The following is a 72,089-nucleotide window of genomic DNA, read 5'->3' as shown; positions in this document are numbered from 1 at the left end:
TGAAGGATGAGCAGCTACCAAAGAATGGCAACCTCCAAGTTTCTTTCCTAGCAACTCACTTCTCATCACTAAGCCAATTATGCGATGAAGAGAACATGTACAAGTAAAGAGTTTCTCAGGGAGAACTGAGCCCACAACTCTCTACATGCCAATGAGGAAAATAAAGATTCCCTTCAGCCTTATATTCAAAATGGCACGCAGAGCCCTGACTCTGATGTTTCTTTCTCTATTTAGTACCTCCAACGTGCTTTAGAAGGGAGAGACTTGAGTTGTTTCAAGTTGCCACATTCTACAGGTTTCACAAAAGAAGCCCTTCTCCTCCCATGTCTCGGCATCTAGCTGTTCCCAAGGGTGCACTGCTCACCACTCCCCAAACACACAGGCCGTCCTTCTTGTACGTTTCTCATCCTAGAGCAGATCCGCCGGTACTAAGAGACCTGGAATGCTTCCTAGAGCTCCAGAACCACACTGCATAACGCTACATGGATTCTGCTGCATGCCAACCTGTGGCACGATACAAGAGGAACGTTAGCTTGAGGCTAGTGTTCAATGGGGTCGCCCATTCACTACAGAATACGGAAGGATGAGCAGCTACCAAAGAATGGCAACCTCCATGTTTCTTTCCTAGAAACTCACTTGTCATCACAAAGGCAATTGTGCTATGAAGAGAACATGTGCAACTAAAGAGTCTCTCAGGGGGAATTGAGCCCACAACTCTCTAAATCCCGAAGAGGAAAATAAAGTTTCCCTTCAAGCCTTATTTCAAAAGGGTCCTCAGAGCCTTAACCCTGCTCGTTCTTTCTCTATTTTGTACCTTAAAGGTGCTTTAGAAGGGAGATACTTCCGTTGTTTCAACTTGCTACAATCTAGGCCTTTAACCAAATAAGCCCTTCACTGCCCCTGGCTCGGCATCTAGCTGTTCCCAACGCTGCATTGCTCACAAAGGCCCAAACACACAGGCCGTCCTTCTGGTACGTTACTCATCCTCGCGCCGACCCGCCAGTACTAAGGGACCTGGAGTGCTTCCTAGAGCTCAAGAACCACACTGCATAACGCTACATGGATTCTGCTGCATGCCACCCTGTGGCACGATACAAGAGGAACGTTAGCTTGAGGATAGTGTTCAATGGGCTCGCCAATTCATGACAGATTACTGAAGGATGAGCAGCTACCAAAGAAGGGCAACCTCCAAGTTTCTTTCCTTGCAACTCACTTGTCATCACTAAGCCAATTGTGCTATGAAGAGAACATGTACAAGTAAAGAGTTTCTCAGGGAGAACTGAGCCCACAACTCTCTCAATCCCAATGAGGAAAATGAAGTTTCCCTTCAAGACTTATTTTCAAAGGGGCCAGCAGAGCATTGACCTTGCTGATTCTTTCTCTACTTTGTACCTCCAAGGTGCTTTAGAAGGGAGATACATGAGTTCTTTCAACTTGCAAAAATGTAGAGGTTTAACCAAAGAAGCCCTTCACAGCCTCTGACTCGGCATCTAGCTCCTCCCAACGCTGCATTGCTCACAAAGGCCCAAACACACAGGCCGTCCTTCTAGTACGTTGCTCATCCTAGTGTTGACCCGCCAGTACTGAGACCTGGAATGCTACCCAGAGCTCAAGAACCACAATGAATAACGCTACATGGATTCTGCTGCCTGCAACCAGCGGCCTGATACAAGAGGAACGTTAGCTTGAGGCTAGTGTTCAAAGGGCTCGCCAATTCACGACAGATTACTGAAGGATGAGCAGCTACCAAAGAAGGGCAACCTCCAAGTTTCTTTCCTAGCAACTCACTTGTCATCACTAAGCCAATTATGCGATGAAGAGAACATGTACAAGTAAAGAGTTTTTCAGGGAGAACTGAGCCCACAACTCTCTACATGCCAATGAGGAAAATAAAGATTCCCTTCAGCCTTATATTCAAAATGGCCCGCAGAGCCCTGACTCTGATGTTTCTTTCTCTATTTAGTACCTCCAACGTGCTTTAGAAGGGAGAGACCTGAGTTGTTTCAAGTTGCCACATTCTACAGGTTTCACAAAAGAAGCCCTTCTCCTCCCATGTCTCGGCATCTAGCTGTTCCCAAGGGTGCACTGCTCACCACTCCCCAAACACACAAGCCGTCCTTCTTGTACGTTTCTCATCCTAGAGCAGATCCGCCGGTACTAAGAGACCTGGAATGCTTCCTAGAGCTCCAGAACCACACTGCATAACGCTACATGGATTCTGCTGCATGCCAACCTGTGGCACGATACAAGAGGAACGTTAGCTTGAGGCTAGTATTCAATGGGGTCGCCCATTCACTACAGAATACGGAAGGATAAGCAGCTACCAAAGAATGGCAACCTCCATGTTTCTTTCCTAGAAACTCACTTGTCATCACAAAGGCAATTGTGCTATGAAGAGAACATGTGCAACTAAAGAGTCTCTCAGGGGGAATTGAGCCCACAACTCTCTAAATCCCGAAGAGGAAAATAAAGTTTCCCTTCAAGCCTTATTTCAAAAGGGTCCTCAGAGCCTTAACCCTGCTCGTTCTTTCTCTATTTTGTACCTTAAAGGTGCTTTAGAAGGGAGATACTTCCGTTGTTTCAACTTGCTACAATCTAGGCCTTTAACCAAATAAGCCCTTCACTGCCCCTGGCTCGGCATCTAGCTGTTCCCAACGCTGCATTGCTCACAAAGGCCCAAACACACAGGCCGTCCTTCTGGTACGTTACTCATCCTCGCGCCGACCCGCCAGTACTAAGAGACCTGGAATGCTTCCTAGAGCTCAAGAACCACACTGCATAACGCTACATGGATTCTGCTGCATGCCAACAAGTGGCATGATACAAGAGGAACGTTAGCTTGAGGCTAGTGGTCAAACGGGATTGCCAATTCACTGAAGATTACCAAAGGACGAGCACCAGCAAAGAATGGCACACTCCGAGTTTCTTTCCTAGAAACTCACTTGTCGTCACAAAGGCAATTGTGCTATGAAGGGAACTCGTGCAACTACAGTCTTTCTCAGGGAGAAGTGAGGCCCCAACTCTCTCAATCCCAATGAGGAAAATGAAGTTTCCCTTCAAGACTTATTTTCAAAGGGGCCAGCAGAGCATTGACCTTGCTGATTCTTTCTCTACTTTGTACCTCCAAGGTGCTTTAGAAGGGAGATACATGAGTTCTTTCAACTTGCAAAAATGTAGAGGTTTAACCAAAGAAGCCCTTCACAGCCTCTGACTCGGCATCTAGCTCCTCCCAACGCTGCATTGCTCACAAAGGCCCAAACACACAGGCCGTCCTTCTAGTACGTTGCTCATCCTAGTGTTGACCCGCCAGTACTGAGACCTGGAATGCTACCCAGAGCTGAAGAACCACAATGAATAACACTACATGGATTCTGCTGCCTGCAACCAGCGGCCTGATACAAGAGGAACGTTAGCTTGAGGCTAGTGTTCAAAGGGCTCACCAATTCACGACAGATTACTGAAGGATGAGCAGCTACCAAAGAATAGCAACCTCCAAGTTTCTTTCCTAGCAACTCACTTCTCATCACTAAGCCAATTATGCGATGAAGAGAACATGTACAAGTAAAGAGTTTCTCAGGGAGAACTGAGCCCACAACTCTCTACATGCCAATGAGGAAAATAAAGATTCCCATCAGCCTTATATTCAAAATGGCACGCAGAGCCCTGACTCTGATGTTTCTTTCTCTATTTAGTACCTCCAACGTGCTTTAGAAGGGAGAGACTTGAGTTGTTTCAAGTTGCCACATTCTACAGGTTTCACAAAAGAAGCCCTTCTCCTCCCATGTCTCGGCATCTAGCTGTTCCCAAGGGTGCACTGCTCACCACTCCCCAAACACACAGGCCGTCCTTCTTGTACGTTTCTCATCCTAGAGCAGATCCGCCGGTACTAAGAGACCTGGAATGCTTCCTAGAGCTCCAGAACCACACTGCATAACGCTACATGGATTCTGCTGCATGCCAACCTGTGGCACGATACAAGAGGAACGTTAGCTTGAGGCTAGTGTTCAATGGGGTCGCCCATTCACTACAGAATACGGAAGGATGAGCAGCTACCAAAGAATGGCAACCTCCATGTTTCTTTCCTAGAAACTCACTTGTCATCACAAAGGCAATTGTGCTATGAAGAGAACATGTGCAACTAAAGAGTCTCTCAGGGGGAATTGAGCCCACAACTCTCTAAATCCCGAAGAGGAAAATAAAGTTTCCCTTCAAGCCTTATTTCAAAAGGGTCCTCAGAGCCTTAACCCTGCTCGTTCTTTCTCTATTTTGTACCTTAAAGGTGCTTTAGAAGGGAGATACTTCCGTTGTTTCAACTTGCTACAATCTAGGCCTTTAACCAAATAAGCCCTTCACTGCCCCTGGCTCGGCATCTAGCTGTTCCCAACGCTGCATTGCTCACAAAGGCCCAAACACACAGGCCGTCCTTCTGGTACGTTACTCATCCTCGCGCCGACCCGCCAGTACTAAGGGACCTGGAGTGCTTCCTAGAGCTCAAGAACCACACTGCCTAACGCTACATGGATTCTGCTGCATGCCACCCTGTGGCACGATACAAGAGGAACGTTAGCTTGAGGATAGTGTTCAATGGGCTCGCCAATTCACGACAGATTACTGAAGGATGAGCAGCTACCAAAGAAGGGCAACCTCCAAGTTTCTTTCCTTGCAACTCACTTGTCATCACTAAGCCAATTGTGCTATGAAGAGAACATGTACAAGTAAAGAGTTTCTCAGGGAGAACTGAGCCCACAACTCTCTAAATGCCAATGAGGAAAATAAAGATTCCCTTCAGCCTTATATTCAAAATGGCCCGCAGAGCCCTGACTCTGATGTTTCTTTCTCTATTTAGTACCTCCAACGTGCTTTAGAAGGGAGAGACTTGAGTTGTTTCAAGTTGCCACATTCTACAGGTTTCACAAAAGAAGCCCTTCTCCTCCCATGTCTCGGCATCTAGCTGTTCCCAAGGGTGCACTGCTCACCACTCCCCAAACACACAGGCTGTCCTTCTTGTGCGTTTCTCATCCTAGAGCAGATCCGCCGGTACTAAGAGACCTGGAATGCTTCCTAGAGCTCCAGAACCACACTGAATAAGGCTACAAAGATTCTGCAGCATGCCAACAAGTGGCATGACACAAGAGGAACTTTAGCTCGAGGCTAGTGTTCAATGGGGTCGCCCATTCACTACAGAATACGGAAGGATGAGCAGCTACCAAAGAATGGCAACCTCCATGTTTCTTTCCTAGAAACTCACTTGTCATCACAAAGGCAATTGTGCTATGAAGAGAACATGTGCAACTAAAGAGTCTCTCAGGGGGAATTGAGCCCACAACTCTCTAAATCCCAAAGAGGAAAATAAAGTTTCCCTTCAAGCCTTATTTCAAAAGGGTCCTCAGACCTTAACCCTGCTCGTTCTTTCTCTATTTTGTACCCCTTAAAGGTGCTTTAGAAGGGAGATACTTCCGTTGTTTCAACTTGCCACAATCTAGAGGTTTAACCAAATAAGCCCTTCACTGCCCCTGGCTCGGCATCTAGCTGTTCCCAACGCTGCATTGCTCACAAAGGCCCAAACACACAGGCCGTCCTCCTAGTACGTTGCTCATCCTAGTGTTGACCCGCCAGTACTGAGACCTGGAATGCTACCCAGAGCTCAAGAACCACAATGAATAACGCTACATGGATTCTGCTGCCTGCAACCAGCGGCCTGATACAAGAGGAACGTTAGCTTGAGGCTAGTGTTCAAAGGGCTCGCCAATTCACGACAGATTACTGAAGGATGAGCAGCTACCAAAGAATGGCAACCTCCAAGTTTCTTTCCTAGCAACTCACTTCTCATCACTAAGCCAATTATGCGATGAAGAGAACATGTACAAGTAAAGAGTTTCTCAGGGAGAACTGAGCCCACAACTCTCTACATGCCAATGAGGAAAATAAAGATTCCCTTCAGCCTTATATTCAAAATGGCACGCAGAGCCCTGACTCTGATGTTTCTTTCTCTATTTAGTACCTCCAACGTGCTTTAGAAGGGAGAGACTTGAGTTGTTTCAAGTTGCCACATTCTACTGGTTTCACAAAAGAAGCCCTTCTCCTCCCATGTCTCGGCATCTAGCTGTTCCCAAGGGTGCACTGCTCACCACTCCCCAAACACACAGGCCGTCCTTCTTGTACGTTTCTCATCCTAGAGCAGATCCGCCGGTACTAAGAGACCTGGAATGCTTCCTAGAGCTCCAGAACCACACTGCATAACGCTACATGGATTCTGCTGCATGCCAACCTGTGGCACGATACAAGAGGAACGTTAGCTTGAGGCTAGTGTTCAATGGGGTCGCCCATTCACTACAGAATACGGAAGGATGAGCAGCTACCAAAGAATGGCAACCTCCATGTTTCTTTCCTAGAAACTCACTTGTCATCACAAAGGCAATTGTGCTATGAAGAGAACATGTGCAACTAAAGAGTCTCTCAGGGGGAATTGAGCCCACAACTCTCTAAATCCCAAAGAGGAAAATAAAGTTTCCCTTCAAGCCTTATTTCAAAAGGGTCCTCAGACCTTAACCCTGCTCGTTCTTTCTCTATTTTGTAACCCTTAAAGGTGCTTTAGAAGGGAGATACTTCCGTTGTTTCAACTTGCCACAATCTAGAGGTTTAACCAAATAAGCCCTTCACTGCCCCTGGCTCGGCATCTAGCTGTTCCCAACGCTGCATTGCTCACAAAGGCCCAAACACACAGGCCGTCCTTCTGGTACGTTTCTTATCCTCTCGCCGACCCGCCAGTACTAAGAGACCTGGAATGCTTCCTAGAGCTCAAGAACCACACTGCATAACGCTACATGGATTCTGCTGCATGCCAACAAGTGGCATGATACAAGAGGAACGTTAGCTTGAGGCTAGTGGTCAAACGGGATTGCCAATTCACTGAAGATTACCAAAGGACGAGCACCAGCAAAGAATGGCACACTCCGAGTTTCTTTCCTAGAAACTCACTTGTCGTCACAAAGGCAATTGTGCTATGAAGGGAACTCGTGCAACTACAGTCTTTCTCAGGGAGAAGTGAGGCCCCAACTCTCTCAATCCCAATGAGGAAAATGAAGTTTCCCTTCAAGACTTATTTTCAAAGGGGCCAGCAGAGCATTGACCTTGCTGATTCTTTCTCTACTTTGTACCTCCAAGGTGCTTTAGAAGGGAGATACATGAGTTCTTTCAACTTGCAAAAATGTAGAGGTTTAACCAAAGAAGCCCTTCACAGCCTCTGACTCGGCATCTAGCTCCTCCCAACGCTGCATTGCTCACAAAGGCCCAAACACACAGGCCGTCCTTCTAGTACGTTGCTCATCCTAGTGTTGACCCGCCAGTACTGAGACCTGGAATGCTACCCAGAGCTGAAGAACCACAATGAATAACACTACATGGATTCTGCTGCCTGCAACCAGCGGCCTGATACAAGAGGAACGTTAGCTTGAGGCTAGTGTTCAAAGGGCTCGCCAATTCACGACAGATTACTGAAGGATGAGCAGCTACCAAAGAATGGCAACCTCCAAGTTTCTTTCCTAGCAACTCACTTCTCATCACTAAGCCAATTATGCGATGAAGAGAACATGTACAAGTAAAGAGTTTCTCAGGGAGAACTGAGCCCACAACTCTCTACATGCCAATGAGGAAAATAAAGATTCCCTTCAGCCTTATATTCAAAATGGCACGCAGAGCCCTGACTCTGATGTTTCTTTCTCTATTTAGTACCTCCAACGTGCTTTAGAAGGGAGAGACTTGAGTTGTTTCAAGTTGCCACATTCTACAGGTTTCACAAAAGAAGCCCTTCTCCTCCCATGTCTCGGCATCTAGCTGTTCCCAAGGGTGCACTGCTCACCACTCCCCAAACACACAGGCCGTCCTTCTTGTACGTTTCTCATCCTAGAGCAGATCCGCCGGTACTAAGAGACCTGGAATGCTTCCTAGAGCTCCAGAACCACACTGCATAACGCTACATGGATTCTGCTGCATGCCAACCTGTGGCACGATACAAGAGGAACGTTAGCTTGAGGCTAGTGTTCAATGGGGTCGCCCATTCACTACAGAATACGGAAGGATGAGCAGCTACCAAAGAATGGCAACCTCCATGTTTCTTTCCTAGAAACTCACTTGTCATCACAAAGGCAATTGTGCTATGAAGAGAACATGTGCAACTAAAGAGTCTCTCAGGGGGAATTGAGCCCACAACTCTCTAAATCCCGAAGAGGAAAATAAAGTTTCCCTTCAAGCCTTATTTCAAAAGGGTCCTCAGAGCCTTAACCCTGCTCGTTCTTTCTCTATTTTGTACCTTAAAGGTGCTTTAGAAGGGAGATACTTCCGTTGTTTCAACTTGCTACAATCTAGGCCTTTAACCAAATAAGCCCTTCACTGCCCCTGGCTCGGCATCTAGCTGTTCCCAACGCTGCATTGCTCACAAAGGCCCAAACACACAGGCCGTCCTTCTGGTACGTTACTCATCCTCGCGCCGACCCGCCAGTACTAAGGGACCTGGAGTGCTTCCTAGAGCTCAAGAACCACACTGCATAACGCTACATGGATTCTGCTGCATGCCACCCTGTGGCACGATACAAGAGGAACGTTAGCTTGAGGATAGTGTTCAATGGGCTCGCCAATTCATGACAGATTACTGAAGGATGAGCAGCTACCAAAGAAGGGCAACCTCCAAGTTTCTTTCCTTGCAACTCACTTGTCATCACTAAGCCAATTGTGCTATGAAGAGAACATGTACAAGTAAAGAGTTTCTCAGGGAGAACTGAGCCCACAACTCTCTCAATCCCAATGAGGAAAATGAAGTTTCCCTTCAAGACTTATTTTCAAAGGGGCCAGCAGAGCATTGACCTTGCTGATTCTTTCTCTACTTTGTACCTCCAAGGTGCTTTAGAAGGGAGATACATGAGTTCTTTCAACTTGCAAAAATGTAGAGGTTTAACCAAAGAAGCCCTTCACAGCCTCTGACTCGGCATCTAGCTCCTCCCAACGCTGCATTGCTCACAAAGGCCCAAACACACAGGCCGTCCTTCTAGTACGTTGCTCATCCTAGTGTTGACCCGCCAGTACTGAGACCTGGAATGCTACCCAGAGCTCAAGAACCACAATGAATAACGCTACATGGATTCTGCTGCCTGCAACCAGCGGCCTGATACAAGAGGAACGTTAGCTTGAGGCTAGTGTTCAAAGGGCTCGCCAATTCACGACAGATTACTGAAGGATGAGCAGCTACCAAAGAAGGGCAACCTCCAAGTTTCTTTCCTAGCAACTCACTTGTCATCACTAAGCCAATTATGCGATGAAGAGAACATGTACAAGTAAAGAGTTTTTCAGGGAGAACTGAGCCCACAACTCTCTACATGCCAATGAGGAAAATAAAGATTCCCTTCAGCCTTATATTCAAAATGGCCCGCAGAGCCCTGACTCTGATGTTTCTTTCTCTATTTAGTACCTCCAACGTGCTTTAGAAGGGAGAGACCTGAGTTGTTTCAAGTTGCCACATTCTACAGGTTTCACAAAAGAAGCCCTTCTCCTCCCATGTCTCGGCATCTAGCTGTTCCCAAGGGTGCACTGCTCACCACTCCCCAAACACACAAGCCGTCCTTCTTGTACGTTTCTCATCCTAGAGCAGATCCGCCGGTACTAAGAGACCTGGAATGCTTCCTAGAGCTCCAGAACCACACTGCATAACGCTACATGGATTCTGCTGCATGCCAACCTGTGGCACGATACAAGAGGAACGTTAGCTTGAGGCTAGTATTCAATGGGGTCGCCCATTCACTACAGAATACGGAAGGATAAGCAGCTACCAAAGAATGGCAACCTCCATGTTTCTTTCCTAGAAACTCACTTGTCATCACAAAGGCAATTGTGCTATGAAGAGAACATGTGCAACTAAAGAGTCTCTCAGGGGGAATTGAGCCCACAACTCTCTAAATCCCGAAGAGGAAAATAAAGTTTCCCTTCAAGCCTTATTTCAAAAGGGTCCTCAGAGCCTTAACCCTGCTCGTTCTTTCTCTATTTTGTACCTTAAAGGTGCTTTAGAAGGGAGATACTTCCGTTGTTTCAACTTGCTACAATCTAGGCCTTTAACCAAATAAGCCCTTCACTGCCCCTGGCTCGGCATCTAGCTGTTCCCAACGCTGCATTGCTCACAAAGGCCCAAACACACAGGCCGTCCTTCTGGTACGTTACTCATCCTGGCGCCGACCCGCCAGTACTAAGAGACCTGGAATGCTTCCTAGAGCTCAAGAACCACACTGCATAACGCTACATGGATTCTGCTGCATGCCAACAAGTGGCATGATACAAGAGGAACGTTAGCTTGAGGCTAGTGGTCAAACGGGATTGCCAATTCACTGAAGATTACCAAAGGACGAGCACCAGCAAAGAATGGCACACTCCGAGTTTCTTTCCTAGAAACTCACTTGTCGTCACAAAGGCAATTGTGCTATGAAGGGAACTCGTGCAACTACAGTCTTTCTCAGGGAGAAGTGAGGCCCCAACTCTCTCAATCCCAATGAGGAAAATGAAGTTTCCCTTCAAGACTTATTTTCAAAGGGGCCAGCAGAGCATTGACCTTGCTGATTCTTTCTCTACTTTGTACCTCCAAGGTGCTTTAGAAGGGAGATACATGAGTTCTTTCAACTTGCAAAAATGTAGAGGTTTAACCAAAGAAGCCCTTCACAGCCTCTGACTCGGCATCTAGCTCCTCCCAACGCTGCATTGCTCACAAAGGCCCAAACACACAGGCCGTCCTTCTAGTACGTTGCTCATCCTAGTGTTGACCCGCCAGTACTGAGACCTGGAATGCTACCCAGAGCTGAAGAACCACAATGAATAACACTACATGGATTCTGCTGCCTGCAACCAGCGGCCTGATACAAGAGGAACGTTAGCTTGAGGCTAGTGTTCAAAGGGCTCACCAATTCACGACAGATTACTGAAGGATGAGCAGCTACCAAAGAATAGCAACCTCCAAGTTTCTTTCCTAGCAACTCACTTCTCATCACTAAGCCAATTATGCGATGAAGAGAACATGTACAAGTAAAGAGTTTCTCAGGGAGAACTGAGCCCACAACTCTCTACATGCCAATGAGGAAAATAAAGATTCCCATCAGCCTTATATTCAAAATGGCACGCAGAGCCCTGACTCTGATGTTTCTTTCTCTATTTAGTACCTCCAACGTGCTTTAGAAGGGAGAGACTTGAGTTGTTTCAAGTTGCCACATTCTACAGGTTTCACAAAAGAAGCCCTTCTCCTCCCATGTCTCGGCATCTAGCTGTTCCCAAGGGTGCACTGCTCACCACTCCCCAAACACACAGGCCGTCCTTCTTGTACGTTTCTCATCCTAGAGCAGATCCGCCGGTACTAAGAGACCTGGAATGCTTCCTAGAGCTCCAGAACCACACTGCATAACGCTACATGGATTCTGCTGCATGCCAACCTGTGGCACGATACAAGAGGAACGTTAGCTTGAGGCTAGTGTTCAATGGGGTCGCCCATTCACTACAGAATACGGAAGGATGAGCAGCTACCAAAGAATGGCAACCTCCATGTTTCTTTCCTAGAAACTCACTTGTCATCACAAAGGCAATTGTGCTATGAAGAGAACATGTGCAACTAAAGAGTCTCTCAGGGGGAATTGAGCCCACAACTCTCTAAATCCCGAAGAGGAAAATAAAGTTTCCCTTCAAGCCTTATTTCAAAAGGGTCCTCAGAGCCTTAACCCTGCTCGTTCTTTCTCTATTTTGTACCTTAAAGGTGCTTTAGAAGGGAGATACTTCCGTTGTTTCAACTTGCTACAATCTAGGCCTTTAACCAAATAAGCCCTTCACTGCCCCTGGCTCGGCATCTAGCTGTTCCCAACGCTGCATTGCTCACAAAGGCCCAAACACACAGGCCGTCCTTCTGGTACGTTACTCATCCTCGCGCCGACCCGCCAGTACTAAGGGACCTGGAGTGCTTCCTAGAGCTCAAGAACCACACTGCCTAACGCTACATGGATTCTGCTGCATGCCACCCTGTGGCACGATACAAGAGGAACGTTAGCTTGAGGATAGTGTTCAATGGGCTCGCCAATTCACGACAGATTACTGAAGGATGAGCAGCTACCAAAGAAGGGCAACCTCCAAGTTTCTTTCCTTGCAACTCACTTGTCATCACTAAGCCAATTGTGCTATGAAGAGAACATGTACAAGTAAAGAGTTTCTCAGGGAGAACTGAGCCCACAACTCTCTAAATGCCAATGAGGAAAATAAAGATTCCCTTCAGCCTTATATTCAAAATGGCCCGCAGAGCCCTGACTCTGATGTTTCTTTCTCTATTTAGTACCTCCAACGTGCTTTAGAAGGGAGAGACTTGAGTTGTTTCAAGTTGCCACATTCTACAGGTTTCACAAAAGAAGCCCTTCTCCTCCCATGTCTCGGCATCTAGCTGTTCCCAAGGGTGCACTGCTCACCACTCCCCAAACACACAGGCTGTCCTTCTTGTGCGTTTCTCATCCTAGAGCAGATCCGCCGGTACTAAGAGACCTGGAATGCTTCCTAGAGCTCCAGAACCACACTGAATAAGGCTACAAAGATTCTGCAGCATGCCAACAAGTGGCATGACACAAGAGGAACTTTAGCTCGAGGCTAGTGTTCAATGGGGTCGCCCATTCACTACAGAATACGGAAGGATGAGCAGCTACCAAAGAATGGCAACCTCCATGTTTCTTTCCTAGAAACTCACTTGTCATCACAAAGGCAATTGTGCTATGAAGAGAACATGTGCAACTAAAGAGTCTCTCAGGGGGAATTGAGCCCACAACTCTCTAAATCCCAAAGAGGAAAATAAAGTTTCCCTTCAAGCCTTATTTCAAAAGGGTCCTCAGACCTTAACCCTGCTCGTTCTTTCTCTATTTTGTACCCCTTAAAGGTGCTTTAGAAGGGAGATACTTCCGTTGTTTCAACTTGCCACAATCTAGAGGTTTAACCAAATAAGCCCTTCACTGCCCCTGGCTCGGCATCTAGCTGTTCCCAACGCTGCATTGCTCACAAAGGCCCAAACACACAGGCCGTCCTCCTAGTACGTTGCTCATCCTAGTGTTGACCCGCCAGTACTGAGACCTGGAATGCTACCCAGAGCTCAAGAACCACAATGAATAACGCTACATGGATTCTGCTGCCTGCAACCAGCGGCCTGATACAAGAGGAACGTTAGCTTGAGGCTAGTGTTCAAAGGGCTCGCCAATTCATGACAGATTACTGAAGGATGAGCAGCTACCAAAGAAGGGCAACCTCCATTTTGTTTCCTAGCAACTCACTTGTCATCACTAAGCCAATTATGCGATGAAGAGAACATGTACAAGTAAAGAGTTTCTCAGGGAGAACTGAGCCCACAACTCTCTACATGCCAATGAGGAAAATAAAGATTCCCTTCAGCCTTATATTCAAAATGGCCCGCAGAGCCCTGACTCTGATGTTTCTTTCTCTATTTAGTACCTCCAACGTGCTTTAGAAGGGAGAGACCTGAGTTGTTTCAAGTTGCCACATTCTACAGGTTTCACAAAAGAAGCCCTTCTCCTCCCATGTCTCGGCATCTAGCTGTTCCCAAGGGTGCACTGCTCACCACTCCCCAAACACACAAGCCGTCCTTCTTGTACGTTTCTCATCCTAGAGCAGATCCGCCGGTACTAAGAGACCTGGAATGCTTCCTAGAGCTCCAGAACCACACTGCATAACGCTACATGGATTCTGCTGCATGCCAACCTGTGGCACGATACAAGAGGAACGTTAGCTTGAGGCTAGTGTTCAATGGGGTCGCCCATTCACTACAGAATACGGAAGGATGAGCAGCTACCAAAGAATGGCAACCTCCATGTTTCTTTCCTAGAAACTCACTTGTCATCACAAAGGCAATTGTGCTATGAAGAGAACATGTGCAACTAAAGAGTCTCTCAGGGGGAATTGAGCCCACAACTCTCTAAATCCCGAAGAGGAAAATAAAGTTTCCCTTCAAGCCTTATTTCAAAAGGGTCCTCAGAGCCTTAACCCTGCTCGTTCTTTCTCTATTTTGTACCTTAAAGGTGCTTTAGAAGGGAGATACTTCCGTTGTTTCAACTTGCTACAATCTAGGCCTTTAACCAAATAAGCCCTTCACTGCCCCTGGCTCGGCATCTAGCTGTTCCCAACGCTGCATTGCTCACAAAGGCCCAAACACACAGGCCGTCCTTCTGGTACGTTACTCATCCTCGCGCCGACCCGCCAGTACTAAGGGACCTGGAGTGCTTCCTAGAGCTCAAGAACCACACTGCATAACGCTACATGGATTCTGCTGCATGCCACCCTGTGGCACGATACAAGAGGAACGTTAGCTTGAGGATAGTGTTCAATGGGCTCGCCAATTCACGACAGATTACTGAAGGATGAGCAGCTACCAAAGAAGGGCAACCTCCAAGTTTCTTTCCTTGCAACTCACTTGTCATCACTAAGCCAATTGTGCTATGAAGAGAACATGTACAAGTAAAGAGTTTCTCAGGGAGAACTGAGCCCACAACTCTCTAAATGCCAATGAGGAAAATAAAGATTCCCTTCAGCCTTATATTCAAAATGGCCCGCAGAGCCCTGACTCTGATGTTTCTTTCTCTATTTAGTACCTCCAACGTGCTTTAGAAGGGAGAGACTTGAGTTGTTTCAAGTTGCCACATTCTACAGGTTTCACAAAAGAAGCCCTTCTCCTCCCATGTCTCGGCATCTAGCTGTTCCCAAGGGTGCACTGCTCACCACTCCCCAAACACACAGGCCGTCCTTCTTGTACGTTTCTCATCCTAGAGCAGATCCGCCGGTACTAAGAGACCTGGAATGCTTCCTAGAGCTCCAGAACCACACTGAATAAGGCTACAAAGATTCTGCAGCATGCCAACAAGTGGCATGACACAAGAGGAACTTTAGCTCGAGGCTAGTGTTCAATGGGGTCGCCCATTCACTACAGAATACGGAAGGATGAGCAGCTACCAAAGAATGGCAACCTCCATGTTTCTTTCCTAGAAACTCACTTGTCATCACAAAGGCAATTGTGCTATGAAGAGAACATGTGCAACTAAAGAGTCTCTCAGGGGGAATTGAGCCCACAACTCTCTAAATCCCGAAGAGGAAAATAAAGTTTCCCTTCAAGCCTTATTTCAAAAGGGTCCTCAGACCTTAGCCCTGCTCGTTCTTTCTCTATTTTGTACCTTAAAGGTGCTTTAGAAGTGAGATACTTCCGTTGTTTCAACTTGCCACAATCTAGAGGTTTAACCAAATAAGCCCTTCACTGCCCCTGGCTCGGCATCTAGCTGTTCCCAACGCTGCATTGCTCACAAAGGCCCAAACACACAGGCCGTCCTTCTGGTACGTTTCTTATCCTCTCGCCGACCCGCCAGTACTAAGAGACCTGGAATGCTTCCTAGAGCTCAAGAACCACACTGCATAACGCTACATGGATTCTGCTGCATGCCAACAAGTGGCATGATACAAGAGGAACGTTAGCTTGAGGCTAGTGGTCAAACGGGATTGCCAATTCACTGAAGATTACCAAAGGACGAGCACCAGCAAAGAATGGCACACTCCGAGTTTCTTTCCTAGAAACTCACTTGTCGTCACAAAGGCAATTGTGCTATGAAGGGAACTCGTGCAACTACAGTCTTTCTCAGGGAGAAGTGAGGCCCCAACTCTCTCAATCCCAATGAGGAAAATGAAGTTTCCCTTCAAGACTTATTTTCAAAGGGGCCAGCAGAGCATTGACCTTGCTGATTCTTTCTCTACTTTGTACCTCCAAGGTGCTTTAGAAGGGAGATACATGAGTTCTTTCAACTTGCAAAAATGTAGAGGTTTAACCAAAGAAGCCCTTCACAGCCTCTGACTCGGCATCTAGCTCCTCCCAACGCTGCATTGCTCACAAAGGCCCAAACACACAGGCCGTCCTTCTAGTACGTTGCTCATCCTAGTGTTGACCCGCCAGTACTGAGACCTGGAATGCTACCCAGAGCTGAAGAACCACAATGAATAACACTACATGGATTCTGCTGCCTGCAACCAGCGGCCTGATACAAGAGGAACGTTAGCTTGAGGCTAGTGTTCAAAGGGCTCGCCAATTCACGACAGATTACTGAAGGATGAGCAGCTACCAAAGAATGGCAACCTCCAAGTTTCTTTCCTAGCAACTCACTTCTCATCACTAAGCCAATTATGCGATGAAGAGAACATGTACAAGTAAAGAGTTTCTCAGGGAGAACTGAGCCCACAACTCTCTACATGCCAATGAGGAAAATAAAGATTCCCTTCAGCCTTATATTCAAAATGGCACGCAGAGCCCTGACTCTGATGTTTCTTTCTCTATTTAGTACCTCCAACGTGCTTTAGAAGGGAGAGACTTGAGTTGTTTCAAGTTGCCACATTCTACAGGTTTCACAAAAGAAGCCCTTCTCCTCCCATGTCTCGGCATCTAGCTGTTCCCAAGGGTGCACTGCTCACCACTCCCCAAACACACAGGCCGTCCTTCTTGTACGTTTCTCATCCTAGAGCAGATCCGCCGGTACTAAGAGACCTGGAATGCTTCCTAGAGCTCCAGAACCACACTGCATAACGCTACATGGATTCTGCTGCATGCCAACCTGTGGCACGATACAAGAGGAACGTTAGCTTGAGGCTAGTGTTCAATGGGGTCGCCCATTCACTACAGAATACGGAAGGATGAGCAGCTACCAAAGAATGGCAACCTCCATGTTTCTTTCCTAGAAACTCACTTGTCATCACAAAGGCAATTGTGCTATGAAGAGAACATGTGCAACTAAAGAGTTTCTCAGGGGGAATTGAGCCCACAACTCTCTAAATCCCAAAGAGGAAAATAAAGTTTCCCTTCAAGCCTTATTTCAAAAGGGTCCTCAGAGCCTTAACCCTGCTCGTTCTTTCTCTATTTTGTACCTTAAAGGTGCTTTAGAAGGGAGATACTTCCGTTGTTTCAACTTGCTACAATCTAGGCCTTTAACCAAATAAGCCCTTCACTGCCCCTGGCTCGGCATCTAGCTGTTCCCAACGCTGCATTGCTCACAAAGGCCCAAACACACAGGCCGTCCTTCTGGTACGTTTCTTATCCTCTCGCCGACCCGCCAGTACTAAGAGACCTGGAATGCTTCCTAGAGCTCAAGAACCACACTGCATAACGCTACATGGATTCTGCTGCATGCCAACAAGTGGCATGATACAAGAGGAACGTTAGCTTGAGGCTAGTGGTCAAACGGGATTGCCAATTCACTGAAGATTCCCAAAGGACGAGCACCAGCAAAGAATGGCACACTCCGAGTTTCTTTCCTAGAAACTCACTTGTCGTCACAAAGGCAATTGTGCTATGAAGGGAACTCGTGCAACTACAGTCTTTCTCAGGGAGAAGTGAGGCCCCAACTCTCTCAATCCCAATGAGGAAAATGAAGTTTCCCTTCAAGACTTATTTTCAAAGGGGCCAGCAGAGCATTGACCTTGCTGATTCTTTCTCTACTTTGTACCTCCAAGGTGCTTTAGAAGGGAGATACATGAGTTCTTTCAACTTGCAAAAATGTAGAGGTTTAACCAAAGAAGCCCTTCACAGCCTCTGACTCGGCATCTAGCTCCTCCCAACGCTGCATTGCTCACAAAGGCCCAAACACACAGGCCGTCCTTCTAGTACGTTGCTCATCCTAGTGTTGACCCGCCAGTACTGAGACCTGGAATGCTACCCAGAGCTCAAGAACCACAATGAATAACACTACATGGATTCTGCTGCCTGCAACCAGCGGCCTGATACAAGAGGAACGTTAGCTTGAGGCTAGTGTTCAAAGGGCTCGCCAATTCACGACAGATTACTGAAGGATGAGCAGCTACCAAAGAATGGCAACCTCCAAGTTTCTTTCCTAGAAACTCACTTGTCATCACAAAGGCAATGGTGCACTGAAAGGAACATGTGTAAGTACAGTGTTTCTCAGGTAGAATTGGGCCCAAAACTCTCTAAACCCCAATGAGGAAAATAAAGTTTCCCTTCAAGCCTTACCTTATTTTCAAAAGGGTCCACAGAGTCTTGACCCTCCCATTTCTTTCCTTCTTTTGTACTAGAAAGGTGCTTTAGAAGGGCGATACTTCAGTTGTTTCAACTTGCCACAATCTAGAGGTTTAACCAAAGAAGCCCTTCACTGCCCATGACTCGGCAGCTAGCTGTTCCCAACGCTACATTGCTCACAAAGGCCCAAACACACAGGCCGTCATTCTCGTACGTTGCTCATCCTAGTGAATACCCGCCAGTACTAAGAGACCTGGAATCCTTCCTAGAGCTCAAGAACCACACTGAATAAGATTCGGCTGCATGCCAATCTGTGTCATGATACAAGAGGAACGTTAGCTGTGGCTAGTGTTCAATGGGGTCGCCCATTCACTAAAGATTACTGAAGGATGAGCACCTACCAAAGAATGGCAACCTCCAAATTTCTTTCTTAGAAGTTCTCTCGTCATCAAAAAGGCAACTGTGCCATGAAGGGACCATGTGCAACTAGATTGTTTCTCAGTGAGAATTGATCCCGCAACTCTCTAAATCCCAATGAGGAAAATAAAGTTTCCCTTCAAGCCTTATATTCAAAAGCGCCCACAGAGCATTGACCCTGCTGTTTCTTTCTCTATTTTGTACTTCCAAGGTGCTTTAGAAGGGAGATACTTGAGTTGTTCCAACTTACTACGTTCTAGAGTTTAAGAAAGAAGCCCTTCACCTCCCAGGACTCGGAATCTAGCTGTTCCCAACGCTGCACTGCTCACAACACCCCAAAGACACAGGCCATCCTTCTTGTACGTTTCTCATCCTAGTGCAGACCTGCCAGTACTAAGAGACCTGGAATGCTTCCCAGAGCTGAGGAACCAACCTGAATGAGGCTACATGTATTCTGCTGCATGCCAAGCTGTTGCATGATAGCAGAGGAACGTTTGCTTGAGGCTAGAGGTCAAACGGGTTCGCCAATTCACTGAACATTACCGAAGGATGAGCACCTACCAAGGAATGGTAACCTCCAAGTTTCTTTCCTAGAAACTCACTTGTCATCACAAAGGCAATTGTGCTATGAATGGAACATGTGCAACTACAGTGTTTCTCAGGGAGAATTGAGCACGCAACTCTCTAAATCCCAATGAGGAAAATAAAGTTTCCCTTCAAGCCTTATTTTCCAAAGGGCCAAAAGAGCATTGACCCTGCTGTTTCTTTCTCTATTTTGTACCTCTAAGGTGCTTTAGAAGGGAGATACTTGACTTGTTTCAACTTGCCAAAATCTAGAGGTTTAACCAAAGAAGCCCTTCACTGCCCATGACTCGGCATCTAGCTGTTCCCAACGCTGCATTGCTCACAAAGGCCCAAACACACAGGCCGTCCTTCTTGTACGTTTCTCTTCCTGGTGCACACCCGCTAGTACTGAGAGGTCTGGAATCCTTCCTAGAGCCCAAGAACCACACTGAGTAAGGCTACATGGATTCTGCTGCCTGCAAACCTGTGGCATGATACAAGAGGAACGTTAGCTTGAGGCTAGAGCTCAAACGGGCTCGCCAATTCACTGTAGATTACCGAAGGATGAGCACCTACCAAGGAATGGCAAGCTCCAAGTTTCTTTCTTGGAAAATCACTTGTCCTCACCTAGACCATTGTGCAATTAAGAGAAGATGGGCAACAACAGTGTTTACCAGGTAACACTGAGGCCGCAACTCTCCGCTTTGCAATGAGGAAAATAAACTTTCCCAGGAAGCCTCAATATACATGGCGACGAAGCAGAATATTCCCCTGGCGTTTCTGACTCTCTTATGGCACATCCAGTGGACACAATGGACCATGACGTTGGTTACCATTGCCATGCTGGGAGTCGTGATTGTGGTGTAAGGATTTCAAGCTGATGGCTTAGTGGGGCCTAGGTGGCAATGTTTCTCTGGACTACCTCTCAGTTAAGGGAAACCCTGTAATTTTTGAAGCTGGACGTGAAGTGTAGTTGCTGATTGAGGTAGACAGACTGCACGGATTAGTTCCCAGAAGCAACGGTAGGCTAATTGTGCTTTTCAGTGCAGCTCAGGTTTCCTCAAGAATGTAGACACGCTTTGCATGAAGGAAGGCATGGAACGTTGAGAACGGTGTTGCTTTCAAGCTATCGCAATCTAGGTGTGTAACCAACGAAGCCCTTCACTGCCCATCACTTGGCATCTAGTTGTTCCCAACGGTAGACTGTTCACAACTGCCCAAAGACACAGGCAGTCCATTTAGTACGTTTCAAAACCTAGTGCAGACCCGCGAGCCAAAAGAGACCGGATATGCTTCCTAGAGTTCAAGAACCACAGGCACTAAGGTTGCATGGAATCTGTTGAATGCCTACCGCTGTCATGAGAAAAGCTGAACGTAAACTTGAGGCTAGATGTCCCATGTGGGTGGCCCATTCCCTGAAGATTCCCGAGGGATGAGCCACTACCAAGGAACGGCAACCTCCAAGTTTCTTTCCTAGAAACTCTCGTCATCACAATGGCAAATGTGCTATGAAGGGAAGATGTGCAAGTATAGTGTTTCTCAGGGAGAATTGAGCCTGCAACTCTCTAAATCCCAAGGAGGTAAATAAAGTATCCCTTCATGCCTTATGTTCAGAAGGGACCACCGAACATTGACCTGCTCTTTCTTTCTCTAGTTTGTACCTCCATGGTGCGTTAGAAGGGAGATACTTGAGTTGTTTCAACTTACCACATTCTAGAGGTTTAACAAAAGAAGCCTTTCACTGCCCTTTTTTGGCATAGAGTTGTCCTCAACTGAACGTCGCTCCCAAGTCCCAGAAGAGACTGGCAGTCCCTCGTGTGCATCTTGGATCCTAGTGCACACCCGCGTGTCCTAAGACACCAGAAATGCTTCCTAGAGTAAAAGCACTGCTTTGACAAAAGCTGCATTGAACCTGCTGCCTGCTTACCATTGTGACGACAAAAGCAGAACGTTAGCTTGAGGCCAGTCGTCCCATGCGCTCAGCATATTCACTAACAATTGCTGAGTGAGGAGCACCTAGCAGGAATTGAAAGGCAACGTTTGTTTCACGGAAAATCACTTCTCCTGAAAAGGCAATCCTGCAATGAAGAGAAGATGGGCAACTACACTGTTTATCATGTAACACAGAGGCCACAAGTGTCGACATTCCAATGTGGAAAATCAACTTCCCATCAAGCCTCAATCTCCAAGGGGAGGGCACAGCATCTTATGCTGCAGTTTCTGAGTACCTGTTGGACATTCAGGTGACCAAGTAGACCTTTTAGTGAGTAAACTTTGCGATACAGCGAGTAGTGAGTGTGCTGAAAGGATTACAGAGTCATAGGTTAGTGAGGATTGGGTGTAAAATGTATCTCCGGAATACCTAGCTTTCAAGGGAAAATCTGTAATTTTTCAGGCTGCACTTAAAGTCCACTGGCTTGCCTGGGGTAGATTCCATCACGTGTGGGTTCCCAGAAGGAAGGGTAGGATCATTATATTTTTCGTGTGCTCGGGGATAGGCAGAAAAGCAGACACGTTTGGCACGAAGGAATGAACAGAACGCTGAGAGCTAGGTGTTTTCAAGCTGTCGCAATCTAGGCGTTTATCCAACGAAACCCTTCACTGCCGATGATTCGGCAACTAGCTCTTCCCAACGGTGCATTGCTCACAACGCCCCGAAGACACAGGCTGTCCTTTCTGTACGTATCAGATCTAGTGAAGACCCCCGAGTCCTAGGAGACCTGGAATGCTTCCCACAGCTCAACAACCACACTGAATAAGTCCACATGGTTTCTGCTGCATAACAACCTGTGACATGATACAAGAGGAATGTCAGCTTGAGGTTAATGGTCAAATGGGATCGCCAATTCACTGACGATTACTGAAGGATGAGCACCTACTAAAGAATGGCAACCTCCAAGTTTCCTTCCTAGAAACTCACTTGTCAGGGCAAAGCCATTTGTGCTATGAAGAGAACATGTGCAATTACAGTGTTTCTCAGGGAGAATTGAGCCCGACACTCTCTAAATCCCAAGGAGGTAAATAAAGTTTCCCTTCAAGCCTTATTCTCCAAAGGGCTCACAGAGCATTGACCCTGCTGTTTCTTTCTCATTTTGGCACCTCCAATGTGCTTACAAGTGAGATATTTGAGTTGGTGCAACTTACCACATTCTAGAGGTTTAAAAAAAGAAGCCCTTCACTGCCCATGACTCGGCATCTAGCTCTTGCCAAAGGTGCATTGCTCACAATTCCTCGAAATCACAGGCAGTCCTTCTTGTACGTGTCTCACCCTAGTGGAGACCCGCCAGTTTTAAGAGACCTGGAATGCTTCCTAAAGCTCAAGAACCACACTGAATAAGGCTACATGGATTCTGCTGCATGTCAACCTGTGGCATGATACAAGAGGAACGTTAGCTTGAGGCTAGTGGTCAAACGGGATTGCCAATTCACTGAAGATTACCAAAGGACGAGCACCAGCAAAGAATGGCACACTCCGAGTTTCTTTCCTAGAAACTCACTTGTCGTCACAAAGGCAATTGTGCTATGAAGGGAACTCGTGCAACTACAGTCTTTCTCAGGGAGAAGTGAGGCCCCAACTCTCTCAATCCCAATGAGGAAAATGAAGTTTCCCTTCAAGACTTATTTTCAAAGGGGCCAGCAGAGCATTGACCTTGCTGATTCTTTCTCTACTTTGTACCTCCAAGGTGCTTTAGAAGGGAGATACATGAGTTCTTTCAACTTGCAAAAATGTAGAGGTTTAACCAAAGAAGCCCTTCACAGCCTCTGACTCGGCATCTAGCTCCTCCCAACGCTGCATTGCTCACAAAGGCCCAAACACACAGGCCGTCCTTCTAGTACGTTGCTCATCCTAGTGTTGACCCGCCAGTACTGAGACCTGGAATGCTACCCAGAGCTGAAGAACCACAATGAATAACACTACATGGATTCTGCTGCCTGCAACCAGCGGCCTGATACAAGAGGAACGTTAGCTTGAGGCTAGTGTTCAAAGGGCTCGCCAATTCACGACAGATTACTGAAGGATGAGCAGCTACCAAAGAATGGCAACCTCCAAGTTTCTTTCCTAGCAACTCACTTCTCATCACTAAGCCAATTATGCGATGAAGAGAACATGTACAAGTAAAGAGTTTCTCAGGGAGAACTGAGCCCACAACTCTCTACATGCCAATGAGGAAAATAAAGATTCCCTTCAGCCTTATATTCAAAATGGCACGCAGAGCCCTGACTCTGATGTTTCTTTCTCTATTTAGTACCTCCAACGTGCTTTAGAAGGGAGAGACTTGAGTTGTTTCAAGTTGCCACATTCTACTGGTTTCACAAAAGAAGCCCTTCTCCTCCCATGTCTCGGCATCTAGCTGTTCCCAAGGGTGCACTGCTCACCACTCCCCAAACACACAGGCCGTCCTTCTTGTACGTTTCTCATCCTAGAGCAGATCCGCCGGTACTAAGAGACCTGGAATGCTTCCTAGAGCTCCAGAACCACACTGCATAACGCTACATGGATTCTGCTGCATGCCAACCTGTGGCACGATACAAGAGGAACGTTAGCTTGAGGCTAGTGTTCAATGGGGTCGCCCATTCACTACAGAATACGGAAGGATGAGCAGCTACCAAAGAATGGCAACCTCCATGTTTCTTTCCTAGAAACTCACTTGTCATCACAAAGGCAATTGTGCTATGAAGAGAACATGTGCAACTAAAGAGTCTCTCAGGGGGAATTGAGCCCACAACTCTCTAAATCCCAAAGAGGAAAATAAAGTTTCCCTTCAAGCCTTATTTCAAAAGGGTCCTCAGACCTTAACCCTGCTCGTTCTTTCTCTATTTTGTAACCCTTAAAGGTGCTTTAGAAGGGAGATACTTCCGTTGTTTCAACTTGCCACAATCTAGAGGTTTAACCAAATAAACCCTTCACTGCCCCTGGCTCGGCATCTAGCTGTTCCCAACGCTGCATTGCTCACAAAGGCCCAAACACACAGGCCGTCCTTCTGGTACGTTTCTTATCCTCTCGCCGACCCGCCAGTACTAAGAGACCTGGAATGCTTCCTAGAGCTCAAGAACCACACTGCATAACGCTACATGGATTCTGCTGCATGCCAACAAGTGGCATGATACAAGAGGAACGTTAGCTTGAGGCTAGTGGTCAAACGGGATTGCCAATTCACTGAAGATTACCAAAGGACGAGCACCAGCAAAGAATGGCACACTCCGAGTTTCTTTCCTAGAAACTCACTTGTCGTCACAAAGGCAATTGTGCTATGAAGGGAACTCGTGCAACTACAGTCTTTCTCAGGGAGAAGTGAGGCCCCAACTCTCTCAATCCCAATGAGGAAAATGAAGTTTCCCTTCAAGACTTATTTTCAAAGGGGCCAGCAGAGCATTGACCTTGCTGATTCTTTCTCTACTTTGTACCTCCAAGGTGCTTTAGAAGGGAGATACATGAGTTCTTTCAACTTGCAAAAATGTAGAGGTTTAACCAAAGAAGCCCTTCACAGCCTCTGACTCGGCATCTAGCTCCTCCCAACGATGCATTGCTCACAAAGGCCCAAACACACAGGCCGTCCTTCTAGTACGTTGCTCATCCTAGTGTTGACCCGCCAGTACTGAGACCTGGAATGCTACCCAGAGCTGAAGAACCACAATGAATAACACTACATGGATTCTGCTGCCTGCAACCAGCGGCCTGATACAAGAGGAACGTTAGCTTGAGGCTAGTGTTCAAAGGGCTCGCCAATTCACGACAGATTACTGAAGGATGAGCAGCTACCAAAGAATGGCAACCTCCAAGTTTCTTTCCTAGAAACTCACTTGTCATCACAAAGGCAATGGTGCACTGAAAGGAACATGTGTAAGTACAGTGTTTCTCAGGTAGAATTGGGCCCAAAACTCTCTAAACCCCAATGAGGAAAATAAAGTTTCCCTTCAAGCCTTACCTTATTTTCAAAAGGGTCCACAGAGTCTTGACCCTCCCATTTCTTTCCTTCTTTTGTACTAGAAAGGTGCTTTAGAAGGGCGATACTTCAGTTGTTTCAACTTGCCACAATCTAGAGGTTTAACCAAAGAAGCCCTTCACTGCCCATGACTCGGCAGCTAGCTGTTCCCAACGCTACATTGCTCACAAAGGCCCAAACACACAGGCCGTCATTCTCGTACGTTGCTCATCCTAGTGAATACCCGCCAGTACTAAGAGACCTGGAATCCTTCCTAGAGCTCAAGAACCACACTGAATAAGATTCGGCTGCATGCCAATCTGTGTCATGATACAAGAGGAACGTTAGCTGTGGCTAGTGTTCAATGGGGTCGCCCATTCACTAAAGATTACTGAAGGATGAGCACCTACCAAAGAATGGCAACCTCCAAATTTCTTTCTTAGAAGTTCTCTCGTCATCAAAAAGGCAACTGTGCCATGAAGGGACCATGTGCAACTAGATTGTTTCTCAGTGAGAATTGATCCCGCAACTCTCTAAATCCCAATGAGGAAAATAAAGTTTCCCTTCAAGCCTTATATTCAAAAGCGCCCACAGAGCATTGACCCTGCTGTTTCTTTCTCTATTTTGTACTTCCAAGGTGCTTTAGAAGGGAGATACTTGAGTTGTTCCAACTTACTACGTTCTAGAGTTTAAGAAAGAAGCCCTTCACCTCCCAGGACTCGGAATCTAGCTGTTCCCAACGCTGCACTGCTCACAACACCCCAAAGACACAGGCCATCCTTCTTGTACGTTTCTCATCCTAGTGCAGACCTGCCAGTACTAAGAGACCTGGAATGCTTCCCAGAGCTGAGGAACCAACCTGAATGAGGCTACATGTATTCTGCTGCATGCCAAGCTGTTGCATGATAGCAGAGGAACGTTTGCTTGAGGCTAGAGGTCAAACGGGTTCGCCAATTCACTGAACATTACCGAAGGATGAGCACCTACCAAGGAATGGTAACCTCCAAGTTTCTTTCCTAGAAACTCACTTGTCATCACAAAGGCAATTGTGCTATGAATGGAACATGTGCAACTACAGTGTTTCTCAGGGAGAATTGAGCACGCAACTCTCTAAATCCCAATGAGGAAAATAAAGTTTCCCTTCAAGCCTTATTTTCCAAAGGGCCAAAAGAGCATTGACCCTGCTGTTTCTTTCTCTATTTTGTACCTCTAAGGTGCTTTAGAAGGGAGATACTTGACTTGTTTCAACTTGCCAAAATCTAGAGGTTTAACCAAAGAAGCCCTTCACTGCCCATGACTCGGCATCTAGCTGTTCCCAACGCTGCATTGCTCACAAAGGCCCAAACACACAGGCCGTCCTTCTTGTACGTTTCTCTTCCTGGTGCACACCCGCTAGTACTGAGAGGTCTGGAATCCTTCCTAGAGCCCAAGAACCACACTGAGTAAGGCTACATGGATTCTGCTGCCTGCAAACCTGTGGCATGATACAAGAGGAACGTTAGCTTGAGGCTAGAGCTCAAACGGGCTCGCCAATTCACTGTAGATTACCGAAGGATGAGCACCTACCAAGGAATGGCAAGCTCCAAGTTTCTTTCTTGGAAAATCACTTGTCCTCACCTAGACCATTGTGCAATTAAGAGAAGATGGGCAACAACAGTGTTTACCAGGTAACACTGAGGCCGCAACTCTCCGCTTTGCAATGAGGAAAATAAACTTTCCCAGGAAGCCTCAATATACATGGCGACGAAGCAGAATATTCCCCTGGCGTTTCTGACTCTCTTATGGCACATCCAGTGGACACAATGGACCATGACGTTGGTTACCATTGCCATGCTGGGAGTCGTGATTGTGGTGTAAGGATTTCAAGCTGATGGCTTAGTGGGGCCTAGGTGGCAATGTTTCTCTGGACTACCTCTCAGTTAAGGGAAACCCTGTAATTTTTGAAGCTGGACGTGAAGTGTAGTTGCTGATTGAGGTAGACAGACTGCACGGATTAGTTCCCAGAAGCAACGGTAGGCTAATTGTGCTTTTCAGTGCAGCTCAGGTTTCCTCAAGAATGTAGACACGCTTTGCATGAAGGAAGGCATGGAACGTTGAGAACGGTGTTGCTTTCAAGCTATCGCAATCTAGGTGTGTAACCAACGAAGCCCTTCACTGCCCATCACTTGGCATCTAGTTGTTCCCAACGGTAGACTGTTCACAACTGCCCAAAGACACAGGCAGTCCATTTAGTACGTTTCAAAACCTAGTGCAGACCCGCGAGCCAAAAGAGACCGGATATGCTTCCTAGAGTTCAAGAACCACAGGCACTAAGGTTGCATGGAATCTGTTGAATGCCTACCGCTGTCATGAGAAAAGCTGAACGTAAACTTGAGGCTAGATGTCCCATGTGGGTGGCCCATTCCCTGAAGATTCCCGAGGGATGAGCCACTACCAAGGAACGGCAACCTCCAAGTTTCTTTCCTAGAAACTCTCGTCATCACAATGGCAAACGTGCTATGAAGGGAAGATGTGCAAGTATAGTGTTTCTCAGGGAGAATTGAGCCTGCAACTCTCTAAATCCCAAGGAGGTAAATAAAGTATCCCTTCATGCCTTATGTTCAGAAGGGACCACCGAACATTGACCTGCTCTTTCTTTCTCTAGTTTGTACCTCCATGGTGCGTTAGAAGGGAGATACTTGAGTTGTTTCAACTTACCACATTCTAGAGGTTTAACAAAAGAAGCCTTTCACTGCCCTTTTTTGGCATAGAGTTGTCCTCAACTGAACGTCGCTCCCAAGTCCCAGAAGAGACTGGCAGTCCCTCGTGTGCATCTTGGATCCTAGTGCACACCCGCGTGTCCTAAGACACCAGAAATGCTTCCTAGAGTAAAAGCACTGCTTTGACAAAAGCTGCATTGAACCTGCTGCCTGCTTACCATTGTGACGACAAAAGCAGAACGTTAGCTTGAGGCCAGTCGTCCCATGCGCTCAGCATATTCACTAACAATTGCTGAGTGAGGAGCACCTAGCAGGAATTGAAAGGCAACGTTTGTTTCACGGAAAATCACTTCTCCTGAAAAGGCAATCCTGCAATGAAGAGAAGATGGGCAACTACACTGTTTATCATGTAACACAGAGGCCACAAGTGTCGACATTCCAATGTGGAAAATCAACTTCCCATCAAGCCTCAATCTCCAAGGGGAGGGCACAGCATCTTATGCTGCAGTTTCTGAGTACCTGTTGGACATTCAGGTGACCAAGTAGACCTTTTAGTGAGTAAACTTTGCGATACAGCGAGTAGTGAGTGTGCTGAAAGGATTACAGAGTCATAGGTTAGTGAGGATTGGGTGTAAAATGTATCTCCGGAATACCTAGCTTTCAAGGGAAAATCTGTAATTTTTCAGGCTGCACTTAAAGTCCACTGGCTTGCCTGGGGTAGATTCCATCACGTGTGGGTTCCCAGAAGGAAGGGTAGGATCATTATATTTTTCGTGTGCTCGGGGATAGGCAGAAAAGCAGACACGTTTGGCACGAAGGAATGAACAGAACGCTGAGAGCTAGGTGTTTTCAAGCTGTCGCAATCTAGGCGTTTATCCAACGAAACCCTTCACTGCCGATGATTCGGCAACTAGCTCTTCCCAACGGTGCATTGCTCACAACGCCCCGAAGACACAGGCTGTCCTTTCTGTACGTATCAGATCTAGTGAAGACCCCCGAGTCCTAGGAGACCTGGAATGCTTCCCACAGCTCAACAACCACACTGAATAAGTCCACATGGTTTCTGCTGCATAACAACCTGTGACATGATACAAGAGGAATGTCAGCTTGAGGTTAATGGTCAAATGGGATCGCCAATTCACTGACGATTACTGAAGGATGAGCACCTACTAAAGAATGGCAACCTCCAAGTTTCCTTCCTAGAAACTCACTTGTCAGGGCAAAGCCATTTGTGCTATGAAGAGAACATGTGCAATTACAGTGTTTCTCAGGGAGAATTGAGCCCGACACTCTCTAAATCCCAAGGAGGTAAATAAAGTTTCCCTTCAAGCCTTATTCTCCAAAGGGCTCACAGAGCATTGACCCTGCTGTTTCTTTCTCATTTTGGCACCTCCAATGTGCTTACAAGTGAGATATTTGAGTTGGTGCAACTTACCACATTCTAGAGGTTTAAAAAAAGAAGCCCTTCACTGCCCATGACTCGGCATCTAGCTCTTGCCAAAGGTGCATTGCTCACAATTCCTCGAAATCACAGGCAGTCCTTCTTGTACGTGTCTCACCCTAGTGGAGACCCGCCAGTTTTAAGAGACCTGGAATGCTTCCTAAAGCTCAAGAACCACACTGAATAAGGCTACATGGATTCTGCTGCATGTCAACCTGTGGCATGATACAGGAGGAATGTTAGCTTGAGGCTAGTCGTCAAATGGGGTCGCCATTTCACTGAAGATTACCGAAGGATGAGCACTTCCCAAACAATGGCAACCTCCAAGTTTCTTTCCTAGAAACTCACTTGTCATCACAAAGGCAATTGTGCTATGAAGAGAACTCGTGCAACTACAGTGTTTCTCAGGGAGAATTGAGCCCGCAACTCTCTAAATCCCAATGAGGAAAATAAAGTTTCCCTTCAAGCCTTATTTTCCAAAGGGCCTGCAGAGCATTGACCCTGTGGTTTCTTTCTCTATTTTGAACCTCCAAGGTGCTTTAGAAGGGAGATACATGAGTTCTTTCAACTTGCAAAAATGTAGAGGTTTAACCAAAGAAGCCCTTCACAGCCTCTGACTCGGCATCTAGCTCCTCCCAACGCTGCATTGCTCACAAAGGCCCAAACACACAGGCCGTCCTTCTAGTACGTTGCTCATCCTAGTGTTGACCCGCCAGTACTGAGACCTGGAATGCTACCCAGAGCTCAAGAACCACAATGAATAACACTACATGGATTCTGCTGCCTGCAACCAGCGGCCTGATACAAGAGGAACGTTAGCTTGAGGCTAGTGTTCAAAGGGCTCGCCAATTCACGACAGATTACTGAAGGATGAGCAGCTACCAAAGAATGGCAACCTCCAAGTTTCTTTCCTAGCAACTCACTTCTCATCACTAAGCCAATTATGCGATGAAGAGAACATGTACAAGTAAAGAGTTTCTCAGGGAGAACTGAGCCCACAACTCTCTACATGCCAATGAGGAAAATAAAGATTCCCTTCAGCCTTATATTCAAAATGGCACGCAGAGCCCTGACTCTGATGTTTCTTTCTCTATTTAGTACCTCCAACGTGCTTTAGAAGGGAGAGACTTGAGTTGTTTCAAGTTGCCACATTCTACAGGTTTCACAAAAGAAGCCCTTCTCCTCCCATGTCTCGGCATCTAGCTGTTCCCAAGGGTGCACTGCTCACCACTCCCCAAACACACAGGCCGTCCTTCTTGTACGTTTCTCATCCTAGAGCAGATCCGCCGGTACTAAGAGACCTGGAATGCTTCCTAGAGCTCCAGAACCACACTGAATAAGGCTACAAAGATTCTGCAGCATGCCAACAAGTGGCATGACACAAGAGGAACTTTAGCTCGAGGCTAGTGTTCAATGGGGTCGCCCATTCACTACAGAATACGGAAGGATGAGCAGCTACCAAAGAATGGCAACCTCCATGTTTCTTTCCTAGAAACTCACTTGTCATCACAAAGGCAATTGTGCTATGAAGAGAACATGTGCAACTAAAGAGTCTCTCAGGGGGAATTGAGCCCACAACTCTCTAAATCCCGAAGAGGAAAATAAAGTTTCCCTTCAAGCCTTATTTCAAAAGGGTCCTCAGAGCCTTAACCCTGCTCGTTCTTTCTCTATTTTGTACCTTAAAGGTGCTTTAGAAGGGAGATACTTCCGTTGTTTCAACTTGCTACAATCTAGGCCTTTAACCAAATAAGCCCTTCACTGCCCCTGGCTCGGCATCTAGCTGTTCCCAACGCTGCATTGCTCACAAAGGCCCAAACACACAGGCCGTCCTTCTGGTACGTTACTCATCCTCGCGCCGACCCGCCAGTACTAAGAGACCTGGAATGCTTCCTAGAGCTCAAGAACCACACTGCATAACGCTACATGGATTCTGCTGCATGCCACCCTGTGGCACGAAACAAGAGGAACGTTAGATTGAGGATAGTGTTCAATGGGCTCGCCAATTCACGACAGATTACTGAAGGATGAGCAGCTACCAAAGAATGGCACACTCCGAGTTTCTTTCCTAGCAACTCACTTGTCATCACTAAGCCAATTGTGCTATGAAGAGAACATGTACAAGTAAAGAGTTTCTCAGGGAGAACTGAGCCCACAACTCTCTAAATGCCAATGAGGAAAATAAAGATTCCCTTCAGCCTTATATTCAAAATGGCCCGCAGAGCCCTGACTCTGATGTTTCTTTCTCTATTTAGTACCTCCAACGTGCTTTAGAAGGGAGAGACTTGAGTTGTTTCAAGTTGCCACATTCTACAGGTTTCACAAAAGAAGCCCTTCTCCTCCCATGTCTCGGCATCTAGCTGTTCCCAAGGGTGCACTGCTCACCACTCCCCAAACACACAGGCCGTCCTTCTTGTACGTTTCTCATCCTAGAGCAGATCCGCCGGTACTAAGAGACCTGGAATGCTTCCTAGAGCTCCAGAACCACACTGAATAAGGCTACAAAGATTCTGCAGCATGCCAACAAGTGGCATGACACAAGAGGAACTTTAGCTCGAGGCTAGTGTTCAATGGGGTCGCCCATTCACTACAGAATACGGAAGGATGAGCAGCTACCAAAGAATGGCAACCTCCATGTTTCTTTCCTAGAAACTCACTTGTCATCACAAAGGCAATTGTGCTATGAAGAGAACATGTGCAACTAAAGAGTCTCTCAGGGGGAATTGAGCCCACAACTCTCTAAATCCCGAAGAGGAAAATAAAGTTTCCCTTCAAGCCTTATTTCAAAAGGGTCCTCAGACCTTAGCCCTGCTCGTTCTTTCTCTATTTTGTACCTTAAAGGTGCTTTAGAAGTGAGATACTTCCGTTGTTTCAACTTGCTACAATCTAGGCCTTTAACCAAATAAGCCCTTCACTGCCCCTGGCTCGGCATCTAGCTGTTCCCAACGCTGCATTGCTCACAAAGGCCCAAACACACAGGCCGTCCTTCTGGTACGTTTCTTATCCTCTCGCCGACCCGCCAGTACTAAGAGACCTGGAATGCTTCCTAGAGCTCAAGAACCACACTGCATAACGCTACATGGATTCTGCTGCATGCCAACAAGTGGCATGATACAAGAGGAACGTTAGCTTGAGGCTAGTGGTCAAACGGGATTGCCAATTCACTGAAGATTACCAAAGGACGAGCACCAGCAAAGAATGGCACACTCCGAGTTTCTTTCCTAGAAACTCACTTGTCGTCACAAAGGCAATTGTGCTATGAAGGGAACTCGTGCAACTACAGTCTTTCTCAGGGAGAAGTGAGGCCCCAACTCTCTCAATCCCAATGAGGAAAATGAAGTTTCCCTTCAAGACTTATTTTCAAAGGGGCCAGCAGAGCATTGACCTTGCTGATTCTTTCTCTACTTTGTACCTCCAAGGTGCTTTAGAAGGGAGATACATGAGTTCTTTCAACTTGCAAAAATGTAGAGGTTTAACCAAAGAAGCCCTTCACAGCCTCTGACTCGGCATCTAGCTCCTCCCAACGCTGCATTGCTCACAAAGGCCCAAACACACAGGCCGTCCTTCTAGTACGTTGCTCATCCTAGTGTTGACCCGCCAGTACTGAGACCTGGAATGCTACCCAGAGCTGAAGAACCACAATGAATAACACTACATGGATTCTGCTGCCTGCAACCAGCGGCCTGATACAAGAGGAACGTTAGCTTGAGGCTAGTGTTCAAAGGGCTCGCCAATTCACGACAGATTACTGAAGGATGAGCAGCTACCAAAGAATGGCAACCTCCAAGTTTCTTTCCTAGCAACTCACTTCTCATCACTAAGCCAATTATGCGATGAAGAGAACATGTACAAGTAAAGAGTTTCTCAGGGAGAACTGAGCCCACAACTCTCTACATGCCAATGAGGAAAATAAAGATTCCCTTCAGCCTTATATTCAAAATGGCACGCAGAGCCCTGACTCTGATGTTTCTTTCTCTATTTAGTACCTCCAACGTGCTTTAGAAGGGAGAGACTTGAGTTGTTTCAAGTTGCCACATTCTACAGGTTTCACAAAAGAAGCCCTTCTCCTCCCATGTCTCGGCATCTAGCTGTTCCCAAGGGTGCACTGCTCACCACTCCCCAAACACACAGGCCGTCCTTCTTGTACGTTTCTCATCCTAGAGCAGATCCGCCGGTACTAAGAGACCTGGAATGCTTCCTAGAGCTCCAGAACCACACTGCATAACGCTACATGGATTCTGCTGCATGCCAACCTGTGGCACGATACAAGAGGAACGTTAGCTTGAGGCTAGTGTTCAATGGGGTCGCCCATTCACTACAGAATACGGAAGGATGAGCAGCTACCAAAGAATGGCAACCTCCATGTTTCTTTCCTAGAAACTCACTTGTCATCACAAAGGCAATTGTGCTATGAAGAGAACATGTGCAACTAAAGAGTTTCTCAGGGGGAATTGAGCCCACAACTCTCTAAATCCCAAAGAGGAAAATAAAGTTTCCCTTCAAGCCTTATTTCAAAAGGGTCCTCAGAGCCTTAACCCTGCTCGTTCTTTCTCTATTTTGTACCTTAAAGGTGCTTTAGAAGGGAGATACTTCCGTTGTTTCAACTTGCTACAATCTAGGCCTTTAACCAAATAAGCCCTTCACTGCCCCTGGCTCGGCATCTAGCTGTTCCCAACGCTGCATTGCTCACAAAGGCCCAAACACACAGGCCGTCCTTCTGGTACGTTTCTTATCCTCTCGCCGACCCGCCAGTACTAAGAGACCTGGAATGCTTCCTAGAGCTCAAGAACCACACTGCATAACGCTACATGGATTCTGCTGCATGCCAACAAGTGGCATGATACAAGAGGAACGTTAGCTTGAGGCTAGTGGTCAAACGGGATTGCCAATTCACTGAAGATTACCAAAGGACGAGCACCAGCAAAGAATGGCACACTCCGAGTTTCTTTCCTAGAAACTCACTTGTCGTCACAAAGGCAATTGTGCTATGAAGGGAACTCGTGCAACTACAGTCTTTCTCAGGGAGAAGTGAGGCCCCAACTCTCTCAATCCCAATGAGGAAAATGAAGTTTCCCTTCAAGACTTATTTTCAAAGGGGCCAGCAGAGCATTGACCTTGCTGATTCTTTCTCTACTTTGTACCTCCAAGGTGCTTTAGAAGGGAGATACATGAGTTCTTTCAACTTGCAAAAATGTAGAGGTTTAACCAAAGAAGCCCTTCACAGCCTCTGACTCGGCATCTAGCTCCTCCCAACGCTGCATTGCTCACAAAGGCCCAAACACACAGGCCGTCCTTCTAGTACGTTGCTCATCCTAGTGTTGACCCGCCAGTACTGAGACCTGGAATGCTACCCAGAGCTCAAGAACCACAATGAATAACACTACATGGATTCTGCTGCCTGCAACCAGCGGCCTGATACAAGAGGAACGTTAGCTTGAGGCTAGTGTTCAAAGGGCTCGCCAATTCACGACAGATTACTGAAGGATGAGCAGCTACCAAAGAATGGCAACCTCCAAGTTTCTTTCCTAGAAACTCACTTGTCATCACAAAGGCAATGGTGCACTGAAAGGAACATGTGTAAGTACAGTGTTTCTCAGGTAGAATTGGGCCCAAAACTCTCTAAACCCCAATGAGGAAAATAAAGTTTCCCTTCAAGCCTTACCTTATTTTCAAAAGGGTCCACAGAGTCTTGACCCTCCCATTTCTTTCCTTCTTTTGTACTAGAAAGGTGCTTTAGAAGGGCGATACTTCAGTTGTTTCAACTTGCCACAATCTAGAGGTTTAACCAAAGAAGCCCTTCACTGCCCATGACTCGGCAGCTAGCTGTTCCCAACGCTACATTGCTCACAAAGGCCCAAACACACAGGCCGTCATTCTCGTACGTTGCTCATCCTAGTGAATACCCGCCAGTACTAAGAGACCTGGAATCCTTCCTAGAGCTCAAGAACCACACTGAATAAGATTCGGCTGCATGCCAATCTGTGTCATGATACAAGAGGAACGTTAGCTGTGGCTAGTGTTCAATGGGGTCGCCCATTCACTAAAGATTACTGAAGGATGAGCACCTACCAAAGAATGGCAACCTCCAAATTTCTTTCTTAGAAGTTCTCTCGTCATCAAAAAGGCAACTGTGCCATGAAGGGACCATGTGCAACTAGATTGTTTCTCAGTGAGAATTGATCCCGCAACTCTCTAAATCCCAATGAGGAAAATAAAGTTTCCCTTCAAGCCTTATATTCAAAAGCGCCCACAGAGCATTGACCCTGCTGTTTCTTTCTCTATTTTGTACTTCCAAGGTGCTTTAGAAGGGAGATACTTGAGTTGTTCCAACTTACTACGTTCTAGAGTTTAAGAAAGAAGCCCTTCACCTCCCAGGACTCGGAATCTAGCTGTTCCCAACGCTGCACTGCTCACAACACCCCAAAGACACAGGCCATCCTTCTTGTACGTTTCTCATCCTAGTGCAGACCTGCCAGTACTAAGAGACCTGGAATGCTTCCCAGAGCTGAGGAACCAACCTGAATGAGGCTACATGTATTCTGCTGCATGCCAAGCTGTTGCATGATAGCAGAGGAACGTTTGCTTGAGGCTAGAGGTCAAACGGGTTCGCCAATTCACTGAACATTACCGAAGGATGAGCACCTACCAAGGAATGGTAACCTCCAAGTTTCTTTCCTAGAAACTCACTTGTCATCACAAAGGCAATTGTGCTATGAATGGAACATGTGCAACTACAGTGTTTCTCAGGGAGAATTGAGCACGCAACTCTCTAAATCCCAATGAGGAAAATAAAGTTTCCCTTCAAGCCTTATTTTCCAAAGGGCCAAAAGAGCATTGACCCTGCTGTTTCTTTCTCTATTTTGTACCTCTAAGGTGCTTTAGAAGGGAGATACTTGACTTGTTTCAACTTGCCAAAATCTAGAGGTTTAACCAAAGAAGCCCTTCACTGCCCATGACTCGGCATCTAGCTGTTCCCAACGCTGCATTGCTCACAAAGGCCCAAACACACAGGCCGTCCTTCTTGTACGTTTCTCTTCCTGGTGCACACCCGCTAGTACTGAGAGGTCTGGAATCCTTCCTAGAGCCCAAGAACCACACTGAGTAAGGCTACATGGATTCTGCTGCCTGCAAACCTGTGGCATGATACAAGAGGAACCTTAGCTTGAGGCTAGAGCTCAAACGGGCTCGCCAATTCACTGTAGATTACCGAAGGATGAGCACCTACCAAGGAATGGCAAGCTCCAAGTTTCTTTCTTGGAAAATCACTTGTCCTCACCTAGACCATTGTGCAATTAAGAGAAGATGGGCAACAACAGTGTTTACCAGGTAACACTGAGGCCGCAACTCTCCGCTTTGCAATGAGGAAAATAAACTTTCCCAGGAAGCCTCAATATACATGGCGACGAAGCAGAATATTCCCCTGGCGTTTCTGACTCTCTTATGGCACATCCAGTGGACACAATGGACCATGACGTTGGTTACCATTGCCATGCTGGGAGTCGTGATTGTGGTGTAAGGATTTCAAGCTGATGGCTTAGTGGGGCCTAGGTGGCAATGTTTCTCTGGACTACCTCTCAGTTAAGGGAAACCCTGTAATTTTTGAAGCTGGACGTGAAGTGTAGTTGCTGATTGAGGTAGACAGACTGCACGGATTAGTTCCCAGAAGCAACGGTAGGCTAATTGTGCTTTTCAGTGCAGCTCAGGTTTCCTCAAGAATGTAGACACGCTTTGCATGAAGGAAGGCATGGAACGTTGAGAACGGTGTTGCTTTCAAGCTATCGCAATCTAGGTGTGTAACCAACGAAGCCCTTCACTGCCCATCACTTGGCATCTAGTTGTTCCCAACGGTAGACTGTTCACAACTGCCCAAAGACACAGGCAGTCCATTTAGTACGTTTCAAAACCTAGTGCAGACCCGCGAGCCAAAAGAGACCGGATATGCTTCCTAGAGTTCAAGAACCACAGGCACTAAGGTTGCATGGAATCTGTTGAATGCCTACCGCTGTCATGAGAAAAGCTGAACGTAAACTTGAGGCTAGATGTCCCATGTGGGTGGCCCATTCCCTGAAGATTCCCGAGGGATGAGCCACTACCAAGGAACGGCAACCTCCAAGTTTCTTTCCTAGAAACTCTCGTCATCACAATGGCAAATGTGCTATGAAGGGAAGATGTGCAAGTATAGTGTTTCTCAGGGAGAATTGAGCCTGCAACTCTCTAAATCCCAAGGAGGTAAATAAAGTATCCCTTCATGCCTTATGTTCAGAAGGGACCACCGAACATTGACCTGCTCTTTCTTTCTCTAGTTTGTACCTCCATGGTGCGTTAGAAGGGAGATACTTGAGTTGTTTCAACTTACCACATTCTAGAGGTTTAACAAAAGAAGCCTTTCACTGCCCTTTTTTGGCATAGAGTTGTCCTCAACTGAACGTCGCTCCCAAGTCCCAGAAGAGACTGGCAGTCCCTCGTGTGCATCTTGGATCCTAGTGCACACCCGCGTGTCCTAAGACACCAGAAATGCTTCCTAGAGTAAAAGCACTGCTTTGACAAAAGCTGCATTGAACCTGCTGCCTGCTTACCATTGTGACGACAAAAGCAGAACGTTAGCTTGAGGCCAGTCGTCCCATGCGCTCAGCATATTCACTAACAATTGCTGAGTGAGGAGCACCTAGCAGGAATTGAAAGGCAACGTTTGTTTCACGGAAAATCACTTCTCCTGAAAAGGCAATCCTGCAATGAAGAGAAGATGGGCAACTACACTGTTTATCATGTAACACAGAGGCCACAAGTGTCGACATTCCAATGTGGAAAATCAACTTCCCATCAAGCCTCAATCTCCAAGGGGAGGGCACAGCATCTTATGCTGCAGTTTCTGAGTACCTGTTGGACATTCAGGTGACCAAGTAGACCTTTTAGTGAGTAAACTTTGCGATACAGCGAGTAGTGAGTGTGCTGAAAGGATTACAGAGTCATAGGTTAGTGAGGATTGGGTGTAAAATGTATCTCCGGAATACCTAGCTTTCAAGGGAAAATCTGTAATTTTTCAGGCTGCACTTAAAGTCCACTGGCTTGCCTGGGGTAGATTCCATCACGTGTGGGTTCCCAGAAGGAAGGGTAGGATCATTATATTTTTCGTGTGCTCGGGGATAGGCAGAAAAGCAGACACGTTTGGCACGAAGGAATGAACAGAACGCTGAGAGCTAGGTGTTTTCAAGCTGTCGCAATCTAGGCGTTTATCCAACGAAACCCTTCACTGCCGATGATTCGGCAACTAGCTCTTCCCAACGGTGCATTGCTCACAACGCCCCGAAGACACAGGCTGTCCTTTCTGTACGTATCAGATCTAGTGAAGACCCCCGAGTCCTAGGAGACCTGGAATGCTTCCCACAGCTCAACAACCACACTGAATAAGTCCACATGGTTTCTGCTGCATAACAACCTGTGACATGATACAAGAGGAATGTCAGCTTGAGGTTAATGGTCAAATGGGATCGCCAATTCACTGACGATTACTGAAGGATGAGCACCTACTAAAGAATGGCAACCTCCAAGTTTCCTTCCTAGAAACTCACTTGTCAGGGCAAAGCCATTTGTGCTATGAAGAGAACATGTGCAATTACAGTGTTTCTCAGGGAGAATTGAGCCCGACACTCTCTAAATCCCAAGGAGGTAAATAAAGTTTCCCTTCAAGCCTTATTCTCCAAAGGGCTCACAGAGCATTGACCCTGCTGTTCTTTCTCATTTTGGCACCTCCAATGTGCTTACAAGTGAGATATTTGAGTTGGTGCAACTTACCACATTCTAGAGGTTTAAAAAAAGAAGCCCTTCACTGCCCATGACTCGGCATCTAGCTCTTGCCAAAGGTGCATTGCTCACAATTCCTCGAAATCACAGGCAGTCCTTCTTGTACGTGTCTCACCCTAGTGGAGACCCGCCAGTTTTAAGAGACCTGGAATGCTTCCTAAAGCTCAAGAACCACACTGAATAAGGCTACATGGATTCTGCTGCATGTCAACCTGTGGCATGATACAGGAGGAATGTTAGCTTGAGGCTAGTCGTCAAATGGGGTCGCCATTTCACTGAAGATTACCGAAGGATGAGCACCTCCCAAACAATGGCAACCTCCAAGTTTCTTTCCTAGAAACTCACTTGTCATCACAAAGGCAATTGTGCTATGAAGAGAACTCGTGCAACTACAGTGTTTCTCAGGGAGAATTGAGCCCGCAACTCTCTAAATCCCAATGAGGAAAATAAAGTTTCCCTTCAAGCCTTATTTTCCAAAGGGCCTGCAGAGCATTGACCCTGTGGTTTCTTTCTCTATTTTGAACCTCCAAGGTGCTTTAGAAGGGAGATACATGAGTTCTTTCAACTTGCAAAAATGTAGAGGTTTAACCAAAGAAGCCCTTCACAGCCTCTGACTCGGCATCTAGCTCCTCCCAACGCTGCATTGCTCACAAAGGCCCAAACACACAGGCCGTCCTTCTAGTACGTTGCTCATCCTAGTGTTGACCCGCCAGTACTGAGACCTGGAATGCTACCCAGAGCTCAAGAACCACAATGAATAACACTACATGGATTCTGCTGCCTGCAACCAGCGGCCTGATACAAGAGGAACGTTAGCTTGAGGCTAGTGTTCAAAGGGCTCGCCAATTCACGACAGATTACTGAAGGATGAGCAGCTACCAAAGAATGGCAACCTCCAAGTTTCTTTCCTAGCAACTCACTTCTCATCACTAAGCCAATTATGCGATGAAGAGAACATGTACAAGTAAAGAGTTTCTCAGGGAGAACTGAGCCCACAACTCTCTACATGCCAATGAGGAAAATAAAGATTCCCTTCAGCCTTATATTCAAAATGGCACGCAGAGCCCTGACTCTGATGTTTCTTTCTCTATTTAGTACCTCCAACGTGCTTTAGAAGGGAGAGACTTGAGTTGTTTCAAGTTGCCACATTCTACAGGTTTCACAAAAGAAGCCCTTCTCCTCCCATGTCTCGGCATCTAGCTGTTCCCAAGGGTGCACTGCTCACCACTCCCCAAACACACAGGCCGTCCTTCTTGTACGTTTCTCATCCTAGAGCAGATCCGCCGGTACTAAGAGACCTGGAATGCTTCCTAGAGCTCCAGAACCACACTGCATAACGCTACATGGATTCTGCTGCATGCCAACCTGTGGCACGATACAAGAGGAACGTTAGCTTGAGGCTAGTGTTCAATGGGGTCGCCCATTCACTACAGAATACGGAAGGATGAGCAGCTACCAAAGAATGGCAACCTCCATGTTTCTTTCCTAGAAACTCACTTGTCATCACAAAGGCAATTGTGCTATGAAGAGAACATGTGCAACTAAAGAGTTTCTCAGGGGGAATTGAGCCCACAACTCTCTAAATCCCAAAGAGGAAAATAAAGTTTCCCTTCAAGCCTTATTTCAAAAGGGTCCTCAGAGCCTTAACCCTGCTCGTTCTTTCTCTATTTTGTACCTTAAAGGTGCTTTAGAAGGGAGATACTTCCGTTGTTTCAACTTGCTACAATCTAGGCCTTTAACCAAATAAGCCCTTCACTGCCCCTGGCTCGGCATCTAGCTGTTCCCAACGCTGCATTGCTCACAAAGGCCCAAACACACAGGCCGTCCTTCTGGTACGTTACTCATCCTCGCGCCGACCCGCCAGTACTAAGGGACCTGGAGTGCTTCCTAGAGCTCAAGAACCACACTGCATAACGCTACATGGATTCTGCTGCATGCCACCCTGTGGCACGATACAAGAGGAACGTTAGCTTGAGGATAGTGTTCAATGGGCTCGCCAATTCACGACAGATTACTGAAGGATGAGCAGCTACCATAGAAGGGCAACCTCCAAGTTTCTTTCCTTGCAACTCACTTGTCATCACTAAGCCAATTGTGCTATGAAGAGAACATGTACAAGTAAAGAGTTTCTCAGGGAAAACTGAGCCCACAACTCTCTAAATGCCAATGAGGAAAATAAAGATTTCCTTCAGCCTTATATTCAAAATGGCCCGCAGAGCCCTGACTCTGATGTTTCTTTCTCTATTTAGTACCTCCAACGTGCTTTAGAAGGGAGAGACTTGAGTTGTTTCAAGTTGCCACATTCTACAGGTTTCACAAAAGAAGCCCTTCTCCTCCCATGTCTCGGCATCTAGCTGTTCCCAAGGGTGCACTGCTCACCACTCCCCAAACACACAGGCCGTCCTTCTTGTACGTTTCTCATCCTAGAGCAGATCCGCCGGTACTAAGAGACCTGGAATGCTTCCTAGAGCTCCAGAACCACACTGAATAAGGCTACAAAGATTCTGCAGCATGCCAACAAGTGGCATGACACAAGAGGAACTTTAGCTCGAGGCTAGTGTTCAATGGGGTCGCCCATTCACTACAGAATACGGAAGGATGAGCAGCTACCAAAGAATGGCAACCTCCATGTTTCTTTCCTAGAAACTCACTTGTCATCACAAAGGCAATTGTGCTATGAAGAGAACATGTGCAACTAAAGAGTCTCTCAGGGGGAATTGAGCCCACAACTCTCTAAATCCCGAAGAGGAAAATAAAGTTTCCCTTCAAGCCTTATTTCAAAAGGGTCCTCAGACCTTAGCCCTGCTCGTTCTTTCTCTATTTTGTACCTTAAAGGTGCTTTAGAAGTGAGATACTTCCGTTGTTTCAACTTGCCACAATCTAGAGGTTTAACCAAATAAGCCCTTCACTGCCCCTGGCTCGGCATCTAGCTGTTCCCAACGCTGCATTGCTCACAAAGGCCCAAACACACAGGCCGTCCTTCTGGTACGTTTCTTATCCTCTCGCCGACCCGCCAGTACTAAGAGACCTGGAATGCTTCCTAGAGCTCAAGAACCACACTGCATAACGCTACATGGATTCTGCTGCATGCCAACAAGTGGCATGATACAAGAGGAACGTTAGCTTGAGGCTAGTGGTCAAACGGGATTGCCAATTCACTGAAGATTACCAAAGGACGAGCACCAGCAAAGAATGGCACACTCCGAGTTTCTTTCCTAGAAACTCACTTGTCGTCACAAAGGCAATTGTGCTATGAAGGGAACTCGTGCAACTACAGTCTTTCTCAGGGAGAAGTGAGGCCCCAACTCTCTCAATCCCAATGAGGAAAATGAAGTTTCCCTTCAAGACTTATTTTCAAAGGGGCCAGCAGAGCATTGACCTTGCTGATTCTTTCTCTACTTTGTACCTCCAAGGTGCTTTAGAAGGGAGATACATGAGTTCTTTCAACTTGCAAAAATGTAGAGGTTTAACCAAAGAAGCCCTTCACAGCCTCTGACTCGGCATCTAGCTCCTCCCAACGCTGCATTGCTCACAAAGGCCCAAACACACAGGCCGTCCTTCTAGTACGTTGCTCATCCTAGTGTTGACCCGCCAGTACTGAGACCTGGAATGCTACCCAGAGCTCAAGAACCACAATGAATAACACTACATGGATTCTGCTGCCTGCAACCAGCGGCCTGATACAAGAGGAACGTTAGCTTGAGGCTAGTGTTCAAAGGGCTCGCCAATTCACGACAGATTACTGAAGGATGAGCAGCTACCAAAGAATGGCAACCTCCAAGTTTCTTTCCTAGCAACTCACTTCTCATCACTAAGCCAATTATGCGATGAAGAGAACATGTACAAGTAAAGAGTTTCTCAGGGAGAACTGAGCCCACAACTCTCTACATGCCAATGAGGAAAATAAAGATTCCCTTCAGCCTTATATTCAAAATGGCACGCAGAGCCCTGACTCTGATGTTTCTTTCTCTATTTAGTACCTCCAACGTGCTTTAGAAGGGAGAGACTTGAGTTGTTTCAAGTTGCCACATTCTACAGGTTTCACAAAAGAAGCCCTTCTCCTCCCATGTCTCGGCATCTAGCTGTTCCCAAGGGTGCACTGCTCACCACTCCCCAAACACACAGGCCGTCCTTCTTGTACGTTTCTCATCCTAGAGCAGATCCGCCGGTACTAAGAGACCTGGAATGCTTCCTAGAGCTCCAGAACCACACTGCATAACGCTACATGGATTCTGCTGCATGCCAACCTGTGGCACGATACAAGAGGAACGTTAGCTTGAGGCTAGTGTTCAATGGGGTCGCCCATTCACTACAGAATACGGAAGGATGAGCAGCTACCAAAGAATGGCAACCTCCATGTTTCTTTCCTAGAAACTCACTTGTCATCACAAAGGCAATTGTGCTATGAAGAGAACATGTGCAACTAAAGAGTCTCTCAGGGGGAATTGAGCCCACAACTCTCTAAATCCCGAAGAGGAAAATAAAGTTTCCCTTCAAGCCTTATTTCAAAAGGGTCCTCAGAGCCTTAACCCTGCTCGTTCTTTCTCTATTTTGTACCTTAAAGGTGCTTTAGAAGGGAGATACTTCCGTTGTTTCAACTTGCTACAATCTAGGCCTTTAACCAAATAAGCCCTTCACTGCCCCTGGCTCGGCATCTAGCTGTTCCCAACGCTGCATTGCTCACAAAGGCCCAAACACACAGGCCGTCCTTCTGGTACGTTACTCATCCTCGCGCCGACCCGCCAGTACTAAGGGACCTGGAGTGCTTCCTAGAGCTCAAGAACCACACTGCATAACGCTACATGGATTCTGCTGCATGCCACCCTGTGGCACGATACAAGAGGAACGTTAGCTTGAGGATAGTGTTCAATGGGCTCGCCAATTCACGACAGATTACTGAAGGATGAGCAGCTACCAAAGAAGGGCAACCTCCAAGTTTCTTTCCTTGCAACTCACTTGTCATCACTAAGCCAATTGTGCTATGAAGAGAACATGTACAAGTAAAGAGTTTCTCAGGGAGAACTGAGCCCACAACTCTCTCAATCCCAAAGAGGAAAATAAAGTTTCCCTTCAAGCCTTATTTCAAAAGGGCCCTCAGACCTTAACCCTGCTCGTTCTTTCTCTATTTTGTAACCCTTAAAGGTGCTTTAGAAGGGAGATACTTCCGTTGTTTCAACTTGCCACAATCTAGAGGTTTAACCAAATAAGCCCTTCACTGCCCCTGGCTCGGCATCTAGCTGTTCCCAACGCTGCATTGCTCACAAAGGCCCAAACACACAGGCCGTCCTTCTGGTACGTTTCTTATCCTCTCGCCGACCCGCCAGTACTAAGAGACCTGGAATGCTTCCTAGAGCTCAAGAACCACACTGCATAACGCTACATGGATTCTGCTGCATGCCAACAAGTGGCATGATACAAGAGGAACGTTAGCTTGAGGCTAGTGGTCAAACGGGATTGCCAATTCACTGAAGATTACCAAAGGACGAGCACCAGCAAAGAATGGCACACTCCGAGTTTCTTTCCTAGAAACTCACTTGTCGTCACAAAGGCAATTGTGCTATGAAGGGAACTCGTGCAACTACAGTCTTTCTCAGGGAGAAGTGAGGCCCCAACTCTCTCAATCCCAATGAGGAAAATGAAGTTTCCCTTCAAGACTTATTTTCAAAGGGGCCAGCAGAGCATTGACCTTGCTGATTCTTTCTCTACTTTGTACCTCCAAGGTGCTTTAGAAGGGAGATACATGAGTTCTTTCAACTTGCAAAAATGTAGAGGTTTAACCAAAGAAGCCCTTCACAGCCTCTGACTCGGCATCTAGCTCCTCCCAACGCTGCATTGCTCACAAAGGCCCAAACACACAGGCCGTCCTTCTAGTACGTTGCTCATCCTAGTGTTGACCCGCCAGTACTGAGACCTGGAATGCTACCCAGAGCTCAAGAACCACAATGAATAACACTACATGGATTCTGCTGCCTGCAACCAGCGGCCTGATACAAGAGGAACGTTAGCTTGAGGCTAGTGTTCAAAGGGCTCGCCAATTCACGACAGATTACTGAAGGATGAGCAGCTACCAAAGAATGGCAACCTCCAAGTTTCTTTCCTAGCAACTCACTTCTCATCACTAAGCCAATTATGCGATGAAGAGAACATGTACAAGTAAAGAGTTTCTCAGGGAGAACTGAGCCCACAACTCTCTACATGCCAATGAGGAAAATAAAGATTCCCTTCAGCCTTATATTCAAAATGGCACGCAGAGCCCTGACTCTGATGTTTCTTTCTCTATTTAGTACCTCCAACGTGCTTTAGAAGGGAGAGACTTGAGTTGTTTCAAGTTGCCACATTCTACAGGTTTCACAAAAGAAGCCCTTCTCCTCCCATGTCTCGGCATCTAGCTGTTCCCAAGGGTGCACTGCTCACCACTCCCCAAACACACAGGCCGTCCTTCTTGTACGTTTCTCATCCTAGAGCAGATCCGCCGGTACTAAGAGACCTGGAATGCTTCCTAGAGCTCCAGAACCACACTGCATAACGCTACATGGATTCTGCTGCATGCCAACCTGTGGCACGATACAAGAGGAACGTTAGCTTGAGGCTAGTGTTCAATGGGGTCGCCCATTCACTACAGAATACGGAAGGATGAGCAGCTACCAAAGAATGGCAACCTCCATGTTTCTTTCCTAGAAACTCACTTGTCATCACAAAGGCAATTGTGCTATGAAGAGAACATGTGCAACTAAAGAGTCTCTCAGGGGGAATTGAGCCCACAACTCTCTAAATCCCGAAGAGGAAAATAAAGTTTCCCTTCAAGCCTTATTTCAAAAGGGTCCTCAGAGCCTTAACCCTGCTCGTTCTTTCTCTATTTTGTACCTTAAAGGTGCTTTAGAAGGGAGATACTTCCGTTGTTTCAACTTGCTACAATCTAGGCCTTTAACCAAATAAGCCCTTCACTGCCCCTGGCTCGGCATCTAGCTGTTCCCAACGCTGCATTGCTCACAAAGGCCCAAACACACAGGCCGTCCTTCTGGTACGTTACTCATCCTCGCGCCGACCCGCCAGTACTAAGGGACCTGGAGTGCTTCCTAGAGCTCAAGAACCACACTGCATAACGCTACATGGATTCTGCTGCATGCCACCCTGTGGCACGATACAAGAGGAACGTTAGCTTGAGGATAGTGTTCAATGGGCTCGCCAATTCACGACAGATTACTGAAGGATGAGCAGCTACCAAAGAAGGGCAACCTCCAAGTTTCTTTCCTTGCAACTCACTTGTCATCACTAAGCCAATTGTGCTATGAAGAGAACATGTACAAGTAAAGAGTTTCTCAGGGAGAACTGAGCCCACAACTCTCTCAATCCCAAAGAGGAAAATAAAGTTTCCCTTCAAGCCTTATTTCAAAAGGGTCCTCAGACCTTAACCCTGCTCGTTCTTTCTCTATTTTGTAACCCTTAAAGGTGCTTTAGAAGGGAGATACTTCCGTTGTTTCAACTTGCCACAATCTAGAGGTTTAACCAAATAAGCCCTTCACTGCCCCTGGCTCGGCATCTAGCTGTTCCCAACGCTGCATTGCTCACAAAGGCCCAAACACACAGGCCGTCCTTCTGGTACGTTTCTTATCCTCTCGCCGACCCGCCAGTACTAAGAGACCTGGAATGCTTCCTAGAGCTCAAGAACCACACTGCATAACGCTACATGGATTCTGCTGCATGCCAACAAGTGGCATGATACAAGAGGAACGTTAGCTTGAGGCTAGTGGTCAAACGGGATTGCCAATTCACTGAAGATTACCAAAGGACGAGCACCAGCAAAGAATGGCACACTCCGAGTTTCTTTCCTAGAAACTCACTTGTCGTCACAAAGGCAATTGTGCTATGAAGGGAACTCGTGCAACTACAGTCTTTCTCAGGGAGAAGTGAGGCCCCAACTCTCTCAATCCCAATGAGGAAAATGAAGTTTCCCTTCAAGACTTATTTTCAAAGGGGCCAGCAGAGCATTGACCTTGCTGATTCTTTCTCTACTTTGTACCTCCAAGGTGCTTTAGAAGGGAGATACATGAGTTCTTTCAACTTGCAAAAATGTAGAGGTTTAACCAAAGAAGCCCTTCACAGCCTCTGACTCGGCATCTAGCTCCTCCCAACGCTGCATTGCTCACAAAGGCCCAAACACACAGGCCGTCCTTCTAGTACGTTGCTCATCCTAGTGTTGACCCGCCAGTACTGAGACCTGGAATGCTACCCAGAGCTCAAGAACCACAATGAATAACACTACATGGATTCTGCTGCCTGCAACCAGCGGCCTGATACAAGAGGAACGTTAGCTTGAGGCTAGTGTTCAAAGGGCTCGCCAATTCACGACAGATTACTGAAGGATGAGCAGCTACCAAAGAATGGCAACCTCCAAGTTTCTTTCCTAGCAACTCACTTCTCATCACTAAGCCAATTATGCGATGAAGAGAACATGTACAAGTAAAGAGTTTCTCAGGGAGAACTGAGCCCACAACTCTCTACATGCCAATGAGGAAAATAAAGATTCCCTTCAGCCTTATATTCAAAATGGCACGCAGAGCCCTGACTCTGATGTTTCTTTCTCTATTTAGTACCTCCAACGTGCTTTAGAAGGGAGAGACTTGAGTTGTTTCAAGTTGCCACATTCTACAGGTTTCACAAAAGAAGCCCTTCTCCTCCCATGTCTCGGCATCTAGCTGTTCCCAAGGGTGCACTGCTCACCACTCCCCAAACACACAGGCCGTCCTTCTTGTACGTTTCTCATCCTAGAGCAGATCCGCCGGTACTAAGAGACCTGGAATGCTTCCTAGAGCTCCAGAACCACACTGCATAACGCTACATGGATTCTGCTGCATGCCAACCTGTGGCACGATACAAGAGGAACGTTAGCTTGAGGCTAGTGTTCAATGGGGTCGCCCATTCACTACAGAATACGGAAGGATGAGCAGCTACCAAAGAATGGCAACCTCCATGTTTCTTTCCTAGAAACTCACTTGTCATCACAAAGGCAATTGTGCTATGAAGAGAACATGTGCAACTAAAGAGTTTCTCAGGGGGAATTGAGCCCACAACTCTCTAAATCCCAAAGAGGAAAATAAAGTTTCCCTTCAAGCCTTATTTCAAAAGGGTCCTCAGACCTTAACCCTGCTCGTTCTTTCTCTATTTTGTAACCCTTAAAGGTGCTTTAGAAGGGAGATACTTCCGTTGTTTCAACTTGCCACAATCTAGAGGTTTAACCAAATAAGCCCTTCACTGCCCCTGGCTCGGCATCTAGCTGTTCCCAACGCTGCATTGCTCACAAAGGCCCAAACACACAGGCCGTCCTTCTGGTACGTTTCTTATCCTCTCGCCGACCCGCCAGTACTAAGAGACCTGGAATGCTTCCTAGAGCTCAAGAACCACACTGCATAACGCTACATGGATTCTGCTGCATGCCAACAAGTGGCATGATACAAGAGGAACGTTAGCTTGAGGCTAGTGGTCAAACGGGATTGCCAATTCACTGAAGATTACCAAAGGACGAGCACCAGCAAAGAATGGCACACTCCGAGTTTCTTTCCTAGAAACTCACTTGTCGTCACAAAGGCAATTGTGCTATGAAGGGAACTCGTGCAACTACAGTCTTTCTCAGGGAGAAGTGAGGCCCCAACTCTCTCAATCCCAATGAGGAAAATGAAGTTTCCCTTCAAGACTTATTTTCAAAGGGGCCAGCAGAGCATTGACCTTGCTGATTCTTTCTCTACTTTGTACCTCCAAGGTGCTTTAGAAGGGAGATACATGAGTTCTTTCAACTTGCAAAAATGTAGAGGTTTAACCAAAGAAGCCCTTCACAGCCTCTGACTCGGCATCTAGCTCCTCCCAACGATGCATTGCTCACAAAGGCCCAAACACACAGGCCGTCCTTCTAGTACGTTGCTCATCCTAGTGTTGACCCGCCAGTACTGAGACCTGGAATGCTACCCAGAGCTCAAGAACCACAATGAATAACACTACATGGATTCTGCTGCCTGCAACCAGCGGCCTGATACAAGAGGAACGTTAGCTTGAGGCTAGTGTTCAAAGGGCTCGCCAATTCACGACAGATTACTGAAGGATGAGCAGCTACCAAAGAATGGCAACCTCCAAGTTTCTTTCCTAGAAACTCACTTGTCATCACAAAGGCAATGGTGCACTGAAAGGAACATGTGTAAGTACAGTGTTTCTCAGGTAGAATTGGGCCCAAAACTCTCTAAACCCCAATGAGGAAAATAAAGTTTCCCTTCAAGCCTTACCTTATTTTCAAAAGGGTCCACAGAGTCTTGACCCTCCCATTTCTTTCCTTCTTTTGTACTAGAAAGGTGCTTTAGAAGGGCGATACTTCAGTTGTTTCAACTTGCCACAATCTAGAGGTTTAACCAAAGAAGCCCTTCACTGCCCATGACTCGGCAGCTAGCTGTTCCCAACGCTACATTGCTCACAAAGGCCCAAACACACAGGCCGTCATTCTCGTACGTTGCTCATCCTAGTGAATACCCGCCAGTACTAAGAGACCTGGAATCCTTCCTAGAGCTCAAGAACCACACTGAATAAGATTCGGCTGCATGCCAATCTGTGTCATGATACAAGAGGAACGTTAGCTGTGGCTAGTGTTCAATGGGGTCGCCCATTCACTAAAGATTACTGAAGGATGAGCACCTACCAAAGAATGGCAACCTCCAAATTTCTTTCTTAGAAGTTCTCTCGTCATCAAAAAGGCAACTGTGCCATGAAGGGACCATGTGCAACTAGATTGTTTCTCAGTGAGAATTGATCCCGCAACTCTCTAAATCCCAATGAGGAAAATAAAGTTTCCCTTCAAGCCTTATATTCAAAAGCGCCCACAGAGCATTGACCCTGCTGTTTCTTTCTCTATTTTGTACTTCCAAGGTGCTTTAGAAGGGAGATACTTGAGTTGTTCCAACTTACTACGTTCTAGAGTTTAAGAAAGAAGCCCTTCACCTCCCAGGACTCGGAATCTAGCTGTTCCCAACGCTGCACTGCTCACAACACCCCAAAGACACAGGCCATCCTTCTTGTACGTTTCTCATCCTAGTGCAGACCTGCCAGTACTAAGAGACCTGGAATGCTTCCCAGAGCTGAGGAACCAACCTGAATGAGGCTACATGTATTCTGCTGCATGCCAAGCTGTTGCATGATAGCAGAGGAACGTTTGCTTGAGGCTAGAGGTCAAACGGGTTCGCCAATTCACTGAACATTACCGAAGGATGAGCACCTACCAAGGAATGGTAACCTCCAAGTTTCTTTCCTAGAAACTCACTTGTCATCACAAAGGCAATTGTGCTATGAATGGAACATGTGCAACTACAGTGTTTCTCAGGGAGAATTGAGCACGCAACTCTCTAAATCCCAATGAGGAAAATAAAGTTTCCCTTCAAGCCTTATTTTCCAAAGGGCCAAAAGAGCATTGACCCTGCTGTTTCTTTCTCTATTTTGTACCTCTAAGGTGCTTTAGAAGGGAGATACTTGACTTGTTTCAACTTGCCAAAATCTAGAGGTTTAACCAAAGAAGCCCTTCACTGCCCATGACTCGGCATCTAGCTGTTCCCAACGCTGCATTGCTCACAAAGGCCCAAACACACAGGCCGTCCTTCTTGTACGTTTCTCTTCCTGGTGCACACCCGCTAGTACTGAGAGGTCTGGAATCCTTCCTAGAGCCCAAGAACCACACTGAGTAAGGCTACATGGATTCTGCTGCCTGCAAACCTGTGGCATGATACAAGAGGAACGTTAGCTTGAGGCTAGAGCTCAAACGGGCTCGCCAATTCACTGTAGATTACCGAAGGATGAGCACCTACCAAGGAATGGCAAGCTCCAAGTTTCTTTCTTGGAAAATCACTTGTCCTCACCTAGACCATTGTGCAATTAAGAGAAGATGGGCAACAACAGTGTTTACCAGGTAACACTGAGGCCGCAACTCTCCGCTTTGCAATGAGGAAAATAAACTTTCCCAGGAAGCCTCAATATACATGGCGACGAAGCAGAATATTCCCCTGGCGTTTCTGACTCTCTTATGGCACATCCAGTGGACACAATGGACCATGACGTTGGTTACCATTGCCATGCTGGGAGTCGTGATTGTGGTGTAAGGATTTCAAGCTGATGGCTTAGTGGGGCCTAGGTGGCAATGTTTCTCTGGACTACCTCTCAGTTAAGGGAAACCCTGTAATTTTTGAAGCTGGACGTGAAGTGTAGTTGCTGATTGAGGTAGACAGACTGCACGGATTAGTTCCCAGAAGCAACGGTAGGCTAATTGTGCTTTTCAGTGCAGCTCAGGTTTCCTCAAGAATGTAGACACGCTTTGCATGAAGGAAGGCATGGAACGTTGAGAACGGTGTTGCTTTCAAGCTATCGCAATCTAGGTGTGTAACCAACGAAGCCCTTCACTGCCCATCACTTGGCATCTAGTTGTTCCCAACGGTAGACTGTTCACAACTGCCCAAAGACACAGGCAGTCCATTTAGTACGTTTCAAAACCTAGTGCAGACCCGCGAGCCAAAAGAGACCGGATATGCTTCCTAGAGTTCAAGAACCACAGGCACTAAGGTTGCATGGAATCTGTTGAATGCCTACCGCTGTCATGAGAAAAGCTGAACGTAAACTTGAGGCTAGATGTCCCATGTGGGTGGCCCATTCCCTGAAGATTCCCGAGGGATGAGCCACTACCAAGGAACGGCAACCTCCAAGTTTCTTTCCTAGAAACTCTCGTCATCACAATGGCAAATGTGCTATGAAGGGAAGATGTGCAAGTATAGTGTTTCTCAGGGAGAATTGAGCCTGCAACTCTCTAAATCCCAAGGAGGTAAATAAAGTATCCCTTCATGCCTTATGTTCAGAAGGGACCACCGAACATTGACCTGCTCTTTCTTTCTCTAGTTTGTACCTCCATGGTGCGTTAGAAGGGAGATACTTGAGTTGTTTCAACTTACCACATTCTAGAGGTTTAACAAAAGAAGCCTTTCACTGCCCTTTTTTGGCATAGAGTTGTCCTCAACTGAACGTCGCTCCCAAGTCCCAGAAGAGACTGGCAGTCCCTCGTGTGCATCTTGGATCCTAGTGCACACCCGCGTGTCCTAAGACACCAGAAATGCTTCCTAGAGTAAAAGCACTGCTTTGACAAAAGCTGCATTGAACCTGCTGCCTGCTTACCATTGTGACGACAAAAGCAGAACGTTAGCTTGAGGCCAGTCGTCCCATGCGCTCAGCATATTCACTAACAATTGCTGAGTGAGGAGCACCTAGCAGGAATTGAAAGGCAACGTTTGTTTCACGGAAAATCACTTCTCCTGAAAAGGCAATCCTGCAATGAAGAGAAGATGGGCAACTACACTGTTTATCATGTAACACAGAGGCCACAAGTGTCGACATTCCAATGTGGAAAATCAACTTCCCATCAAGCCTCAATCTCCAAGGGGAGGGCACAGCATCTTATGCTGCAGTTTCTGAGTACCTGTTGGACATTCAGGTGACCAAGTAGACCTTTTAGTGAGTAAACTTTGCGATACAGCGAGTAGTGAGTGTGCTGAAAGGATTACAGAGTCATAGGTTAGTGAGGATTGGGTGTAAAATGTATCTCCGGAATACCTAGCTTTCAAGGGAAAATCTGTAATTTTTCAGGCTGCACTTAAAGTCCACTGGCTTGCCTGGGGTAGATTCCATCACGTGTGGGTTCCCAGAAGGAAGGGTAGGATCATTATATTTTTCGTGTGCTCGGGGATAGGCAGAAAAGCAGACACGTTTGGCACGAAGGAATGAACAGAACGCTGAGAGCTAGGTGTTTTCAAGCTGTCGCAATCTAGGCGTTTATCCAACGAAACCCTTCACTGCCGATGATTCGGCAACTAGCTCTTCCCAACGGTGCATTGCTCACAACGCCCCGAAGACACAGGCTGTCCTTTCTGTACGTATCAGATCTAGTGAAGACCCCCGAGTCCTAGGAGACCTGGAATGCTTCCCACAGCTCAACAACCACACTGAATAAGTCCACATGGTTTCTGCTGCATAACAACCTGTGACATGATACAAGAGGAATGTCAGCTTGAGGTTAATGGTCAAATGGGATCGCCAATTCACTGACGATTACTGAAGGATGAGCACCTACTAAAGAATGGCAACCTCCAAGTTTCCTTCCTAGAAACTCACTTGTCAGGGCAAAGCCATTTGTGCTATGAAGAGAACATGTGCAATTACAGTGTTTCTCAGGGAGAATTGAGCCCGACACTCTCTAAATCCCAAGGAGGTAAATAAAGTTTCCCTTCAAGCCTTATTCTCCAAAGGGCTCACAGAGCATTGACCCTGCTGTTTCTTTCTCATTTTGGCACCTCCAATGTGCTTACAAGTGAGATATTTGAGTTGGTGCAACTTACCACATTCTAGAGGTTTAAAAAAAGAAGCCCTTCACTGCCCATGACTCGGCATCTAGCTCTTGCCAAAGGTGCATTGCTCACAATTCCTCGAAATCACAGGCAGTCCTTCTTGTACGTGTCTCACCCTAGTGGAGACCCGCCAGTTTTAAGAGACCTGGAATGCTTCCTAAAGCTCAAGAACCACACTGAATAAGGCTACATGGATTCTGCTGCATGTCAACCTGTGGCATGATACAGGAGGAATGTTAGCTTGAGGCTAGTCGTCAAATGGGGTCGCCATTTCACTGAAGATTACCGAAGGATGAGCACCTCCCAAACAATGGCAACCTCCAAGTTTCTTTCCTAGAAACTCACTTGTCATCACAAAGGCAATTGTGCTATGAAGAGAACTCGTGCAACTACAGTGTTTCTCAGGGAGAATTGAGCCCGCAACTCTCTAAATCCCAATGAGGAAAATAAAGTTTCCCTTCAAGCCTTATTTTCCAAAGGGCCTGCAGAGCATTGACCCTGTGGTTTCTTTCTCTATTTTGAACCTCCAAGGTGCTTTAGAAGGGAGATACATGAGTTCTTTCAACTTGCAAAAATGTAGAGGTTTAACCAAAGAAGCCCTTCACAGCCTCTGACTCGGCATCTAGCTCCTCCCAACGCTGCATTGCTCACAAAGGCCCAAATACACAGGCCGTCCTTCTAGTACGTTGCTCATCCTAGTGTTTACCCGCCAGTACTGAGACCTGGAATGCTACCCAGAGCTCAAGAACCACAATGAATAACACTACATGGATTCTGCTGCCTGCAACCAGCGGCCTGATACAAGAGGAACGTTAGCTTGAGGCTAGTGTTCAAAGGGCTCGCCAATTCACGACAGATTACTGAAGGATGAGCAGCTACCAAAGAATGGCAACCTCCAAGTTTCTTTCCTAGCAACTCACTTCTCATCACTAAGCCAATTATGCGATGAAGAGAACATGTACAAGTAAAGAGTTTCTCAGGGAGAACTGAGCCCACAACTCTCTACATGCCAATGAGGAAAATAAAGATTCCCTTCAGCCTTATATTCAAAATGGCACGCAGAGCCCTGACTCTGATGTTTCTTTCTCTATTTAGTACCTCCAACGTGCTTTAGAAGGGAGAGACTTGAGTTGTTTCAAGTTGCCACATTCTACAGGTTTCACAAAAGAAGCCCTTCTCCTCCCATGTCTCGGCATCTAGCTGTTCCCAAGGGTGCACTGCTCACCACTCCCCAAACACACAGGCCGTCCTTCTTGTACGTTTCTCATCCTAGAGCAGATCCGCCGGTACTAAGAGACCTGGAATGCTTCCTAGAGCTCCAGAACCACACTGCATAACGCTACATGGATTCTGCTGCATGCCAACCTGTGGCACGATACAAGAGGAACGTTAGCTTGAGGCTAGTGTTCAATGGGGTCGCCCATTCACTACAGAATACGGAAGGATGAGCAGCTACCAAAGAATGGCAACCTCCATGTTTCTTTCCTAGAAACTCACTTGTCATCACAAAGGCAATTGTGCTATGAAGAGAACATGTGCAACTAAAGAGTTTCTCAGGGGGAATTGAGCCCACAACTCTCTAAATCCCAAAGAGGAAAATAAAGTTTCCCTTCAAGCCTTATTTCAAAAGGGTCCTCAGAGCCTTAACCCTGCTCGTTCTTTCTCTATTTTGTACCTTAAAGGTGCTTTAGAAGGGAGATACTTCCGTTGTTTCAACTTGCTACAATCTAGGCCTTTAACCAAATAAGCCCTTCACTGCCCCTGGCTCGGCATCTAGCTGTTCCCAACGCTGCATTGCTCACAAAGGCCCAAACACACAGGCCGTCCTTCTGGTACGTTACTCATCCTCGCGCCGACCCGCCAGTACTAAGGGACCTGGAGTGCTTCCTAGAGCTCAAGAACCACACTGCATAACGCTACATGGATTCTGCTGCATGCCACCCTGTGGCACGATACAAGAGGAACGTTAGCTTGAGGATAGTGTTCAATGGGCTCGCCAATTCACGACAGATTACTGAAGGATGAGCAGCTACCATAGAAGGGCAACCTCCAAGTTTCTTTCCTTGCAACTCACTTGTCATCACTAAGCCAATTGTGCTATGAAGAGAACATGTACAAGTAAAGAGTTTCTCAGGGAAAACTGAGCCCACAACTCTCTAAATGCCAATGAGGAAAATAAAGATTTCCTTCAGCCTTATATTCAAAATGGCCCGCAGAGCCCTGACTCTGATGTTTCTTTCTCTATTTAGTACCTCCAACGTGCTTTAGAAGGGAGAGACTTGAGTTGTTTCAAGTTGCCACATTCTACAGGTTTCACAAAAGAAGCCCTTCTCCTCCCATGTCTCGGCATCTAGCTGTTCCCAAGGGTGCACTGCTCACCACTCCCCAAACACACAGGCCGTCCTTCTTGTACGTTTCTCATCCTAGAGCAGATCCGCCGGTACTAAGAGACCTGGAATGCTTCCTAGAGCTCCAGAACCACACTGAATAAGGCTACAAAGATTCTGCAGCATGCCAACAAGTGGCATGACACAAGAGGAACTTTAGCTCGAGGCTAGTGTTCAATGGGGTCGCCCATTCACTACAGAATACGGAAGGATGAGCAGCTACCAAAGAATGGCAACCTCCATGTTTCTTTCCTAGAAACTCACTTGTCATCACAAAGGCAATTGTGCTATGAAGAGAACATGTGCAACTAAAGAGTCTCTCAGGGGGAATTGAGCCCACAACTCTCTAAATCCCGAAGAGGAAAATAAAGTTTCCCTTCAAGCCTTATTTCAAAAGGGTCCTCAGACCTTAGCCCTGCTCGTTCTTTCTCTATTTTGTACCTTAAAGGTGCTTTAGAAGTGAGATACTTCCGTTGTTTCAACTTGCCACAATCTAGAGGTTTAACCAAATAAGCCCTTCACTGCCCCTGGCTCGGCATCTAGCTGTTCCCAACGCTGCATTGCTCACAAAGGCCCAAACACACAGGCCGTCCTTCTGGTACGTTTCTTATCCTCTCGCCGACCCGCCAGTACTAAGAGACCTGGAATGCTTCCTAGAGCTCAAGAACCACACTGCATAACGCTACATGGATTCTGCTGCATGCCAACAAGTGGCATGATACAAGAGGAACGTTAGCTTGAGGCTAGTGGTCAAACGGGATTGCCAATTCACTGAAGATTACCAAAGGACGAGCACCAGCAAAGAATGGCACACTCCGAGTTTCTTTCCTAGAAACTCACTTGTCGTCACAAAGGCAATTGTGCTATGAAGGGAACTCGTGCAACTACAGTCTTTCTCAGGGAGAAGTGAGGCCCCAACTCTCTCAATCCCAATGAGGAAAATGAAGTTTCCCTTCAAGACTTATTTTCAAAGGGGCCAGCAGAGCATTGACCTTGCTGATTCTTTCTCTACTTTGTACCTCCAAGGTGCTTTAGAAGGGAGATACATGAGTTCTTTCAACTTGCAAAAATGTAGAGGTTTAACCAAAGAAGCCCTTCACAGCCTCTGACTCGGCATCTAGCTCCTCCCAACGCTGCATTGCTCACAAAGGCCCAAACACACAGGCCGTCCTTCTAGTACGTTGCTCATCCTAGTGTTGACCCGCCAGTACTGAGACCTGGAATGCTACCCAGAGCTGAAGAACCACAATGAATAACACTACATGGATTCTGCTGCCTGCAACCAGCGGCCTGATACAAGAGGAACGTTAGCTTGAGGCTAGTGTTCAAAGGGCTCGCCAATTCACGACAGATTACTGAAGGATGAGCAGCTACCAAAGAATGGCAACCTCCAAGTTTCTTTCCTAGCAACTCACTTCTCATCACTAAGCCAATTATGCGATGAAGAGAACATGTACAAGTAAAGAGTTTCTCAGGGAGAACTGAGCCCACAACTCTCTACATGCCAATGAGGAAAATAAAGATTCCCTTCAGCCTTATATTCAAAATGGCACGCAGAGCCCTGACTCTGATGTTTCTTTCTCTATTTAGTACCTCCAACGTGCTTTAGAAGGGAGAGACTTGAGTTGTTTCAAGTTGCCACATTCTACAGGTTTCACAAAAGAAGCCCTTCTCCTCCCATGTCTCGGCATCTAGCTGTTCCCAAGGGTGCACTGCTCACCACTCCCCAAACACACAGGCCGTCCTTCTTGTACGTTTCTCATCCTAGAGCAGATCCGCCGGTACTAAGAGACCTGGAATGCTTCCTAGAGCTCCAGAACCACACTGCATAACGCTACATGGATTCTGCTGCATGCCAACCTGTGGCACGATACAAGAGGAACGTTAGCTTGAGGCTAGTGTTCAATGGGGTCGCCCATTCACTACAGAATACGGAAGGATGAGCAGCTACCAAAGAATGGCAACCTCCATGTTTCTTTCCTAGAAACTCACTTGTCATCACAAAGGCAATTGTGCTATGAAGAGAACATGTGCAACTAAAGAGTTTCTCAGGGGGATTTGAGCCCACAACTCTCTAAATCCCAAAGAGGAAAATAAAGTTTCCCTTCAAGCCTTATTTCAAAAGGGTCCTCAGAGCCTTAACCCTGCTCGTTCTTTCTCTATTTTGTACCTTAAAGGTGCTTTAGAAGGGAGATACTTCCGTTGTTTCAACTTGCTACAATCTAGGCCTTTAACCAAATAAGCCCTTCACTGCCCCTGGCTCGGCATCTAGCTGTTCCCAACGCTGCATTGCTCACAAAGGCCCAAACACACAGGCCGTCCTTCTGGTACGTTACTCATCCTCGCGCCGACCCGCCAGTACTAAGGCACCTGGAGTGCTTCCTAGAGCTCAAGAACCACACTGCATAATGCTACATGGATTCTGCTGCATGCCACCCTGTGGCACGATACAAGAGGAACGTTAGCTTGAGGATAGTGTTCAATGGGCTCGCCAATTCACGACAGATTACTGAAGGATGAGCAGCTACCATAGAAGGGCAACCTCCAAGTTTCTTTCCTTGCAACTCACTTGTCATCACTAAGCCAATTGTGCTATGAAGAGAACATGTACAAGTAAAGAGTTTCTCAGGGAAAACTGAGCCCACACCTCTCTAAATGCCAATGAGGAAAATAAAGATTCCCTTCAGCCTTATATTCAAAATGGCCCGCAGAGCCCTGACTCTGATGTTTCTTTCTCTATTTAGTACCTCCAACGTGCTTTAGAAGGGAGAGACTTGAGTTGTTTCAAGTTGCCACATTCTACAGGTTTCACAAAAGAAGCCCTTCTCCTCCCATGTCTCGGCATCTAGCTGTTCCCAAGGGTGCACTGCTCACCACTCCCCAAACACACAGGCCGTCCTTCTTGTACGTTTCTCATCCTAGAGCAGATCCGCCGGTACTAAGAGACCTGGAATGCTTCCTAGAGCTCCAGAACCACACTGAATAAGGCTACAAAGATTCTGCAGCATGCCAACAAGTGGCATGACACAAGAGGAACTTTAGCTCGAGGCTAGTGTTCAATGGGGTCGCCCATTCACTACAGAATACGGAAGGATGAGCAGCTACCAAAGAATGGCAACCTCCATGTTTCTTTCCTAGAAACTCACTTGTCATCACAAAGGCAATTGTGCTATGAAGAGAACATGTGCAACTAAAGAGTCTCTCAGGGGGAATTGAGCCCACAACTCTCTAAATCCCAAAGAGGAAAATAAAGTTTCCCTTCAAGCCTTATTTCAAAAGGGTCCTCAGACCTTAACCCTGCTCGTTCTTTCTCTATTTTGTACCCCTTAAAGGTGCTTTAGAAGGGAGATACTTCCGTTGTTTCAACTTGCCACAATCTAGAGGTTTAACCAAATAAGCCCTTCACTGCCCCTGGCTCGGCATCTAGCTGTTCCCAACGCTGCATTGCTCACAAAGGCCCAAACACACAGGCCGTCCTTCTGGTACGTTTCTTATCCTCTCGCCGACCCGCCAGTACTAAGAGACCTGGAATGCTTCCTAGAGCTCAAGAACCACACTGCATAACGCTACATGGATTCTGCTGCATGCCAACAAGTGGCATGATACAAGAGGAACGTTAGCTTGAGGCTAGTGGTCAAACGGGATTGCCAATTCACTGAAGATTACCAAAGGACGAGCACCAGCAAAGAATGGCACACTCCGAGTTTCTTTCCTAGAAACTCACTTGTCGTCACAAAGGCAATTGTGCTATGAAGGGAACTCGTGCAACTACAGTCTTTCTCAGGGAGAAGTGAGGCCCCAACTCTCTCAATCCCAATGAGGAAAATGAAGTTTCCCTTCAAGACTTATTTTCAAAGGGGCCAGCAGAGCATTGACCTTGCTGATTCTTTCTCTACTTTGTACCTCCAAGGTGCTTTAGAAGGGAGATACATGAGTTCTTTCAACTTGCAAAAATGTAGAGGTTTAACCAAAGAAGCCCTTCACAGCCTCTGACTCGGCATCTAGCTCCTCCCAACGATGCATTGCTCACAAAGGCCCAAACACACAGGCCGTCCTTCTAGTACGTTGCTCATCCTAGTGTTGACCCGCCAGTACTGAGACCTGGAATGCTACCCAGAGCTCAAGAACCACAATGAATAACACTACATGGATTCTGCTGCCTGCAACCAGCGGCCTGATACAAGAGGAACGTTAGCTTGAGGCTAGTGTTCAAAGGGCTCGCCAATTCACGACAGATTACTGAAGGATGAGCAGCTACCAAAGAATGGCAACCTCCAAGTTTCTTTCCTAGAAACTCACTTGTCATCACAAAGGCAATGGTGCACTGAAAGGAACATGTGTAAGTACAGTGTTTCTCAGGTAGAATTGGGCCCAAAACTCTCTAAACCCCAATGAGGAAAATAAAGTTTCCCTTCAAGCCTTACCTTATTTTCAAAAGGGTCCACAGAGTCTTGACCCTCCCATTTCTTTCCTTCTTTTGTACTAGAAAGGTGCTTTAGAAGGGCGATACTTCAGTTGTTTCAACTTGCCACAATCTAGAGGTTTAACCAAAGAAGCCCTTCACTGCCCATGACTCGGCAGCTAGCTGTTCCCAACGCTACATTGCTCACAAAGGCCCAAACACACAGGCCGTCATTCTCGTACGTTGCTCATCCTAGTGAATACCCGCCAGTACTAAGAGACCTGGAATCCTTCCTAGAGCTCAAGAACCACACTGAATAAGATTCGGCTGCATGCCAATCTGTGTCATGATACAAGAGGAACGTTAGCTGTGGCTAGTGTTCAATGGGGTCGCCCATTCACTAAAGATTACTGAAGGATGAGCACCTACCAAAGAATGGCAACCTCCAAATTTCTTTCTTAGAAGTTCTCTCGTCATCAAAAAGGCAACTGTGCCATGAAGGGACCATGTGCAACTAGATTGTTTCTCAGTGAGAATTGATCCCGCAACTCTCTAAATCCCAATGAGGAAAATAAAGTTTCCCTTCAAGCCTTATATTCAAAAGCGCCCACAGAGCATTGACCCTGCTGTTTCTTTCTCTATTTTGTACTTCCAAGGTGCTTTAGAAGGGAGATACTTGAGTTGTTCCAACTTACTACGTTCTAGAGTTTAAGAAAGAAGCCCTTCACCTCCCAGGACTCGGAATCTAGCTGTTCCCAACGCTGCACTGCTCACAACACCCCAAAGACACAGGCCATCCTTCTTGTACGTTTCTCATCCTAGTGCAGACCTGCCAGTACTAAGAGACCTGGAATGCTTCCCAGAGCTGAGGAACCAACCTGAATGAGGCTACATGTATTCTGCTGCATGCCAAGCTGTTGCATGATAGCAGAGGAACGTTTGCTTGAGGCTAGAGGTCAAACGGGTTCGCCAATTCACTGAACATTACCGAAGGATGAGCACCTACCAAGGAATGGTAACCTCCAAGTTTCTTTCCTAGAAACTCACTTGTCATCACAAAGGCAATTGTGCTATGAATGGAACATGTGCAACTACAGTGTTTCTCAGGGAGAATTGAGCACGCAACTCTCTAAATCCCAATGAGGAAAATAAAGTTTCCCTTCAAGCCTTATTTTCCAAAGGGCCAAAAGAGCATTGACCCTGCTGTTTCTTTCTCTATTTTGTACCTCTAAGGTGCTTTAGAAGGGAGATACTTGACTTGTTTCAACTTGCCAAAATCTAGAGGTTTAACCAAAGAAGCCCTTCACTGCCCATGACTCGGCATCTAGCTGTTCCCAACGCTGCATTGCTCACAAAGGCCCAAACACACAGGCCGTCCTTCTTGTACGTTTCTCTTCCTGGTGCACACCCGCTAGTACTGAGAGGTCTGGAATCCTTCCTAGAGCCCAAGAACCACACTGAGTAAGGCTACATGGATTCTGCTGCCTGCAAACCTGTGGCATGATACAAGAGGAACGTTAGCTTGAGGCTAGAGCTCAAACGGGCTCGCCAATTCACTGTAGATTACCGAAGGATGAGCACCTACCAAGGAATGGCAAGCTCCAAGTTTCTTTCTTGGAAAATCACTTGTCCTCACCTAGACCATTGTGCAATTAAGAGAAGATGGGCAACAACAGTGTTTACCAGGTAACACTGAGGCCGCAACTCTCCGCTTTGCAATGAGGAAAATAAACTTTCCCAGGAAGCCTCAATATACATGGCGACGAAGCAGAATATTCCCCTGGCGTTTCTGACTCTCTTATGGCACATCCAGTGGACACAATGGACCATGACGTTGGTTACCATTGCCATGCTGGGAGTCGTGATTGTGGTGTAAGGATTTCAAGCTGATGGCTTAGTGGGGCCTAGGTGGCAATGTTTCTCTGGACTACCTCTCAGTTAAGGGAAACCCTGTAATTTTTGAAGCTGGACGTGAAGTGTAGTTGCTGATTGAGGTAGACAGACTGCACGGATTAGTTCCCAGAAGCAACGGTAGGCTAATTGTGCTTTTCAGTGCAGCTCAGGTTTCCTCAAGAATGTAGACACGCTTTGCATGAAGGAAGGCATGGAACGTTGAGAACGGTGTTGCTTTCAAGCTATCGCAATCTAGGTGTGTAACCAACGAAGCCCTTCACTGCCCATCACTTGGCATCTAGTTGTTCCCAACGGTAGACTGTTCACAACTGCCCAAAGACACAGGCAGTCCATTTAGTACGTTTCAAAACCTAGTGCAGACCCGCGAGCCAAAAGAGACCGGATATGCTTCCTAGAGTTCAAGAACCACAGGCACTAAGGTTGCATGGAATCTGTTGAATGCCTACCGCTGTCATGAGAAAAGCTGAACGTAAACTTGAGGCTAGATGTCCCATGTGGGTGGCCCATTCCCTGAAGATTCCCGAGGGATGAGCCACTACCAAGGAACGGCAACCTCCAAGTTTCTTTCCTAGAAACTCTCGTCATCACAATGGCAAATGTGCTATGAAGGGAAGATGTGCAAGTATAGTGTTTCTCAGGGAGAATTGAGCCTGCAACTCTCTAAATCCCAAGGAGGTAAATAAAGTATCCCTTCATGCCTTATGTTCAGAAGGGACCACCGAACATTGACCTGCTCTTTCTTTCTCTAGTTTGTACCTCCATGGTGCGTTAGAAGGGAGATACTTGAGTTGTTTCAACTTACCACATTCTAGAGGTTTAACAAAAGAAGCCTTTCACTGCCCTTTTTTGGCATAGAGTTGTCCTCAACTGAACGTCGCTCCCAAGTCCCAGAAGAGACTGGCAGTCCCTCGTGTGCATCTTGGATCCTAGTGCACACCCGCGTGTCCTAAGACACCAGAAATGCTTCCTAGAGTAAAAGCACTGCTTTGACAAAAGCTGCATTGAACCTGCTGCCTGCTTACCATTGTGACGACAAAAGCAGAACGTTAGCTTGAGGCCAGTCGTCCCATGCGCTCAGCATATTCACTAACAATTGCTGAGTGAGGAGCACCTAGCAGGAATTGAAAGGCAACGTTTGTTTCACGGAAAATCACTTCTCCTGAAAAGGCAATCCTGCAATGAAGAGAAGATGGGCAACTACACTGTTTATCATGTAACACAGAGGCCACAAGTGTCGACATTCCAATGTGGAAAATCAACTTCCCATCAAGCCTCAATCTCCAAGGGGAGGGCACAGCATCTTATGCTGCAGTTTCTGAGTACCTGTTGGACATTCAGGTGACCAAGTAGACCTTTTAGTGAGTAAACTTTGCGATACAGCGAGTAGTGAGTGTGCTGAAAGGATTACAGAGTCATAGGTTAGTGAGGATTGGGTGTAAAATGTATCTCCGGAATACCTAGCTTTCAAGGGAAAATCTGTAATTTTTCAGGCTGCACTTAAAGTCCACTGGCTTGCCTGGGGTAGATTCCATCACGTGTGGGTTCCCAGAAGGAAGGGTAGGATCATTATATTTTTCGTGTGCTCGGGGATAGGCAGAAAAGCAGACACGTTTGGCACGAAGGAATGAACAGAACGCTGAGAGCTAGGTGTTTTCAAGCTGTCGCAATCTAGGCGTTTATCCAACGAAACCCTTCACTGCCGATGATTCGGCAACTAGCTCTTCCCAACGGTGCATTGCTCACAACGCCCCGAAGACACAGGCTGTCCTTTCTGTACGTATCAGATCTAGTGAAGACCCCCGAGTCCTAGGAGACCTGGAATGCTTCCCACAGCTCAACAACCACACTGAATAAGTCCACATGGTTTCTGCTGCATAACAACCTGTGACATGATACAAGAGGAATGTCAGCTTGAGGTTAATGGTCAAATGGGATCGCCAATTCACTGACGATTACTGAAGGATGAGCACCTACTAAAGAATGGCAACCTCCAAGTTTCCTTCCTAGAAACTCACTTGTCAGGGCAAAGCCATTTGTGCTATGAAGAGAACATGTGCAATTACAGTGTTTCTCAGGGAGAATTGAGCCCGACACTCTCTAAATCCCAAGGAGGTAAATAAAGTTTCCCTTCAAGCCTTATTCTCCAAAGGGCTCACAGAGCATTGACCCTGCTGTTTCTTTCTCATTTTGGCACCTCCAATGTGCTTACAAGTGAGATATTTGAGTTGGTGCAACTTACCACATTCTAGAGGTTTAAAAAAAGAAGCCCTTCACTGCCCATGACTCGGCATCTAGCTCTTGCCAAAGGTGCATTGCTCACAATTCCTCGAAATCACAGGCAGTCCTTCTTGTACGTGTCTCACCCTAGTGGAGACCCGCCAGTTTTAAGAGACCTGGAATGCTTCCTAAAGCTCAAGAACCACACTGAATAAGGCTACATGGATTCTGCTGCATGTCAACCTGTGGCATGATACAGGAGGAATGTTAGCTTGAGGCTAGTCGTCAAATGGGGTCGCCATTTCACTGAAGATTACCGAAGGATGAGCACCTCCCAAACAATGGCAACCTCCAAGTTTCTTTCCTAGAAACTCACTTGTCATCACAAAGGCAATTGTGCTATGAAGAGAACTCGTGCAACTACAGTGTTTCTCAGGGAGAATTGAGCCCGCAACTCTCTAAATCCCAATGAGGAAAATAAAGTTTCCCTTCAAGCCTTATTTTCCAAAGGGCCTGCAGAGCATTGACCCTGTGGTTTCTTTCTCTATTTTGAACCTCCAAGGTGCTTTAGAAGGGAGATACATGAGTTCTTTCAACTTGCAAAAATGTAGAGGTTTAACCAAAGAAGCCCTTCACAGCCTCTGACTCGGCATCTAGCTCCTCCCAACGCTGCATTGCTCACAAAGGCCCAAACACACAGGCCGTCCTTCTAGTACGTTGCTCATCCTAGTGTTTACCCGCCAGTACTGAGACCTGGAATGCTACCCAGAGCTCAAGAACCACAATGAATAACACTACATGGATTCTGCTGCCTGCAACCAGCGGCCTGATACAAGAGGAACGTTAGCTTGAGGCTAGTGTTCAAAGGGCTCGCCAATTCACGACAGATTACTGAAGGATGAGCAGCTACCAAAGAATGGCAACCTCCAAGTTTCTTTCCTAGCAACTCACTTCTCATCACTAAGCCAATTATGCGATGAAGAGAACATGTACAAGTAAAGAGTTTCTCAGGGAGAACTGAGCCCACAACTCTCTACATGCCAATGAGGAAAATAAAGATTCCCTTCAGCCTTATATTCAAAATGGCACGCAGAGCCCTGACTCTGATGTTTCTTTCTCTATTTAGTACCTCCAACGTGCTTTAGAAGGGAGAGACTTGAGTTGTTTCAAGTTGCCACATTCTACAGGTTTCACAAAAGAAGCCCTTCTCCTCCCATGTCTCGGCATCTAGCTGTTCCCAAGGGTGCACTGCTCACCACTCCCCAAACACACAGGCCGTCCTTCTTGTACGTTTCTCATCCTAGAGCAGATCCGCCGGTACTAAGAGACCTGGAATGCTTCCTAGAGCTCCAGAACCACACTGCATAACGCTACATGGATTCTGCTGCATGCCAACCTGTGGCACGATACAAGAGGAACGTTAGCTTGAGGCTAGTGTTCAATGGGGTCGCCCATTCACTACAGAATACGGAAGGATGAGCAGCTACCAAAGAATGGCAACCTCCATGTTTCTTTCCTAGAAACTCACTTGTCATCACAAAGGCAATTGTGCTATGAAGAGAACATGTGCAACTAAAGAGTTTCTCAGGGGGAATTGAGCCCACAACTCTCTAAATCCCAAAGAGGAAAATAAAGTTTCCCTTCAAGCCTTATTTCAAAAGGGTCCTCAGAGCCTTAACCCTGCTCGTTCTTTCTCTATTTTGTACCTTAAAGGTGCTTTAGAAGGGAGATACTTCCGTTGTTTCAACTTGCTACAATCTAGGCCTTTAACCAAATAAGCCCTTCACTGCCCCTGGCTCGGCATCTAGCTGTTCCCAACGCTGCATTGCTCACAAAGGCCCAAACACACAGGCCGTCCTTCTGGTACGTTACTCATCCTCGCGCCGACCCGCCAGTACTAAGGGACCTGGAGTGCTTCCTAGAGCTCAAGAACCACACTGCATAACGCTACATGGATTCTGCTGCATGCCACCCTGTGGCACGATACAAGAGGAACGTTAGCTTGAGGATAGTGTTCAATGGGCTCGCCAATTCACGACAGATTACTGAAGGATGAGCAGCTACCATAGAAGGGCAACCTCCAAGTTTCTTTCCTTGCAACTCACTTGTCATCACTAAGCCAATTGTGCTATGAAGAGAACATGTACAAGTAAAGAGTTTCTCAGGGAAAACTGAGCCCACAACTCTCTAAATGCCAATGAGGAAAATAAAGATTTCCTTCAGCCTTATATTCAAAATGGCCCGCAGAGCCCTGACTCTGATGTTTCTTTCTCTATTTAGTACCTCCAACGTGCTTTAGAAGGGAGAGACTTGAGTTGTTTCAAGTTGCCACATTCTACAGGTTTCACAAAAGAAGCCCTTCTCCTCCCATGTCTCGGCATCTAGCTGTTCCCAAGGGTGCACTGCTCACCACTCCCCAAACACACAGGCCGTCCTTCTTGTACGTTTCTCATCCTAGAGCAGATCCGCCGGTACTAAGAGACCTGGAATGCTTCCTAGAGCTCCAGAACCACACTGAATAAGGCTACAAAGATTCTGCAGCATGCCAACAAGTGGCATGACACAAGAGGAACTTTAGCTCGAGGCTAGTGTTCAATGGGGTCGCCCATTCACTACAGAATACGGAAGGATGAGCAGCTACCAAAGAATGGCAACCTCCATGTTTCTTTCCTAGAAACTCACTTGTCATCACAAAGGCAATTGTGCTATGAAGAGAACATGTGCAACTAAAGAGTCTCTCAGGGGGAATTGAGCCCACAACTCTCTAAATCCCGAAGAGGAAAATAAAGTTTCCCTTCAAGCCTTATTTCAAAAGGGTCCTCAGACCTTAGCCCTGCTCGTTCTTTCTCTATTTTGTACCTTAAAGGTGCTTTAGAAGTGAGATACTTCCGTTGTTTCAACTTGCCACAATCTAGAGGTTTAACCAAATAAGCCCTTCACTGCCCCTGGCTCGGCATCTAGCTGTTCCCAACGCTGCATTGCTCACAAAGGCCCAAACACACAGGCCGTCCTTCTGGTACGTTTCTTATCCTCTCGCCGACCCGCCAGTACTAAGAGACCTGGAATGCTTCCTAGAGCTCAAGAACCACACTGCATAACGCTACATGGATTCTGCTGCATGCCAACAAGTGGCATGATACAAGAGGAACGTTAGCTTGAGGCTAGTGGTCAAACGGGATTGCCAATTCACTGAAGATTACCAAAGGACGAGCACCAGCAAAGAATGGCACACTCCGAGTTTCTTTCCTAGAAACTCACTTGTCGTCACAAAGGCAATTGTGCTATGAAGGGAACTCGTGCAACTACAGTCTTTCTCAGGGAGAAGTGAGGCCCCAACTCTCTCAATCCCAATGAGGAAAATGAAGTTTCCCTTCAAGACTTATTTTCAAAGGGGCCAGCAGAGCATTGACCTTGCTGATTCTTTCTCTACTTTGTACCTCCAAGGTGCTTTAGAAGGGAGATACATGAGTTCTTTCAACTTGCAAAAATGTAGAGGTTTAACCAAAGAAGCCCTTCACAGCCTCTGACTCGGCATCTAGCTCCTCCCAACGCTGCATTGCTCACAAAGGCCCAAACACACAGGCCGTCCTTCTAGTACGTTGCTCATCCTAGTGTTGACCCGCCAGTACTGAGACCTGGAATGCTACCCAGAGCTCAAGAACCACAATGAATAACACTACATGGATTCTGCTGCCTGCAACCAGCGGCCTGATACAAGAGGAACGTTAGCTTGAGGCTAGTGTTCAAAGGGCTCGCCAATTCACGACAGATTACTGAAGGATGAGCAGCTACCAAAGAATGGCAACCTCCAAGTTTCTTTCCTAGCAACTCACTTCTCATCACTAAGCCAATTATGCGATGAAGAGAACATGTACAAGTAAAGAGTTTCTCAGGGAGAACTGAGCCCACAACTCTCTACATGCCAATGAGGAAAATAAAGATTCCCTTCAGCCTTATATTCAAAATGGCACGCAGAGCCCTGACTCTGATGTTTCTTTCTCTATTTAGTACCTCCAACGTGCTTTAGAAGGGAGAGACTTGAGTTGTTTCAAGTTGCCACATTCTACAGGTTTCACAAAAGAAGCCCTTCTCCTCCCATGTCTCGGCATCTAGCTGTTCCCAAGGGTGCACTGCTCACCACTCCCCAAACACACAGGCCGTCCTTCTTGTACGTTTCTCATCCTAGAGCAGATCCGCCGGTACTAAGAGACCTGGAATGCTTCCTAGAGCTCCAGAACCACACTGCATAACGCTACATGGATTCTGCTGCATGCCAACCTGTGGCACGATACAAGAGGAACGTTAGCTTGAGGCTAGTGTTCAATGGGGTCGCCCATTCACTACAGAATACGGAAGGATGAGCAGCTACCAAAGAATGGCAACCTCCATGTTTCTTTCCTAGAAACTCACTTGTCATCACAAAGGCAATTGTGCTATGAAGAGAACATGTGCAACTAAAGAGTTTCTCAGGGGGATTTGAGCCCACAACTCTCTAAATCCCAAAGAGGAAAATAAAGTTTCCCTTCAAGCCTTATTTCAAAAGGGTCCTCAGAGCCTTAACCCTGCTCGTTCTTTCTCTATTTTGTACCTTAAAGGTGCTTTAGAAGGGAGATACTTCCGTTGTTTCAACTTGCTACAATCTAGGCCTTTAACCAAATAAGCCCTTCACTGCCCCTGGCTCGGCATCTAGCTGTTCCCAACGCTGCATTGCTCACAAAGGCCCAAACACACAGGCCGTCCTTCTGGTACGTTACTCATCCTCGCGCCGACCCGCCAGTACTAAGGCACCTGGAGTGCTTCCTAGAGCTCAAGAACCACACTGCATAATGCTACATGGATTCTGCTGCATGCCACCCTGTGGCACGATACAAGAGGAACGTTAGCTTGAGGATAGTGTTCAATGGGCTCGCCAATTCACGACAGATTACTGAAGGATGAGCAGCTACCATAGAAGGGCAACCTCCAAGTTTCTTTCCTTGCAACTCACTTGTCATCACTAAGCCAATTGTGCTATGAAGAGAACATGTACAAGTAAAGAGTTTCTCAGGGAAAACTGAGCCCACACCTCTCTAAATGCCAATGAGGAAAATAAAGATTCCCTTCAGCCTTATATTCAAAATGGCCCGCAGAGCCCTGACTCTGATGTTTCTTTCTCTATTTAGTACCTCCAACGTGCTTTAGAAGGGAGAGACTTGAGTTGTTTCAAGTTGCCACATTCTACAGGTTTCACAAAAGAAGCCCTTCTCCTCCCATGTCTCGGCATCTAGCTGTTCCCAAGGGTGCACTGCTCACCACTCCCCAAACACACAGGCCGTCCTTCTTGTACGTTTCTCATCCTAGAGCAGATCCGCCGGTACTAAGAGACCTGGAATGCTTCCTAGAGCTCCAGAACCACACTGAATAAGGCTACAAAGATTCTGCAGCATGCCAACAAGTGGCATGACACAAGAGGAACTTTAGCTCGAGGCTAGTGTTCAATGGGGTCGCCCATTCACTACAGAATACGGAAGGATGAGCAGCTACCAAAGAATGGCAACCTCCATGTTTCTTTCCTAGAAACTCACTTGTCATCACAAAGGCAATTGTGCTATGAAGAGAACATGTGCAACTAAAGAGTCTCTCAGGGGGAATTGAGCCCACAACTCTCTAAATCCCAAAGAGGAAAATAAAGTTTCCCTTCAAGCCTTATTTCAAAAGGGTCCTCAGACCTTAACCCTGCTCGTTCTTTCTCTATTTTGTACCCCTTAAAGGTGCTTTAGAAGGGAGATACTTCCGTTGTTTCAACTTGCCACAATCTAGAGGTTTAACCAAATAAGCCCTTCACTGCCCCTGGCTCGGCATCTAGCTGTTCCCAACGCTGCATTGCTCACAAAGGCCCAAACACACAGGCCGTCCTTCTGGTACGTTTCTTATCCTCTCGCCGACCCGCCAGTACTAAGAGACCTGGAATGCTTCCTAGAGCTCAAGAACCACACTGCATAACGCTACATGGATTCTGCTGCATGCCAACAAGTGGCATGATACAAGAGGAACGTTAGCTTGAGGCTAGTGGTCAAACGGGATTGCCAATTCACTGAAGATTACCAAAGGACGAGCACCAGCAAAGAATGGCACACTCCGAGTTTCTTTCCTAGAAACTCACTTGTCGTCACAAAGGCAATTGTGCTATGAAGGGAACTCGTGCAACTACAGTCTTTCTCAGGGAGAAGTGAGGCCCCAACTCTCTCAATCCCAATGAGGAAAATGAAGTTTCCCTTCAAGACTTATTTTCAAAGGGGCCAGCAGAGCATTGACCTTGCTGATTCTTTCTCTACTTTGTACCTCCAAGGTGCTTTAGAAGGGAGATACATGAGTTCTTTCAACTTGCAAAAATGTAGAGGTTTAACCAAAGAAGCCCTTCACAGCCTCTGACTCGGCATCTAGCTCCTCCCAACGATGCATTGCTCACAAAGGCCCAAACACACAGGCCGTCCTTCTAGTACGTTGCTCATCCTAGTGTTGACCCGCCAGTACTGAGACCTGGAATGCTACCCAGAGCTCAAGAACCACAATGAATAACACTACATGGATTCTGCTGCCTGCAACCAGCGGCCTGATACAAGAGGAACGTTAGCTTGAGGCTAGTGTTCAAAGGGCTCGCCAATTCACGACAGATTACTGAAGGATGAGCAGCTACCAAAGAATGGCAACCTCCAAGTTTCTTTCCTAGAAACTCACTTGTCATCACAAAGGCAATGGTGCACTGAAAGGAACATGTGTAAGTACAGTGTTTCTCAGGTAGAATTGGGCCCAAAACTCTCTAAACCCCAATGAGGAAAATAAAGTTTCCCTTCAAGCCTTACCTTATTTTCAAAAGGGTCCACAGAGTCTTGACCCTCCCATTTCTTTCCTTCTTTTGTACTAGAAAGGTGCTTTAGAAGGGCGATACTTCAGTTGTTTCAACTTGCCACAATCTAGAGGTTTAACCAAAGAAGCCCTTCACTGCCCATGACTCGGCAGCTAGCTGTTCCCAACGCTACATTGCTCACAAAGGCCCAAACACACAGGCCGTCATTCTCGTACGTTGCTCATCCTAGTGAATACCCGCCAGTACTAAGAGACCTGGAATCCTTCCTAGAGCTCAAGAACCACACTGAATAAGATTCGGCTGCATGCCAATCTGTGTCATGATACAAGAGGAACGTTAGCTGTGGCTAGTGTTCAATGGGGTCGCCCATTCACTAAAGATTACTGAAGGATGAGCACCTACCAAAGAATGGCAACCTCCAAATTTCTTTCTTAGAAGTTCTCTCGTCATCAAAAAGGCAACTGTGCCATGAAGGGACCATGTGCAACTAGATTGTTTCTCAGTGAGAATTGATCCCGCAACTCTCTAAATCCCAATGAGGAAAATAAAGTTTCCCTTCAAGCCTTATATTCAAAAGCGCCCACAGAGCATTGACCCTGCTGTTTCTTTCTCTATTTTGTACTTCCAAGGTGCTTTAGAAGGGAGATACTTGAGTTGTTCCAACTTACTACGTTCTAGAGTTTAAGAAAGAAGCCCTTCACCTCCCAGGACTCGGAATCTAGCTGTTCCCAACGCTGCACTGCTCACAACACCCCAAAGACACAGGCCATCCTTCTTGTACGTTTCTCATCCTAGTGCAGACCTGCCAGTACTAAGAGACCTGGAATGCTTCCCAGAGCTGAGGAACCAACCTGAATGAGGCTACATGTATTCTGCTGCATGCCAAGCTGTTGCATGATAGCAGAGGAACGTTTGCTTGAGGCTAGAGGTCAAACGGGTTCGCCAATTCACTGAACATTACCGAAGGATGAGCACCTACCAAGGAATGGTAACCTCCAAGTTTCTTTCCT

The 72,089-nt window shown here is 46.8% G+C and overlaps 2 long non-coding RNA genes across 2 annotated transcripts; both read right to left on the bottom strand.

Annotated features, from left to right (window-relative positions):
- Positions 1-22,163: 22,163 nt before the first annotated feature.
- LOC309621784 lies at positions 22,164-27,447 on the bottom strand. Its single transcript, XR_014240276.1, has 2 exons — positions 26,438-27,447; positions 22,164-22,404 (listed from the first exon to the last, which is right to left on the bottom strand). It is a non-coding gene; the product is annotated as an uncharacterized lncRNA (long non-coding RNA).
- Positions 27,448-38,872: 11,425 nt separating this feature from the next.
- LOC309621782 lies at positions 38,873-64,769 on the bottom strand. The gene is made up of 3 exons (XR_014240274.1): positions 61,595-64,769; positions 50,644-53,524; positions 38,873-39,113 (listed from the first exon to the last, which is right to left on the bottom strand). It is a non-coding gene; the product is annotated as an uncharacterized lncRNA (long non-coding RNA).
- Between the last annotated feature and the right edge of the window lie 7,320 nt (positions 64,770-72,089).

The sequence above is a fragment of the Balaenoptera borealis genome, assembly GCF_965194805.1.
Source record: "Balaenoptera borealis genome assembly, contig: HAP1_SCAFFOLD_1001, whole genome shotgun sequence".
NCBI lineage: Eukaryota > Metazoa > Chordata > Mammalia > Artiodactyla > Balaenopteridae > Balaenoptera > Balaenoptera borealis.
The sequence above is the reverse complement of the archived record's forward strand: the minus strand, read 5'-3'. Positions and strand labels throughout refer to the sequence as shown.